Source organism: Eleutherodactylus coqui, chromosome 4 (genome assembly GCF_035609145.1).
Source record: "Eleutherodactylus coqui strain aEleCoq1 chromosome 4, aEleCoq1.hap1, whole genome shotgun sequence".
NCBI classification, from domain to species: Eukaryota; Metazoa; Chordata; class Amphibia; order Anura; family Eleutherodactylidae; genus Eleutherodactylus; species Eleutherodactylus coqui.
In genome coordinates, this window is record NC_089840.1 from 286210219 (window position 1) to 286267080 (window position 56862).

Here is a 56862-nt window from a genome sequence, read left to right on the forward strand (position 1 = left end):
GGAGGAGGTGGCCTTACAAGGCCAAGAAACCATGACCAGGACCCGCTGTAGCCTGTGTGGGTAGTATGCGAGCGGGCCCTTGGTCAGGCTCGGTGCAAGCAAACACCTTGTGTGACCCAAGGTGCGCGAGTGACATAGCAATGAGGAATCCATGTGTCCACACACTAGTCATTCTGTTTGGGTGCCGGATACCTCATTGGCAACGTAAGGGGAAAGCCATCTGCACTCTGCACCCTACCCAAGTCAGTCAGTGGGTTTGTGCCAGACAGGTAAAACTCCGCGATGGGAAGTCTGTGTGCACCCACAGCATAGGCGAGTCCAAGGAACCCAAAGACACTATCAAACCTAAAGAAATCACAGCGCCCAAACATGGCAGACTTTCACTGCACCGGGGATATAGGCCTCTGCCCATACGCTTAGCAATCGCGGGCATAGAGTGGACTCCGATGCTAGTACAGCTGTGAACGTCTCATTAATGCAGTAACGCTCCTCTCCTTTGGCCCAAACAAGTTTCTCAGATAAATGTGGTAACACGGGAGAAAATACATGATGCCCAGTGCTGATCCCCTGACCCCAAGCAGGAGGAAGAGGTGGCATTACAAGGCCATTACATTACATTACACCATGACCAGGACCCGCTATAGTCTGTGTGGGAAGCACATTAGTGGGCCCAGGGTCAGGCTCGGTCTCAGACTTCACCTTGTGTGACCCAAGGTGCCCTGAGTTACATAGCAATGGGAAATCCATGTGTCCCAACACAGATAGCTCAACACTGCAAGGGGAAATCTTTGAGTTCCTTGGGCTCGCCTATGCTATGAGTGCACAAAGATGGTATTACACAGGAAGAAATCAGAGTGCCCAACTTGGCCTCGGCCCACAATTCTGGCCAAGTCAGTCACTGTATTATTTGTGCCAGATAGGTAAAAGACCGCGATGGGAAGACTTAGTGCACCCATAGTATAGACAGACCCCTGTAACATTCCTGTAGCAAAGGTATAAACAGACCCCAGTAACATTTCTGTAGCACAAGTATAGGCAGACCCCTGTAACATTTCTGTAGTAAACGTATAGACAGACCCCAGTAACATTTCTGTAGTAAAAGTAAAGGCAGACCCCAGTATCATTTCTGTAGTAACAGTATAGACAGACCCCAGTAACATTTCTGTAGCAGAAGTATAGGCAGACCCCTGTAACATTTCTGTAGCAGCAGTAAAGGCAAACCCCAGTAACATTTCTGTAGCAGCAGTATAGGCAGACCCCAGTACCATTTCTGCAGTAGAAGTATAGGCATACCCCTGTAACATTTCTGTAGCAGCAGTATAGGCAGACCCCTGTAACATTTCTGTAGCAGCAGTATAGGCAGACCCCTGTAACATTTCTGTAGCAGCAGTATAGGCAGACCCCTGTAACATTTCTGTAGCAGAAGTATAGGCAGACCCCTGTAACATTTCTGTAGCAGCAGTATAGGCAGACCCCTGTAACATTTCTGTAGCAGCAGTATAGGCAGACCCCTGTAACATTTCTGTAGCAGAAGTATAGGCAGACCCCTGTAACATTTTTGTAGCAGTAGTATAGGCAGACCCCAGTACCATTTCTGTTGTAGAAATATAGGCAGACCCCACTAACATTTCTGTAGCAGCAGTATAGGCAGACTCCTGTAACATTTCTGTAGCAGAAGTATAGGCAGACCCGAGTAACATTTCTGTAGAAGCAGTATAGGCAGACCCCTGTAACATTTCTGTAGCAGAAGTATAGGCAGACCCCAGTAACATTTCTGTAGCAGCAGTATAGGCAGACCCCTGTAACATTTATATGGCAGAAGTATAGGCAGACCCCTATAACATTTATGTAGCAGCAGTATAGGCAGACCCCTGTAACATTTTTGTAGCAGCAGTATAGGCAGACCCCAGTACCATTTCTGTAGTAGAGGTATAGGCAGACCCCAGTAACGTTTCTGTAGCAGAAGTATAGGCAGACCCCGGTAACATTTATGTAGCAGCAGTATAGGCAGACACCAGTACCATTTCTGTAGTAGAAGTATAAGCAGACCCCAGTAACGTTTCTGTAGCAGAAGTATAGGCAGACCCCAGTAACATTTATGCAGCAGCAGTATAGGCAGACCCCAGTACCATTTCTGTAGTAGAAGTATAGACAGACCCCAGTAACATTTCTGTAGTAACAGTATAGGCAGACCCCAGTAACATTTCTGTAACAGAAGTATAGGCATACCCCAGGAACATTTTTGTAGCAGAAGTATAGGCAGACCCCTTTAACATTTCTGTAGCAGAAGTATAGGCAGACCCCTGTACCATTTCTGTAGCAGATGTTTAGGCAGACCCCAGTAACATTTCTGTGGTAACGGTATAGACAGACCCCTGTAGCATTTCTGTAGCAGAAGTATAGGCAGACCCCTGTAACATTTATGTGGCAGAAGTATAGGCAGACCCCAGTAACATTTTTGTAGCAGAAGTATAGGCAAACCCCTGTAATATTTCTGTAGAAACAGTATAGACAGACCCAGTACCATTTCTGTAGCAGCAGTATAGGCAGACCCCAGTAACATTTCTGTAGTAACAGTATAGACAGACCCCAGTAACATTTCTGTAGCAGAAGTATAGGCAGACCCCTGTAACATTTATGTGGCAGAAGTATAGGCAGACCCCAGTAACATTTTTGTAGCAGAAGTATAGTCAGACCCCTGTAACATTTCTGTACTAACAGTATAGACAGACCCCAGAAACATTTCTGTAGCAGAAGTATAGGCAGACCCCTATAACATTTATGTGGCAGACGTATAGGCAGACCCCTGTAACATTTCTGTAGTAACAGTATAGACAGACCCCTGTAACATTTCTGTAGCAGAAGTATAGGCAGACCCCTGTAACATTTCTGTAGCAGAAGTATAGGCAGACCCCAGTAACATTTCTGTAGCAGAAGTATAGGCAGACCCCAGTAACATTTCTGTAGTAACAGTATAGACAGACCCCAGTAACATTTCTGTAGCAGAATTATTGGCAGACCCCTGTAACGTTTCTGTAGTAACAGTATAGACAGACCCCAGTAACATTTCTGTAGCACAAGTATAGGCAGACCCCAGTAACATTTCTGTAGCACAAGTATAGGCAGACCCCAGTAACATTTCTGTAGTAACAATATAGACAGACCCCAGTAACATTTCTGTAGTAACAGTATAGACAGACCCCAGTAACATTTCTGTAGCAGAAGTATAGGCAGACCCCTGTAACATTTATGTGGCAGACGTATAGGCAGACCCCAGTAACATTTTTGTAGCAGAAGTATAGGCAGACCCCTGTAACATTTCTGTAGTAACAGTATAGACAGAACCCAGTAACATTTCTGTAGCAGAAGTATAGGCAGACCCCTGTAACATTTATGTGGCATAAGTATAGGCAGACCCAAGTAACATTTCTGTAGTAACAGTATAGACAGACCCCCAGTAACATTTTTGTAGCAGAAGTATAGGCAGACTCCTGTAACATTTATGTGGCAGAAATATAGGCAGACCCCAGTAACATTTTTGTAGCAGAAGTATAGGCAGACCCCAGTACTATTTCTGTAGCTGAAGTTTAGGCAGACCCCAGTAACATTTATGTAGCAGTAGTCAGACCCCAGTGAAATTTCTGTAGCAAGAGTATAGTCGAACCCCTGAAAACAGGGGTACCATGACTGTAGGCGAAGGCCGAAAAAATTAGTTAAGAGTATAGGCGAGGGACAGAAAAATTAGTGTACCAAGAGTACAGATGTACCCCTGAAAAATTGCTCAACTGAGAGGGCAGGTGAAACCCATTAATATTTTCTTAAAGATACAGCTCGCTGTTCCTTAATTTGTAACACATCCTGGAGGCAGCCCTGTTCAAAAAATTGGTTCATGTTAAAGTATCAATGCTTTTGAAACTTTGAAAAATTGGAAAAAATTGTTAGATGAGCCTTTTGGGCCGCAGAAAAATTGGCAATTTAGCGTGATGACATGATGTTCCAGGAGGAGGAGTAGGAGGACTAATATCAGAGACAGATTGACAAAGCTAAATGCCCCTTTTTTCGGTGATAGAGAAAAATGCTTTTATCTGCGGTTGCAGCGAAAAGAATCTTTAGGTTCCGCTGCTCTCCGCCGGTGGAGAAGAGAAGTCTGGGGAAATCCAGGCTTTATTCATCTTTATGAGTGTGAGCATGTCGGCACTGGCAGTTGACAGGCAGGTACGCTTATCCGTGATGATTCCCCCAGCTGCACTAAACACCCTCTCTGACAAGACGCTAGCGGCAGGGCAAGCCAGCACCTCCAGGGCATACAGCGCAAGTTCATGCCACGTGTCCAGTTTTGACACCCAATAGTTGTATGGAGCAGAGGCATTAAGGAGGATGGTGGTACGATCGGCTACGTACTCCCTCACCATCTCTTTACAGTGCTCCCTCCGACTCAGCCTTGACTGGGGAGTGGTGACGCAGTCTTGCTGGGGAGCCATAAAGCTGGTAAAGGCCTTGGAGAATGTTCCCCTGCCTGCGCTGAACATGCTGCCTGATCTCCACGCCTCCCCTGCTGCTTGGCCCTCGGAACTGCGCCTTCTGCCACTAGCGCTGTTAGATGGGAAGTTTAGCATCACTTTTTCCACCAGGGTCCTGTGGTATTGCATCACTCTCGTACCCCTTTCCTCTTCGGGAATGAGAGTGGAAAGGTTCTTCTTAATTGAGAGGTAGAGGTTGCGTAGGAGGGGGAGGGTTTAGAGGAGGTGGCATAGACCGCTGCAGATTCCAGCACTGAGGTAGGACCCGCTATTCTGGGTGTGGGTAGGACGTGAGCGGTCCCAGGCTCTGACTCGGTCCCAGCCTCCACCAAATTCACCCAATGTGCCGTCAGGGAGATATAGTGGCCCTGCCCGCCAGTACTTGTCCACGTGTCCGTGGTTAAGTGGACCTTCCCAGTAACCGCTTTGTTGAGGGCCCGATTTATGTTGCGGGAGATGTGCTGGTGTAGGACTGGGACGGCACACCGGGAAAAATAGTGGCGACTGGGGACCGAGTAGCGCGGGACCCCCGCCGCCGTCATGTTTTTGAAAGCCTCAGTTTCCACAATTTGTATGGCAGCATCTCCAGGCTAATTAATTTGGAAATGTGCACATTTAAAGCTTGTGCATGCGACTGCGTGGCGGTGTATTTGCGCTTTCGCTCCAATGCTTGTGCTAGCGACAGCTGAACGCTGCGCTGAGAGACATTGCTGGATGGGGTCGAGGACAGTGGAGGTGAGGGTGTGGGTGCAGGCCGGGAGGCGCTCGTGCCTGTGTCCTGAGAGGGGAGTTGGATCTAAGTTGCAGGTTGGGGCACAGGGGAAGAGGCAGTGGTGTGACCTGGAGGCGTGAATGGCCTTCGTTCCACCTTGTGGGGTGCTTGGCCATCATATGCCTGCGCATGCTGGTGGTGGTGGCTCCCCGGCTGATCTTGGCGCGACACAAGTTGCACACCACTGTTCGTCGGTCGTCCGCGCTCTCACTGAAAAACATCCACACCTTTGAACACCTAGCCCTCTGCAGGGAGGCATGGCGTGAGGGTGTGCTTTGGGAAACAGTTGGGGGATTCTTCGCTCTGGCCCTGCCACTACCCCTGGCCACCCCACTGCCTCTTCCAACCTGTCCTGCTGCTGCACCTGCCTCCCCCTCTGAAGACCTGTCCTCAGTAGGCTTAGCAAACCAGGTGTGGTCAGTCACCTCATCATCCAGCTGCTCTTCCTCCAAATCCTCTGTGTGCTCCTCCCTCGGACTTACTGCCCTTACTACTACCTCACTGATAGACAACTGTGTCTCATCATCATCATCCTCCTCCTCACACACTGAAAGCTCTTGAGACAGTTGCCGGAAGTCCCCAGCCTCATCCCCTGGACCCCGGGAACTTTCCAAAGGTTGGGCATCGGTCACGACAAACTCCTCTGGTGAGAGAGGAACTATTTTTTCCCATTCAAGGCAGGGACCCGAGAACAGTTCCTGGGAGTCTGCCTGCTCATCAGAATATGTCATTTTCATGGAGTGAGGAGGCTGGGAGGAAGGAGGAGCAGCAGCTAGAGGAATCAGAGTTGCAGCAGTGGACTGCGTAGAAGACTGGGTGGATGATACATTGCTGTATGCGTTTTCTGCAATCCACGACAGGACCTGCTCACACTGCTCTGTTTGTAATAAAGGTCTACCACGTGGACCCATAAATTGTGATATGAAGCTGGGGACGCCAGAAACTTGCCTGTCTCCTAATCCTGCAGCAGCCGGCTGTGATTCACCTGGACTAGGAACTTGGCCTGTGCCCACACCCTCACTTGGGCCTCCGCCTCCTCCCCCGCGTCCTCGTCCACGTCCTGGACCCCTACCCCTACCGCTCATCATGGCGGATTACGAATAGAGCAGGGGCCAAATAAATTACCCCACTCTACAGCACTGACAACTGGGCTTTAATTCACCGCACACAAAGACTTGTAAATAGCGAAGGCTCTATGCTGTGACTAGGAAAAAGTAACCCGCTATCTCGCGCTGATACCTTGGGGTAATTTACTGCTCGCACAGACTTGTAGATTATAGAGGCTGTGTGGAGTGGGAGAATACTGTAAAGCCAGTGGATAGTGCTGGTAACTGTGGCGATCTCAACCCCACCAACGGAAATGGTATTGTGGGACACTCTGCACAGCGGCTGAACTGAAATACTTTGCAGTGGCCCCGGTAATATTACAGTACTGTTTAGCGGTGAGACCGCGGTCTAGTTCACTGCAGACAGAGAACTGTATAAATAAGTATGGAATTATTTGCGTACACTTTCACGCTGAGAGCGGAATTGTAACGCAAACTCCAACCAGAAAAAAATTATACAGAATGCTGCAAACAGGCCTAGCTGTGTAATACTGAAGCAGTACAACTCCCAGCAGCCACCCAGTAAAATGCAGACGGTCAGATGCAGCCCAACGAAGGAGCTTATTTTTTTTTTTTTTTAAAAGAATACAGGCTGTATACTGTGTATATCACTTTCCCTCTAGAAGTGGCTGTTGCCCTACGCTGTGCGTATAATTCACTGCAGACACAGACCGGCGTAAATAATTATGGAATTATTTGCGTACACTTTCACACTGACAGCGGTATTGTAACGCAAACTCCAGGCAGAAAAAAATTATACGGAAGGTTGCAAACAGGCCTAGCTGTGTAATACGGAAGCACTACAACTCCCAGCAGCCACCCAGTAAAATGCAGACAGTGAGATGCAGCCTAACGAATGAGCTTTTGTTGTTTTTTAAAAAAAAGAATACAGGCTGTATAGTGTATATCACTTTCCCGCTATAAGTACCTGTGTTGGCCCTACGCTGTGCATATAATTCACTGCAGACACAGACCGGCGTAAATAATTATGGAATTATTTGCGTGCACTTTCACGCTGACAGTGGTATTGTAACGCAAACTCCAGCCAGAAAAAAATTATACAGAAGGCTGCAAACAGGCCTAGCTGTGTAATACTGAAGCACTACAACTCCCAGCAGCCACCCAGTAAAATGCACACAGTCAGATGCAGCCCTAAGAAGGACCGTTTGGGTTCTTGAAGACAGGATCCTACACTACCACTTTCTCTTTCTCTGCAGCACTTTCCCTATTCTCTGTAAAATAGACTGCAGACTGAGAATGATATAGCTGTAATGGCCAGCATAGCCAGAGATAAAAAAAAAAATAAAAATTGTGCAAAACTGCTCCCAGCAGCCACAACAGTAATGCACACGGTCAGATGTGGCCCTAAGAAGGACCGTTGGGGTTCTTGAAGACAGGATCCTACACTAACACTTTCCCTATCTCGTCAGCAGCATTTTCCCTATACTCTCCCAGTGTGTGTCTGAGGCGAGCCGCGGGCGGGACCGCTTTAAATACTCGGCGGTCACTTAATCTCACCAGCCACTCACTGCAGGGGGGTGGGATAGGGCTGGCACGTCACAGGAGGAAGTGGTAATGCCTTCCCTGCATGTCTATTGGCTAGAAAATGGTGCTAAACATGCAGGGAAGGAAATGGAATTGACTCGAATACCGCGTGGTGCTCGTCTGGAATAACGAGCATATCTAGCACCCTAATGCTTGAGCGAGCATCACGCTCGGACGAGTGTGCTCGCTCATCTCTAGTGAGAATGTATTCAAAGAGTGGACGTGAGACGGGAGAGCCGAGCGCGTGCGAGACGGAGGGGCAGTGCGCTTGCGAGACAGAGGAGCAGAGCCGAGCATGCGAGACGGAGGGGCAGAGCTGAGACAGGGGAGCGGACCCGACAGTCCCATTTTGGGACCCTGTGTCCTGCCTTCCATCGGGACCCCAGCGGGACAGCCATTTGTCCAGTTTTCAGGATGTCGGTCACTACTACAGTGATTACTGGCAGTGTGTGCATCCATGATTTTTGTCCACTCTTCGCCTCATCTCTCCTTTTTTGTTCCACAAGGGAGGAGGCACTGCTGCAGGTGCACACACTGACGCCAGCAGTGCTAAGAGGAGCTGCAGCGTTGTGAACACCAGGTAAAGGTAAGTATATGGGTCTAAGGGGTCACTATTATTGCTGGGGCTACTTTGCGATGTAAGCTGCAACCTTCATGCTTGTATATAGATACAATAAATTACATAATTAGGACAATTATTCTCTTTGCTTGATTATCATTTCATTTGAATAAATTATTATTGTTAAACCTTCGATATTGTCTTACTCTCTTTAACCCCTTAAGGACGCGGCCTATTTTAGCGTTGAGGACCAAACAATTTTTGGTATTTTTTCATCTCCATTTGTCAAAAGCCATAACTTTTTTATTTTTCCGTCGCCACGGCCGTATGAGGGCTTGTTTTTTGCGTGGCGAACTGTAGTTTTTATGGGTGCCATGTCTGGTTACATAGACTATATTGTAAAACGTATTATTTTTTTTATGATTGTAGGGAGAAAAAACGCATCAATTCTGCCATAGATTGTTTTTTAAGTGTTAATTATGCAGCATAAATGATACAATACATTTTTTTTCTGCAGGTCGGTACGGTTACAACAATACCAAAATTCTTACATTTTTTTTAGTTTTTCTACTCTTCCGCAATAAACCCCTTTTTTTTGGAAATCTTTTTTTTTTCTAAATCGCTGCATTCAAAGCCCTATAACTTTTTTATTTTCCCATAGGCGGAGCTAGGTGGGGGCTTATTTTTGCGAGACAAGCTGTAGTTTTTATTGGTACCATTTTGGGGTACATACTTTTTTTTAGCACTTTTATTGTTTTTTGGGAGGCAAAATTCTAAAAATTAGCATTTTACCTGTTTTTTTAGCGTTTTTTTCACGCTTTTTGTTGTGCAGGATAAAAAGCGTGTTTGATTTATTGTACACGTCGTTACAGACATGACGACACCAAATATGCATTTTTTATACTAATATGAGAAAAAATATAAAGGGTGTTTTTTTTACATTTTTAGTTTTTGTACATTATTTTGATTTTTTTTTTTTACACCATTTTTGTCCCTCTGGGGGACTTACATCATAGCACCGATGATTGCTACGATAAGGCATGGCAGGACTTCTCTCCTGCAATGCCTTATCGCTTACTACAGCGATCATAGGCAATGGCAATACAGGACGCCGGTATCTGGCGTCCTGTTGGCATAGCAAACAGCCGGGCTCTCTGCGATAACAGCACGAGAGATGGCTGAAGTCACAGAGGTAGCACTCTTTCCTGCCTCGACCTACTTTGATTGAGGCAGGAAAGAGGTTAACAGCGGGAGGCCGGCTATCAGTGACAGCCAGCTCCCGCTCCCGGATAGCGTGAGATCCGGGTTGTCTTCTTTCCTCAATGGAGCCGCTCGTGCTGGATGCCGGCTCCTTGTAGCTCCGCCCCGTCACGTGCCGATTCCAGCCAATCAGGAGGCTGGAATCGGCAATGGACCGCACAGAAGCCCTGCGGTCCACCGAGGGTGAAGATCCCGGCGGCCATCTTCAGCAAGTAAGTAAGAAGTCACCGGAGCGCGGGGATTCAGGTAAGCGCTGTGCGGTGTTCTTTTTTAACCCCTGCATCGGGGTTGTCTTGCGCCGAACGGGGGAGGGGGGTTGAAAAAAAAACAAACCCCGTTTCGGCGCGGGACAACCCCTTTAATAAATGCAATGAATGGACTACAATACCCAGAGGGGTTATCAAAATTGGGATTATTTAGTTTAGAAAAAAAGATGGCTGAGGGGTTGACCTAATAATTATGTATACATTCATCATGGGACATAGGATCTCTTGCATGATCTATTTGTACCCAAGACTGTACCCAGGGGCATCCTCTAAATCTAGAGGAAAGAAGGTGTCTACACTGACATAGAAGGGGATTCTTTACTGTAAGAGCAGTGAGACTATGGAACTCTCTGCCTGAGGACGTCGTGATGGCAAATTCGATAAAGTTCAAGAGGGTCCTGGATGCCTTTCTTGAGCGATACAATATTATATGTTATAATCATTAATAACTTCAAAAGGGGATTATTACAATTGCCAGATTGGAGTCAGGAAGGAATTTTTTTTGCTTAAATGGGGAAAATTGGCTTCTATCTGATTTGTTTTTTGCCTTCCTCTGGACTAACATTGGGTGGTAATAGGCTGAACTGGATGGACATTTGTCTTTTTTTTGGCCTTACAAATTGTGTTACTATGTAATATCTCTAGATGAATACATTAAAGGATGTAGTTTCTAAAAAGGAGTCTCTCTTGGCTGAGGTTCTACTGTTCTGGGCACCTTTGAGGGCTTGTAAAAGCGAAATGGCATACAAAAATGATTCCAGCAACATCGGCCCTTCTGTCCTTCCAAGTACTGCTGTGCATCCAAACAGCAGTTTATGTCCAGAAATGGGGCATTTCTGTACTCAGGAGAAGCAAAAAAATAAAAAAATAAAAATAATAAAAAAAATCACAAAATTGGAGCTAAATGTTTGTTTTTTGAAAATAAAACTGCAATTTTCCATTTTTTTTATGGCCCAATGTTAGCAACTACCACCTGTGGGGTCACAACACTCGTTACACCCTTTCATGAATTGCATAAGGGTTCTAGTTTACAAAATAGCAGTCACTTTTTGGGTAGTCAACTCTTTTGGGTACTTCAGGGGCTTGCAAGTATGACTAAGCCTCAAAATGATTCCAGAAAAGTTGGTACTCTAAAAGCCAAATAGCACTCCTACCCTTCAGAGTCCCCTCTGTGCTCAAACAGCAGTTTATACTCACATATGGGGCAGTTCTACACTTGGGGGATATTGGGCAACAAATTGTGGGGTGATTGTTCTCCTCTTGCCCAATGGAAAAGTTAAACATTTGGGGCCAAATCTTTGTTTTGTTAAAAAAAATGTAATAATTCATTTTCACAGCCCAATTCTAAAACACCTGCGAAGCCAAATCACATTATATCCCCTTGAGGGTTTTTTGGTACGTAGCAGAATTGGTGCGGATATTCCACTGTAGAAAATCTGCATCAAAAATTCATATTACAATCTACACCATTGGTGGAAAATTTGATGTGTATTTGCAGCAGACTTTATCCCCTCAACCCTGAACCTGAAAGGGTCAATTTTGCTGAAGATCTACAAGGAAAACCGTGTCAAAATTTACACTTAATGATCCAGATTCTAAAGCCAATTCTGTTGTTTGAAATTACCACTTTTCATCTGTATTCCCAAATGGATACAGAGGAGAGTCCTCCATGGAGTGCTGGAGGAAGGATGGAAAATATCGCCTACCTAGCGATGAAGAGTTCAGATCCTGTATCCGCTCGGCGAGGTGTGGTGGTCTGTGTATTGCCAGCCCATCTTCATATGCCCCGCAAGGCATCTCTGCATATAGGCCTGGCATCTGGTGAGCAACGCAGGAACTACACTAAGCAGGCGCTATGGCTTAGGGCCTCGGCAGGAGACACTGTCTCAAAGAAAATATATGTTCCATCCTCTTCCCAGGGAAATATCTGTTTGGGCCAGAATTTGATAAAATCCTGGAAAAAGTGGGGTATAAGAATAGAGGGTTCCCAAAAGATTACTTTTCTAAAAAGAGTGCTTCCTTTTCATAAACTGGAATACAAGCCTAGAGAACAGAACAGTAAAGACAAGACGGGTAGATGGTCATACCCTAAAGGAGGCAAGGGTAAGAGTTCCCTTTTCCCCCCAGACAGCCAGAGCCCACATAAATTCAGAGAACCCATAGGGGGTAGGCTCTCGCAGGTCTCAGGGAGGTGGAGCCAGATTACTGGGAATCCCTGGGTCTGCATATAGTATCCTTGGGGTACAAGCTGGAATTCTTGTCCCTTCCCCCTGAAAATATTTTAGCTACTCTGAACCAGAGCCCTCTTCTCCAAGAAAGATTGGAGCAAGGGGTTAATGATTTAATACAGTTGGGAATGGTTATCCAAGTTCCTGTAGAGGAACAGTTTTTTGGTTATTACGCCTCTTCATTTTTGGTTTCTAAGCCTAACGGTTCTTTTAGAACCGTACTTAATTTAAAAGCCCTTAATCAGTATATCTCGGATTTTCAATTTAAAATGGAGACAGCGTCATGTATACAATTGATCTTCAAGACGCCTACTATCATATTTCCATTTATCCATCACACCAAAAATGGTATTGCAGTTAAAATGGGTTCAAAAATACTCCACTTTTAGTTCATCTGTCTTTCCTTTGGCATATCTTCTGCTCCTAGAGTTTTTTGAAAGGTTTTGATTGAACCGATTGGCTTCCTCAGAGGTAGAAGGATTAATATAATTACGTATCTCGATGACCTCCTAATTATCTTGGACAGCTTGGACTCTATGGAGGATCACCTGGGGCAGACACTTAAACTACGTTCTGAGTTGGGTTGGCTTATCAACTTAGAGAAATCCAGCCTAAATCCAGACACTCGAAAGATCTTTCTTAGAGTTCTCTTTGACTCCTCAAAAGGTTATTCCTTTTTGCCTCAATCAAAAAAGGAACATGTTATCCTCCTCTATTAGAAGACTAGCTGATATACCCCGCTTCACCCAAGTTAATTTGGTACAGGTGTTTACCTGTTGTTCACACAGAAAATTTCCATAAAGTCGTGGTTACTTCAGAGAAATCGAGGAACAAAATATGTATACACATAGAGGAGCGTTAGATTCTCCTCAGACTGCATGTACCGATGCACCACCCCTCCATTTCTCCTCACTTTTTACCCTTAAAAGTAATACCCCTTTTTATTCAAATGTAAAGCCAGACTGGAGGTTGAAGCCCGTTCTTAGCCTTAGGCTGGATTCACACGAACGTATATCGGCTTGGTTTTCACGCCGAGCCAATATACGTCGTCCTCATGTGCAGGGGGGAGAGGATGGAAGAGCCAGGAGCAGGAACTGAGCTCCTGCCCCTTCTCGGCCTCCCCTCCACCCCTCTGCACAATATACAAATCATTTCCCTAGGCTTTATGGTTTCTGAGAAAAGAACAGGTATGTATTGTGGATTTTCATAGTTTTTAATGCTTAGAATTTGCAACCCCTTTACTGTTAGGACACAAAGAATGGTCTCGGCAAATTTCATGTTTGTTCGGTTCAGATGTGTGTTATTAGTTACATCACATAAGGGGTAACTTACTTTTGCATTTAGCATTGAATAATCGAGTTGTGACCCTTTTACTTTTCCTATTTGGAAACTAAGGAATATTCATGCCAAATTTCATGCTTGTACGACACTGAGAAGTTAGAGAATCAGATTAGGTACATTACATAGGGGTGCCAATATGTTTGCACTTAGCATTGAATAATTAAGTTGTGACCCCTTTACTTTTCATATTTAGGATCTAAAGGATTGTCATGCCAAATTTCATGTCTGTACAACAGCGGGAAGTTGGAGAATTAGTGGCGAGTCTGTCAGTCAGTGAGGAAGTTAATGAGGAGATGGGGGAGGAGGTGAGAGAGCAGAGTGTGAGGAAGTTAATGAGGAGATGGGGGAGGAGGTGAGAGAGCAGAGTGTGAGGAAGTTAATGAGGAGATGGGGGAGGAGGTGAGAGAGCAGAGTGTGAGGAAGTTAATGAGGAGATGGGGGAGGAGGTGAGAGAGCAGAGTGTGAGGAAGTTAATGAGGAGATGGAGAAGGAGGTGAGAGAGCAGAGTGTGAGGAAGTTAATGAGGAGATGGAGGAGGAGGTGAGAGAGCAGAGTGTGAGGAAGTTAATGAGGAGATAGAGGAGGAGGTGAGAGAGCAGAGTGTGAGGAAGTTAATGAGGAGATGGAGGAGGAGGTGAGAGAGCAGAGTGTGAGGAAGTTAATGAGGAGATGGAGGAGGAGGTGAGAGAGCAGAGTGTGAGGAAGTTAATGAGGAGATGGAGGAGGAGGTGAGAGAGCAGAGTGTGAGGAAGTTAATGAGGAGATGGAGGAGGAGGTGAGGGAGCAGAGTGTGAGGAAGTTAAAGGGGTTGTCCCACTTTGTAATGTGTGCTTTGTAAATATGCAATACAGAAGATATATACTTACCTGATCCGGTGACCCGCCTATAGTTACCTGTCTGCTGTCCTTGGATACGACCATTCCAGCGGTGTCTCTTCTCCCAACAGTCACGCAGGCGCTGTAGTTCTTGCTGGCCGGTCAGGTCCATGTGAACGCGCCTGATGCAGGCGCATGCGCAGTCTTCTCCTGCTCCATGGCAACGGCTTCCCCTGGCTCCGGCAGAAGAGGAGTAGCTTCCCCCAGTGGATCGTCCTTCTGGGTAAGTCACTGGGAAGGGGAGTGGGGTTGGGGCGCCGGCATATCACTGGTCTGGGAGGGGGGGGGGTTGGATGTGCCAGGCTGTCAGTGGTCTGGGGAAGGGGGGGAAGTGCCGTGCTGTCACCGGTCTCAGGGAGGAGGTGGGGGGTGCGGGTAGGGGTTGCTGCGCTGTCCCTGGTCGCGGGGATGTGGGTGCCGGCATGACACTTAGCGCTTGAGGGGGTGCGGGAGCCGGGCTTTCACCATTGGTGGAAGGGGGTGTGTTAGTGGGGGGGGGTGCAGGTGCTGGCATGTCACTTAGCGCCGGGTGGGGTGGGGGTGGGGGGTGCGGGTGCCGGGCTGTCACTGGTCAGGAAGGGGGTCCCGTCATGACACTGTTTGCTGTCACAGACTTGTTGCTGTTGGGTACTGTCACATAGACTTCTTGCGGGGGTGGGGGTGCTGTCACATAGACTTGTCGCTGTGCTGTTTGCTGTCACAGATTTGTCGCTGTGCTGTTTGCTGTCACAGATTTGTCGCTGTGCTGTTTGCTCCTCCGTCTCACACACACTTGGCTCCGTCTCGCACACTCTCAGCTCTGCTCCTCCGTCTCACACACACTCGGCTCCGCTCCTCCATCTCGCACACACTCGGCTCCGCTCCCCCGTCTCACACGCGCTCGGCTCCGCTCCTCCGTCTCACACGCGCTCGGCTCCGCTCCTCCGTCTCACACGCGCTCGGCTCCGCTCCTCCGTCTCACACGCGCTCGGCTCCGCTCCTACGTCTCGCACGCGCTCGGCTCCGCTCCTCCGTCTCGCACGCGCTCGGCTCCGCTCCTCCGTCTCGCACGCGCTCGGCTCCGCTCCTCCGTCTCGCACGCGCTCGGCTCCGCTCCTCCGTCTCGCACGCGCTCGGCTCCGCTCCTCCGTCTCGCACGCGCTCGGCTCCGCTCCTCCGTCTCGCACGCGCTCGGCTCCGCCCCTCCGTCTCACACGCGCTCGGCTCCGCCCCTCCGTCTCACACGCGCTCGGCTCCGCTCCTCCGTCTCACACGCGCTCGGCTCCGCCCCTCCGTCTCACACACGCTCGGCTCCGCTCCTCCTTCTCGCACACGCTCGGCTCCGCTCCTCCGTCCCTCACACACGCTCGGCTCTGCTCCATACACTCTCTGAATATATCCTCCCACAGCAGAGTCCTGCATCCACTGAGCGGAGAGACCTGGTCATGTGACCCCTTGTCTCCTCCCACACACTGATCACATGACGGTGACATCATCACAGGTCCTGTAAGCACAGAACAACCCCACGGCTCCTGTCCGGCTGCAGGTGGAGGTATGTGGGGGCACCAGCACTGGGGGGCGGATTTATGGAAGCCCATAGCAACCAATCACAGCACAGCTCTCCTGAGGAGCAGGTAGTGCTATAAGCTGCGCTGTGATTGGTTGCTGAGGGGGGTGGCACAATGTTTGTTTTAGACATTTTCATGAATCTCCCTCCATCTGTCGGGATCATAGTTGTAGATGTATCAATGGGGAGCTGGAAAATAATCGCAGTGCGCTCACATCTACCTGCCAGTTTCATACCAGTGTGATGCAATGCATTCCTGCTCCACAGGCATGAGGAGGGTGTCATCTCTTAAGGAGACTTATAAGGCCATGCACACTCCTCTGGGATATACAGATAGTCCCCGACTTACGAATTTTGCTAGATACGAACAATCTGCTCTGCACAGTATGATGTAATGCTATGGCATTACATCATACTGTGCAGGATTCTATCAAGCCTGATAGAAGCCTGTCCGGTCAGATCGCGGTTGCTAGGCAGCCGGGGGCCTTCTGAAAGGCCCTAGGGCTGTCTATGCAGAGCGCCTAGCAAGCCGTGCGCTTGATGGGCACTCTGCATAGGCAGCCCTGGGGCCTTTCAGGAGGTCCCCGGCTGCCTAGCAACCGCACAGCATCCCGCGATCTCATCGTGGGACGCTGTACGGGCCCCCTGAACGTCGGGTGCCGGCTGTTTCTTACAGCGGGCACCCGGCGGCAGCAGTTCCGACGAGCCGCGCCACTCGTCAGAACTGTTAACACTTTAAATACCGCTGTCAGAGTGTTAACAGTACCGACAAGCGGCGCGGCTCGTCGGAACTGCTGCCGCCGGATGCCGGCTGTAATCGCAGCAGGCACCCGACGTTGTATGGAGCGGGATCCACCCGCGATCCCGCTCCATATAACCATTTGTTCGCAAGTAGGGGACTAACCGTATATGCAAATACTTGATTTGCAGGAATGTTGCCATCCAATAGGTGGCGCCACAGAGGTATTGTACCATCTCCCTTACTTGTATAAGCTCCATAGGGAATAATGGGCAATTTTCATGTGAAAATCACAAGTGCAGCTATGCCAGCGTGACGTCTGACATGTATAAATCACGGGTTTACAAGTGGGATGTTAGTATAAGTTTCTCAGCCGGGGGTTGTTCTCGTGTAAATGCATCCTTAACCCTCGCAAGTCTGGCCTTTCCCCCAATCTAGGAGCATGGTGGCCTAGAATGGCTGTTACTTCTCCGTTGCTCTCACACATTGGTCGCCAATATTCCCTTCTCTCTCTGTAGTGAATGTGTGCGGCTCCCCGTGTGGTAGAGGACGGCTGTTACTTCTCAGCTGCTCTCACACATCGGTCACCAATATTTCCTTCTCTCTCTGTAGTGAATGTGCGCGGCTCCCCGTGTGGCAGAGGACGGCTGTTACTTCTCAGCTGCTCTCACACATCGGTCACCAATATTCCCTTCTCTCTCTGTAGTGAATGTGCGCGGCTCCCTGTGTGGCAGAGGACGGCTGTTACTTCTCAGCCGCTCTCACACATCGGTCACCAATATTCCCTTCTCTCTCTGTAGTGAATGTGCGCGGCTCCCCGTGTGGCAGAGGACGGCTGTAACTTCTGAGCTGCTCTCACACATTGGTCACCAATATTCCCTTCTCTCTCTGTAGTGAATGTGCGCGGCTCCCTGTGTGGCAGAGGACGGCTGTTACTTCTCAGCTGCTCTCACACATTGGTCACCAATATTCCCTTCTCTCTCTGTAGTGAATGTGCGCGGCTCCCCGTGTGGCAGAGGACGGCTGTAACTTCTGAGCTGCTCTCACACATTGGTCACCAATATTCCCTTCTCTCTCTGTAGTGAATGTGCGCGGCTCCCCGTGTGGCAGAGGACGGCTGTTACTTCTCAGCCGCTCTCACACATCGGTCACCAATATTCCCTTCTCTCTCTGTAGTGAATGTGCGCGGCTCCCCGTGGCAGAGGACGGCTGTTACTTCTCAGCTGCTCTCACACATTGGTCACCAATATTCCCTTCTCTCTCTGTAGTGAATGTGCGCGGCTCCCCGTGCGGCAGAGGACGGCTGTTACTTCTCAGCTGCTCTCACACATTGGTCACCAATATTCCCTTCTCTCTCTGTAGTGAATGTGTGCGGCTCCCCGTGCGGCAGAGGACGGCTGTTACTTCTCAGCCGCTCTCACACAACGGTCACCAATATTCCCTTCTCTTTCTGTAGTGAATGTGCGCGGCTCCCCGTGTGGCAGAGGACGGCTGTTACTTCTCAGCTGCTCTCACACATTGGTCACCAATATTCCCTTCTCTCTCTGTAGTGAATGTGCGCGGCTCCCCGTGTGGCAGAGGGCGGCTGTTACTTCTCAGCCGCTCTCACACATTGGTCATCCATAATGTTCCCTTCTCTCTCTGTAGTGAATGTGCGCGGCTCCCCGTGTGGCAGAAGACGGCTGTTACATCTCAGCCGCTCTCACACATCGGTCACCAATATTCCCTTCTCTCTCTGTAGTGAATGTGTGCGGCTCCCCATGCGGCAGAGGATGGCTGTTACTTCTCCGCTGCTCTCACACATCGGTCACCAATATTCCCTTCTCTCTGTAGTGAATGTGTGCGGCTCCCCGTGTGGCAGAGGACGGCTGTTACTTCTCCGTTGCTCTCACACATCGGTCACCAATATTCACTTCTCTCTCTGTAGTGAATGTGCGCGGCTCCCCGTGCGGCAGAGGACAGCTGTTACTTCTCAGCCGCTCTCACACATCGGTCACCAATATTCCCTTCTCTCTCTGTAGTGAATGTGCGCGGCTCCCCGTGTGGCAGAGGACGGCTGTTACTTCTCCGTTGCTCTCACACATCGGTCCCCAATATTCCCTTCTCTCTCTGTAGTGAATGTGCATGGCTCCCCGTGTGGCAGAGGACGCGCCTTACTTCTCAGCCGCTCTCACACATTGGTCACCAATATTCCCTTCTCTCCCTGTAGTGAATGTGCACGGCTCCCCGTGCGGCAGAGGACGGCTGTTACTTCTCAGCCGCTCTCACACATCAGTCACCAATATTCCCTTCTCTCTCTGTAGTGAATGTGCATGGCTCCCCGTGTGGCAGAGGACGCGCCTTACTTCTCAGCCGCTCTCACACATTGGTCACCAATATTCCCTTCTCTCTCTGTAGTGAATGTGCGCGGCTCCCGTGCGGCAGAGGACGGCTGTTACTTCTCAGCCCCTCTCACACATTGGTCACCAATATTCCCTTCTCTCTCTGTAGTGAATGTGTGCGGCTCCCCGTGTGGCAGAGGATGGCTGTTACTTCTCAGCTGCTCTCACACATTGGTCACCAATATTCCCTTCTCTCAGTAGTGAATGTGCGCGGCTCCCGTGCGGCAGAGGGCGGCTGTTACTTCTCCGCCGCTCTCACACATTAGTCACCAATATTCCCTTCTCTCTCTGTAGTGAATGTGCGCGGCTCCCCGTGTGGCAGAGGATGGCTGTTACTTCTCAGCCCCTCTCACACATTGGTCACCAATATTCCCTTCTCTCCCTGTAGTGAATGTGCGCGGCTCCCCATGTGGCAGAGGACGGCTCTTACTTCTCAGCCCCTCTCACACATTGGTCACCAATATTCCCTTCTCTCTCTGTAGTGAATATGCGCGGCTCCCCGTGCGGCAGAGGACGGCTGTTACTTCTCAGCTGCTCTCACACATTGGTCACCAATATTCCCTTCTCTCTCTGTAGTGAATGTGTGCGGCTCCCCGTGTGGCAGAGGACGGCTGTTACTTCTCAGCGGCTCTCACACATTAGTCATCAATATTCCCTTTTCTCTCAGTAATCAGGCACTAATGTTAGTCTCTGGGTCTATCTGCATGTTCCCATAACCCGGCGCGCTCGGCCCTCTTTCGCTCTGCAGATGGGAAACGTCCGGTGAAATCTGTGGGGAGTGACGGAGGTACAAGCGCCATAGTATGTAGTTGGGTTTTTTAGCCATTTTTCGGAATGCCTTTCCTCACATTGGCGGTTCAACTCCCCACATTTGAACAATAGCAAGAGGGACAATTCAAGTGTGGCAAAGTTTTTAGGCAACTTTCACACTGGAGACGAAATCACAGACTTTACTTGCGATGCGACCGTGCTGCAAATCACATGTATGTGAAGCCGATGCTTTCCTATCTGTTCCTTCACATTAGCACTGTTTTGTACGCAGGTACATTGCGAGAGAGAAAAAACGTGGCGTGCTCTATACGGGCGCAATATGTGATGCTCTGTAGCTGATGTTTCCCTATAGAATAAGAAAAGAAAACAATATAGCTACAAAAGAATCCTGCGCCCATAGGGCAGCCCTAAGAGGGGATTCTGGGGTCTTTAGTAGCCCCAAGAAATAGCTGGCGCTTACTTTGAAAGGGGGGGGGGGGGTATGGTAACCACAGAAGCCCCTCCTAGTGCAGACACTTCAAATAGATGTAGTAGCACCGCTGGAGTATTCCGACCAGTACATAGTGGGAGAAGTTGCCTTTATTGTTGACAGAGTAGGCAATGCGTTTCGGTGCATCTTTTCCTATAAAGCCTTCCCTTGTGTTGCAGCCCATCGCACAAAATTGCGTTTTTCGTGCGATGTGATGCAACTTTTACAGTAGGAAGTCCTACTGTTTGTCCCTAAAATAAGCCCTAGCTACATAAAAAAAACAATAAAACAAACATTACATTACCTAACAAGTGTTGTCCCCTCCACCACACTTCTCCTCTGGCAGTTCTGCTACACTTGTCTGTAGTCTTCAGTCGTCACTTCCTGGTCAGAGCGTTTATACATCCCGCCTCCAGGAAGCACTGGCCCTGATTGGCTGAGCTGCAGTGCTCGAGAGCCAATCACTTCCGCACTCAATGAACCAATCACGGCTGTCGCACCTTGACTTCCCTTTCTTGTTGAAGCTCCAAGATGATCCGTATTTATTAACTCTTGTGATTCCAGGATCCTCGGCTGATACCTTTTTATCAGATAATTATCCTGATTAACCCAACAAGGATGGAGAGGAACCGGGACAAGATGGCGGAGAGTATATTCACCCTCACCCTAGGGATACTCTTCCAGCTTATAGGAGAGGTGAGAGATTCTGGGGATGACGTCACGTTCCATCATTCTTATCTCTGTCAGTCTCTGTTCACATCTACGGCAGAGGATTTACTGCAGATACATGAAGGACAGAATAACCCGTTGCGCTGTTTTTCAGGTAAGATGACGGACCCCTAATATAAGACAATGGGGTCTGTCAGGGACCACTGAGGTCTGTCATATGACGGATCCGACACTCTTGTCAGTTTTGTTCTTCTGCTACTATGATGGAACAAAGGAATTGATGAACACAAATGTCAACAGAAGCTTAACCCCTTAAGGACGCAGCCTTTTTTTCGTTGGTTTTACTTCCCCACTTTTAAAAAAGCCTTTTTTGGTTGTTGCTTTTTGATTTTTCTTCCCCACTAAAAAATCTTAACTCTTTTATTTATCCATCCACGTAGACGTCTGCATGTTGTTTTTTGTGGGACGAGTTACATTTTTTAACGGTACTATTTATTATACCTTATAATGTACTGAAAAACATAAACAAAAACTAAGTGGAAAAAAAATCTTTCTGGGGTCTTTTTTCTTGGGTGCACACACTACAGACACTACAAACATGACATGATAAGTTTACTCTGTGGGTCTGTCCGATTACTTCGATACCAAATTTATATATATATTTTTTCACTCTACTACGTTTATTTTTTTTCCAAAAATATTTTATTTTTTTAGTTCTTTTTTGCCGGGATCTTTTGACAGCCATAACTTTTTTATTTTACTGACAAAATAGTATGTTCACCTTTGCTCTTTTATTTCCTTTAACCAATGTGTTTTGGAAAAGATTGCTTTTGATTGTTTAGTTTTGATGCTTGTATTGTTTGCCAAGCCATTGCAGACCAGAGGAATGACTAATTAGCAATATCCATGACAGTAAACTGATGGCTGCTTCTGAGCCGCTCCCGCAGCGTCCCTCCCTGAGTAATGGCCCATTTACATGTAACTATTATCTGAGCGGTAATCCTGCAGTGTGACTGCAAAGAAAATCGCTCACTATTTCTTTGCAAGTCGTTATCTCTGACTTTCAGTCAGCATAAAAACTATCGCTGAATCGCTTCTTGTTCCGTGTAAATGCTCTCCACTCAGCGCTTCACTTAGAAGGTGAAGCGCTGAGCGAGAAGCCAGCATGAACCCAGCGATCCAGTGGCAAAGTCTGTCTAAATGTTCTGCAGGAGTGCTAACAACTTTAGCGGTGATGTCAGCGCTCGTGCAGTCATTTAACGGACTGGCATCCGCTGTAAAAGAATGAGCACGCTGTGAGGGGGGTACATTACACAGTAAGGGATTTCTGAGAAACGACCCCACAGAAGATTTCTTCAGTAACAGGAAGAAGGTGCTACATTATCATTTGTAAGTTCATATGAGTCTTTCACACAGGGGAGTGCAGTCTATGGAGAGCTTATATGTCATTGTTTGTTACTTTCACTGCAATACATACATAGTGATAGAGAATAATTAAACCTGTGATATGTATGCAGGGAGAAAACGTATTACACAGGACTGTATGACTGTGTCGGGAGATGCCGCGCCTTGTAGCACTCTTATTTTGTCATGCTCTGCTCTACATCCAGATCATCTGCCCCCTCCCACCTGCCGAAAGTACAATAGGTGAAGCTCATCTCCCACCACCTTATCATTTGATCTAGAGATAAGCATATAAGTGTAGTTGATTACAATGCCATCTGTTCCACCACCAGCAATCTACACTCCCCCCCCCCCCCCAAATAGTGAACAGAGAGGTAGCATTATGTGATATTGAGTGAGCATGGCTAAACAGCCTCTGAAAGTGGAGAGGGAGGGGAGCTGAGTATGTGTTCCTTCATGAGAGACCAGCTGATCAGTGCTGAGAACATCCCCAGCCAGACATAACAAGGCAGGACTAAAGGCAATGCAAGTATCAAGTTTTCTAAATGTATCAGAATGAAAACTTAAAGCAAAACACAGATAATTGCTTCATTTCTTTCTGTAGGAACTTAGTAGGATATGTGTGTATTGATTTTTCATGCAAAAAAGGTTTCCATAGGCTTTAATATCACATGGATATAATTAGAGATGGGAAGATCTCTGGAAATTGGTAAAGACAAACGTGAACAGAACCTTAGTGATTGATGAATATAACTGGGGAGGTGAAAATGTCTGCAGTAGAGATGAGCGAACGTATTCGTCCGAGCTTGATATTCGTGCGAATATTAGGGTGTTCGGGATGCTCGTTACTCTTAACGAGCACCACGTGGTGTTCGGGTTACTTTCAGTTTCCTCTCTGAGATGTTAGCGCGCTTTTCTGGCCAATTGAAAGACAGGGAAGGCATTACAACTTCCCCCTGTGACGTTCAAGCCCTATACCACCCCCCTGCAGTGAGTGGCTGGGGAGATCAGATGTCACCCGAGTATAAAAGTCGGCCCCTCCCGCGGCTCGCCTCAGATGCCTTGTGAGTTAGCTGAGGGAAAGTGCTGCTGTTGGTGCTGCTGTAGGGAGAGTGTTAGGAGTGAGTGTAGGCTTCAAGAACCCCAACGGTCCTTCTTAGGGCCACATCTATCCGTGTGCAGTACTGTGCAGGCTGCTGTTAGCAGTGTTGCATATTTTTTTCTTTTCAAAATCGGCTGTCTGCAGAGCATTGCGCCTTGCAGTAATACTACAGGGAGAGAATTGTGTAGGCAGGGCCAGAAGACATATTTTATTGATTGAATATAGTCAGTGGGCCCTCCGTTTCCCAAAAAGGGAAAAATTGTATTTGTCCTGCAGTGTTGCGCCAATTTATTTCCTGCCTGTGAAAAGTCACTGCTGTGCTGCACTTCATATAACTGCATTTCTGTGCAACACATATCTTATCTGATTGAATATAGTCAGTGGGACCTCCGTTTCCCAAAAAGGGAAAAATTGTATTTGTCCTGCAGGCTTGCGTCAATTTATTTCCTGCCTGTGAAAAGTCTCCGCTCTGCTGCACTTCATATAACTGCATTTCTGTGCAACACATATCTTATCTGATTGAATATAGTCAGTGGGCCCTCTGTTTCCCAAAAAGGGAAAAATTGTATTTGTCCTGCAGGCTTGCGCCAATTTATTTCCTGCCTGTGAAAAGTCTCCGCTCTGCTGCACTTCATATAACTGCATTTCTGTGCAACACATATCTTATCTGATTGAATATAGTCAGTGGGCCCTCCGTTTCCAAAAAAGGGAAAAATTGTATTTGTCCTGCAGGCTTGCGCCAATTTATTTCCTGCTGGGAAAAGTCACTGCTCTGCTGCACTTCATATAACTGCATTTCTGTGCAACACATATCTTATCTGATTGAATATAGTCAGTGGGCCCTCCGTTTCCCAAAAAGGGAAAAATTGTATTTGTCCTGCAGGCTTGCGCCAATTTATTTCCTGCCTGGGAAATCACTGGTAATACAGCATGCTGAGGGGTAGGGGTAAGCCTAGAGGACGTGGACGTGGCCGAGGACGCGTAGGCCCAAGTGAGGGTGTGGGCACAGGGCGAGCTCCTGATCAAGGTGTATCACAGCCGACTGCTGCGCGATTAGGAGAGAGGCACGTTTCTGGCGTCCCCACATTCATCGCCCAATTAATGGGTCCACGCGGGAGACCTTTATTAGAAAATGAGCAGTGTGAGCAGGTCCTGTCGTGGATGGCAGAAAGTGCTTTGAGCAAGCTATCATCCACCCACAATTCTGCATCCAGTGCTGCAAATCCAAATCCTCTGGCTGCTACTCCTCCTTCCTCCCAGCCTCCTCACTCCACTACAATGACACATGCTCAGGAGCGGGCAGACTCCCAGGAACTGTTCTCGGGCCCCTGCTCAGATTGGGCAGCAATGGTTCCTCTCCAAGCAGAGGAGTTTATCGTCACTGATGCCCAACCATTCGAAAGTTCCCGGGGTCCGGGGGATGAGGCTGGGGACTTCCGGCAACTGTCTCAAGACCTTTCAGTGGGTGAGGAGGACGATGACGATGAGACACAGTTGTCTTGCAGTGAGGTAGTAGTAAGGGCAGTAAGTGCGAGGGAGGAGCGCACAGAGGATTCGGAGGAAGAGCAGCAGGACGATGAGGTGACTGACCCCACCTGGTGTGCAACGCCTACACAGGACAGGTCTTCAGAGGGGGAGGCAAGGGCAGCAGCAGGGCAGGTTGCAAGAGGCAGTGCGGTGTCCAGGGGTAGAGGCAGGGCCAGACCGAATAATCCACCAAGTGTTTCCCAAAGCGCACCCTCGCGCCATGCCACCCTGCAGAGGCTGAGGTGCTCTAAGGTCTGGCAGTTTTTCACAGAGACGCCTGACGACCGACGAACAGTGGTGTGCAACCTTTGTCGCGCCAAGATCAGCCGGGGAGCCACCACCAACAGCCTCACCACCACCAGCATGCGCAGACATATGATGGCCAAGCACCCCACAAGGTGGGATGAAGGCCGTTCACCGCCTCCGGTTTGCACCGCTGCCTCTCCCCCTGTGCCCCAACCTGCCACTCAGATCCAACCCCCCTCTCAGGACACAGGCACTACCGTCTCCTGGCCTGCACCCACACCCTCACCTCCGCTGTCCTCGGCCCCATCCACCAATGTCTCGCACCGCACCGTCCAGCCGTTGCTAGCGCAAGTGTTTGAGCGCAAGCGCAAGTACGCCGCCACGCACCCGCACGCTCAAGCGTTAACCGTCCACATAGCCAAATTTATCAGCCTTGAGATGCTGCAGTATAGGGTTGTGGAAACGGAGTCCTTCAAAAGTATGATGGCGGCGGCGGCCCCGCGCTACTCAGTTCCCAGTCGCCACTACTTTTCCCAATGTGCCATCCCAGCCCTGCACGACCACGTCTCCCGCAACATTGTACGCGCCCTCACCAATGCGGTTACTGCCAAGGTCCACTTAACAACGGACACGTGGACAAACACAGGCGGGCAGGGCCACTACATCTCCCTGACGGCACATTGGGTGAATTTAGTGGAGGCTGGGACAGAGTCAGAGCCTGGGACCGCTCACGTCCTACCCACCCCCAGAATTGCGGGCCCCAGCTCGGTGGTGGTATCTGCGGCGGTGTATGCTTCCTCCACTAAACCACCCTCCTCCTCCTCCAACGCAACCTCTGTCTCGCAATCAAGATGTGTCAGCAGCAGCAGCACGTCGCCAGCAGTCGGTGTCGCGCGGCGTGGCAGCACAGCGGTGGGCAAGCGTCAGCAGGCCGTGCTGAAACTACTCAGCTTAGGAGATAGGAGGCACACGGCCCACGAACTGCTGCAGGGTCTGACAGAGCAGACCGACCGCTGGCTTGCGCCGCTGAGCCTCCAACCGGGCATGGTCGTGTGTGACAATGGCCGTAACCTGGTGGCGGCTCTGCAGCTCGGCAGCCTCACGCACGTGCCATGCCTGGCCCACGTCTTTAATTTGGTGGTTCAGCGCTTTCTGAAAAGCTACCCACGCTTGTCAGACCTGCTCGTAAAGGTGCGCCGGCTCTGCGCACATTTCCGCAAGTCCCACACGGACGCTGCCACCCTGCGCACCCTGCAACATCGCTTTAATCTGCCAGTGCACCGACTGCTGTGCGACGTGCCCACACGGTGGAACTCTACGCTCCACATGTTGGCCAGGCTCTATGAGCAGCGTAGAGCTATAGTGGAATACCAACTCCAACATGAGCGGCGCAGTGGGAGTCAGCCTCCTCAATTATTTTCAGAAGAGTGGGCCTGGTTGGCAGACATCTGCCAGGTCCTTGGAAACTTTGAGCAGTCTACCCAGGTGGTGAGCGGCGATGCTGCAATCATTAGCGTCACCATTCCTCTGCTATGCATCTTGAGAGGTTCCCTGCAAAGCATAAAGGCAGATGCTTTGCGCTCGGAAACGGAGGCGGGGGAAGACAGTATGTCGCTGGATAGTCAGAGCACCCTCCTGTCTATATCTCAGCGCGTTCAGGAGGAGGAGGAGCATGAGGAGGATGAGGAGGAGGGGGAAGAGACAGCTTGGCCCACTGCTGACGGTACCCCTGCTGCTTGCCTGTCATCCTTTCAGCGTGTATGGCCTGAGGAGGAGGAGGAGGAGGATCCTGAAAGTGATCTTCCTAGTGGAGACAGCCATGTGTTGCGTACAGGTACCCTGGCACACATGGCTGACTTCATGTTAGGATGCCTTTCTCGTGACCCTCGCGTTACACGCATTCTGTCCACTACGGATTACTGGGTTTACACACTGCTCGACCCACGGTATAAGGAAAACCTTTCCACTCTCATTCCCGAAGAGGAAAGGGGTTCGAGAGAGTTGCTATACCACAGGACCCTGGCGGACAAGCTGATGGTAAAATTCCCATCCGACAACGCTAGTGACAGAAGGCGCAGTTCCGAGGGCCAGGTAGCAGGGGAGGCGCGGAGATCAGGCAGCATGTACAGCCCAGACAGTGCAACAGTCTTTAAGGGCCTGGACAGCTTTATGGCTCCCCAGCAAGACTGTGTCACCGCTCCCCAGTCACGGCTGAGTCAGCGGGAGCACTGTAAAAGGATGGTGAGGGAGTACGTAGCCGATCGCACGACCGTCCTCCGTGACGCCTCTGCCACCTACAACTACTGGGTGTCGAAGCTGGACACGTGGCCTGAACTAGCGCTGTATGCCCTGGAGGTGCTTGCTTGTCCTGCGGCTAGCGTCTTGTCGGAGAGGGTGTTTAGTGCGGCTGGGGGAATCATCACAGATAAGCGTACCCGCCTGTCAACCGACAGTGCCGACAGGCTAACACTCATCAAGATGAACAAAGCCTGGATTTCCCCAGACTTCTCTTCTCCACCAGCGGACAGCAGTGATACCTAAGCAATACGTAGGCTGCACCCGCGGATGGAAGCATCGTTCTCTCTCACCATCCACAACGGGGACATTTCTGCTTCATCAATCTGTGTATAATATTCCTCCTCCTCCTCCTGCTCCTCCTCCTGAAACCTCACGTAATCACGCAGAACGGGCAATTTTTCTTAGGGCCACAAGGCTCACTCATATAATTTTTCTCAAAAATTTTTATACGTTTCAATGCTCTTAAAAGCGTTGGAACTTTAACTTGAACCAATTTTTCGTTAAACTGGGCTGCCTCCAGGCCTAGTTACCACTTAAGCCACATTAACCATAGCGATTAATGGGTTTCACCTGCCCTCTTGGTTGGGCATGGGCAATTTTTCTGATGTACATTAGTACTGTTGATACAGCAATTTTTGTGGGCCCTCGCCTACAGTGTAATCAAATTAATTTGTAGCCCACCTGCATTACAGCTGACGTGACGTTACATCAGCTGTGTTGGGCAATGCAATGGAATATTTTTATGTACCGCCGGTGGGTTCCAGGAAGCCACCCATGCTGTGGGTCCACAGAGAATTATAAATGCATCTGTTTCCACTTCTAAAGAACCCCAGTCAGACTGGGGCATGCAGTGTGGGCCAAAGCCCACCTGCATTTAGCACGACATTACTACCTCAGCTGTGTTGGGCAATGCAATGGGATATTTTTATGTACCGCCGGTGGCTTCCTGGCACCCACCCATGCTGTGGGTCCACACGGCGTTTAACCTACATGTGTCCACTTGTAAAGAACCCCAGTCAGACTGGGGCATGCAGTGTGGGCCGAAGCCCACCTGCATTAAACATGACATTACTACCTCAGCTGTGTTGGGCAATGCAATGGGATATTTTTGTGTACCGCCGGTGGGTTCCAGGGAGCCACCCATGCTGTCGGTCGACAGGGACTTCACAATAGGGAGTTGTACCTGCCTGTGTCTATGAATTAAAAAACCACGGTCTGAGTGGGGCATGCAGAGACACCTTGACAGAATGAATAGTGTGTGGCACATAGGTTCCCCATTGCTATGCCCACGTGTGCAGCTCCTGATGGCGGTGGCACAGGATTCTATTTCTCATTGCTTCTGTACAGCATTGTGGGCTATCGCCCCGCCCCTTTTAAAGAGGGTCGCTGCCTAGCCGTGCCAACCCTCTGCAGTGTGTGCCTGCGGTTCCTCCTCATGGCAGACGCACTTATAAATAGACATGAGGGTGGTGTGGCATGAGGGCAGCTGAAGGCTGCGCAGGGACACTTTGGTGTGCGCTGTGGGGGGGGGGGGGCGGTTGGGCAGCATGTAACCCAGGAGAAGTGGCAGCGGAGTGTCATGCAGGCAGTGATTGTGCTTTGTTGGAGGTAGTGTGATGCTTAGCTAAGATATGCCTTGCTAATGAGGGCTTTTCAGTAGTAAAAGTTGTTGGGAGGGGGGGGGCCCCCACTCTTGCCGGTATTGTGGCTTAATAGTGGGACCTGTGAACTTGAGATGCAGCCCAACATGTAGCCCCTCGCCTGCCCTATCCGTTGCTGTGTCGTTCCCATCACTTTCTTGAATTGCCCAGATTTTCACACATGGAAACCTTAGCGAGCATCGGCGAAATACAAAAATGCTCGGGTCGCCCATTGACTTCAATGGGGTTCGTTATTCGAAACGAACACCCGAGCATCGCGATAATTTCCTCCCGAATAACGAACACCCGAGCATTTTGGTGCTCGCTCATCTCTAGTCTGCAGTGATATTTATGGATGTGTCTCCCCATAAACAGGATTACACGGTAGTGAAGAAGACTTCTAGTGATGGCTGTCAGGCCCCGGTGTCTGATGGATGGGGAAGACCCCTGAGCCCAATCACAGGGCCTCCACCTCGCCCCCTGATACTGGAGGAGATCAATGAGCAGAAGATCCTAGAACTCACCAACAAGATGATTGAGCTGCTGACTGGAGAGGTGACGCTGCTGGGAATGCTGGGACATTATACAGTAACGCTATGGCGGTATAACGTGTCTGGGTGATGACGGTATCATTGTGTTGTCAGGTTCCTATAAGGTGTCAGGACGTCACTGTCTATTTCTCCATGGAGGAGTGGGAGTATTTAGAAGGACACAAGGATCTGTACAAGGACATCATGATGGAGGACCACCAGCCCCCCCTATCACCAGGTAATAGACAGGACTAAATCCACACGGCCTTTATTATTTGTATGTAGAGAATAAATTCAGTGGCTGTCTGTGTTTTCTGCAGGTAGATCCAGTAAGAGAACAGCAGCGGAGAGATGTCCCCGGCCTCTTCTTCCACAGGATGATCAGGTAGATGGAGAGAAGGTCTCATGAAATCTCCCCTCTGGTCTGTGGGACGGCTGGGAAGGTCTTGTGTTCAGTCTTATTATATGATTGATACTTGTGTAATGAGAAAGCTGGAAATGGCAGGATTACAGCCGACCGCAGACATTAGATCTCCGCATCTTATCACTATTTTCTGCTTCTGGAGACTTCTGGTTGGAATAAAGAAGCAACAGGTTGGAGTTATACAGGAGACCTGCAGCTATTTGGCCCAGATCACTACTGCTGTCATGTCATTCCGGCTCCTCATACTAATTAATGACCTTTTCTGGCCATATAAAACCTCCCACACGACTTCTCCAACTGTGTGATGACTTTTACAATATTTATTTCACAGCTGGTGAAACTGGAGGAAGATCTGATCCCTATTGATGCTACAGAGACACATGTGAGGTGGTATCAGCCATGTAAGGAGGAGATCCCTACAGATGACCCCCCAGGTGAGACTACATGTAGAGAAGAGTCTGTGTTGTCGGGGTTTTCAGCTGTATATTCCCTTATAGAGCCATAGTACATATGGAGTCGGCCCCCTCATGGAGTCAGTTTGGTCATTAGTCTGCTGAAGGTTATTGTGTGCAGCTCTGGTGGTGCTCTTCCTGTTCATCTTTGCATAAAGGGTCTGTTACATCTGTTGGGCGTACCTTGCCTACATACTGGACTTACTGGCAGGCATAACATTGGGACTGACAAACAACCAAAACACGCACCTTACATACCCGCACGCATTACCAGATGGAATAGCTGTCATATGTACAAGGTATTGGTTCAAGAACTTGCCAAGTCACTTATGCCCGCTTCAAGGATCTTTGTTGTCTCTCAGGTCCTTACTCTAATTAGACAACTACCCACAGGAAATATGCCTGCAAGCAGGGCAATTATCCTGATAAGGATGACACCGCACTTGATGCTGAAGACCTAACTCACCCAGAGATGGCTTAGCGATCCACTGCAGGACAGGACACAGTTCAACCACTAGGGACAGCATGCAACACAGAACACGACAGTTTATACCTAATGTCTGGCCACTTGCTCAGACCCACAGAACACATCACTGTTCACACACCTATACACTAAAAATGCCTGTTCACAACTGATGTCTAACCACCTGCACCGACACTGAACATGGCACTGTTCACACCTACATACACAACACATAACAGGGATGCAAAAAACCAAACCCTAGAGTAAAGGGGGCTGAAATATATGGGCAGCAGACCAGTGGAGATTGGCTGGCTGGAGAACACCACACCCCTCCAGTTCAATCATGTCACACCTGTGGAAATGTGCTCCTGGAAACCCATAGTACTACATACAGGTCCCAGAAGCACAATCTAATAGTATCATATGCCGATCCTAATCCTGTGGCTAACCGATCACTATGTTCCTGCACTCTGCAACGGGTACAGATCAGTCATCATGATGGTTTTCTATTAATCCTAGAATACATGGTGATAATTATATTATTTCCTCCTAGTATTTTAGTCCGGCCGCAGGCGCCGTGTAAGAAGTCCTCTCCAGGCTGCATTCAGCTTCTCACATCCCGTCTGCTCCCGGCTGGGACTCCATGTACTATAAAGAAAGGAGCAGTATTGTACAAAGTACTCCATGTCTCTCCTTTTTGTAATTTTTCGGGTTGTTGTAGGTTACGTCCACCCTGGGCAACATCATTTATTAGTCACTCCCATCCTCCATTAGTGCCTTTGCGCGTGCGCAGTTACCATCAGGGCGCGTTCACGCTCTGTATTGCGCACGTGAAATTGAATGAATGGGACCCATTGATTTGAATGGGTTTATTCGCATGTGGCTTTTTATATGTATTTCTGTATGTGAACATGCTGCGTATCCAGCCGTGTGAATGAGCCCGTATTGTGTTTCCAATCCTCTGTTGCTGAGAAACCAGAGTTACTGGGCATGCTCAGTAGGAAGTTACACACATCTTCGTTCCACTATCGATCAGCTGCGTTAGTGAATGGCTACAAATATATCTGTGCCCATTGATAATGGCGGTGCCGGGCTTCTAAAAGTGTCTTTATTCCCTGGTCAGCAGACTATAGTTACAGCACAGTACAGGGCAGTTTACAGCAGGGGGCGTCAGCAGCTCTTATCTACGGTTCGTACGGCTCCTGCGCTCTGTAACCTTACAAGCTGTATGAGCCGCGGATAAGAGCAGCAGCTGAGAGCGCCCGCTGGATGTAGGAAATTACCATCACCGCAGGAGGAAATCAGTGCAGAACACGCCCTACAATGTGGAAGAACTGGGCTTCACTGGAGATGAAAAATGTAGAAGAGTTTATTGGCTAAAATGATTGATACTTAAAGGGGTTGTCTCGCGGCAGCAAGTGGGGTTATTCACTTCTGTATGGCCATATTAATGCACTTTGTAATATACATCGTGCATTAAATATAAGCCATACAGAAGTTATACACTTACCTCCTCCGTTGCTGGCGTCCCCGTCTCCATGGCGCCGACTAAAGCTGCCTTCTCCTTCCATTAGACGCGCTTGCGCTGTCCGTTCTTCTGCTCTGTTGCTCGCACCGGAGAGCTGGTCTGCACATGCGCAGAAGACGTGCGGCGCGAGCACGCCGGAGCGGCCCCATTCAACAAAGCAGAAGACCGGACAGCGCAAGCGCATCTAATGGAAGGAGAAGGCAGCTTTAGTCGGCGCCATGGAGACGGGGACGCCAGCAACGGAGGAGGTAAGTGTATAACTTCTGTATGGCTCATATTTAATGCACAATGTATATTACAAAGTGCATTAATATGGCCATACAGAAGTGCTGAACCCCACTTGATTTCACGGGACAACCCCTTTAAGGGTGGTTGTCAGATTAGGTGCTCCACAAATTATTGTGCCTGCTATTAAATCATTTCAACAATTGAATATAGAAATGTAATAAAATATAATTGTGATATTCAAAAATATTAAAATCCTTTTTATTGATGGCAGATGATGACACCAGGAGCTCAGAGGGACAGCTGATATCAACAGATTGTAAAGCAGAAGAATATGGTATCACACAAGATACATATGAAGAGCCTGCCAATATCCCAGATATACCCTCAGCCCTTCACATCAAACTTCTATCATCTGATCCTTCTAAACAGGTTCCATCTTCTGATTCATCACAGACTGATGAGCAACATAGAATTTATGGAAGAGAGGTTGAACATAAAGGAGTTGACACACAGAAAAAGTCCTATTCATGTCCAGAATGTGGGAAATCTTTTACACAAAAAGGAAATCTTGGTACACATCAGCTAATTCACACACGAGAAAAGCCATATTTGTGCTTTGAATGTGGGCAATCTTTTACATTTAAATCACATTTTGTTAGACATGAGCGAATCCATACAGGAGAAAAGCCATATTCATGTTCTGAATGTGGGAAATCTCTTAAAAATAAAAAATCTTTTGTGAAACATCAGAGACTTCACACAGGGGAGAAGTTATTATCATGTTCAGAATGTGGGAAATCTTATACCCAGAAATCACAGCTTGTTGATCATCAGAGAACTCACACAGGGGTGAAACCATATTCATGTTCAGAATGCGGGACAGGTTTTACTACAAAAGCAGTTCTTGTTAGACATCAGATAATTCACACAGGGGAGAAGCCATTTTCATGTGCAGATTGTGGGAAATGTTTTAATGCCAAAGGAAATCTTGTTACGCATCAGAGAATTCACACAGGGGAGAAACCATTTTCATGTGCAGTTTGTGGGAAATGTTTTACCCAGAAATCAGATGTTGCTAGACATGAAATAATTCACACAGGAGAGAAGCCATTTTTATGTGCAGATTGTGGGAAATGTTTTATCTCCAAAGCAAATCTTGTTGGACATCAGAGAGCTCACACAGGGGAGAAACCATTTTCATGTGCAGTTTGTGGGAAATGTTTTATCTCCAAAGCAAATCTTGTTGGACATCAGAGAATTCACACAGGGGAGAAGCCATTTTTATGTACAGATTGTGGGAAATGTTTTAATATCAAAGGAAATCTTGTTGCACATCAGAGAGCTCACACAGGGCAAAAACCATAGTAATATGTTGTATTTGACAAATGTTTCACCCACAAAATCGCATTTTTTCAAATAACTCATCAGGGAAGAAGCCATCTTCTTTTTATTTTTATTTTTTGCTATTCTTTTTAATTGATAAATAGTACCATAACAATCCCACATTCCTTCCTTCTCAGTCTTCAAGTACCATATTTGGTCCCAGGGCAAATAGGGAGGCGGGACTTTACATGTTACCCCACTGAGGAGAGCGAACAGAACTATTTCATCCCTTCTGTTGTCACCCCCCCATCTTAGAAGAAAAGAAGGCACGTTTAGGCATTTTCGAAGGTGGACAGCCTACAATAGGGTTCTGCCTTCTTTTGTCCAGAACACTCCTTTCCTTATTAAAGGCTGGTGAGTGACAGGGAAAGTGGGGACATTGCCAGAACCGTGAAGCTCGCCATCCGGCCTCAAACTTTTTGGGCCCACAATCAATGCAGGTCCCCCAATCATTGAGAGGTATAATGGGTAAGTATAGTCTTCCCAAGGGTAAATTAATTATTTTTCAACATAGTAAATTACCAACTTGTGAGCAACAACTCCTCTCACACCTGTCTGGGTTCTTGCTGTGGGCTTCTCTGGTGCTTGTTGTGCTTTTTGGGGGGTACTTTCCCTCGTTCTTGGTCTGCTGTGCTTATCTCTGAGGGTCTGTTGATTTCCTCTATCTCACCGGGCTGGTGTATGCAGTGATATGGGTTTGATCTCCACGCTGCTGTTTTACTTTTCCTCTGTTTTACTGTTTGCCTCTATGGCTTCTCCGCATCCTGCCTGGTGATTTGAAGGATGCACAGACAGTTCTTTCTATCAGCTGAGCAAACACTTCGGTGTCCCCTCCTATACTTCCAGATGAGGGCTGTGTTTCTCCCATCCCCCTTCGGTGTATCATCAAGGGCGGTGGTGCTGCATGTGGGGGAGGGAAACTCTTACTAGTGTGGTGTTCATTAAATACTCACAAATATATATATATATATATTTTTATATACCCAATATATCCACTTTCTCGTATATACAATGAAACTCTCCATTTCCCTAAACTCTAACAGACTTTTACAGAAACTAACATTAAGTGGAACACTCTACTTCCTGATTCCTAGCAAACTTTAGGAGAAGCAAGTCAGACACACGTAACCGCAGTCTTAACATTACCGCTTTTAGCAAAGGCACTTGTCAACATAAGCAGTTTACGGGAAATTTATGCAAATATTAGTTCAAGTCATAGCCTCCAATCATATCGGACCATCCACACGTGGTGCCCAAGACAACCCACTCATCTCGTCCTGCCCCCTCCGGACTGATACCACGTGACGGGCAATAACAGATGACCAGATAAAGGAAGAATCTGTGGAATAAGCGCTGCGGAATAAGATGGCGGAATAAAGATTATTATTATTATATTATCTCAAGACTCTTATCCAATAATCAATCAATACGTTGTATCTATGTAATCTTTGGCCTGCCTAAAAGGGCAGATATGTTAAACTTTATAAAAGAGGCTACATGCCCACAAATAAAGCAGAGATGAGGAAGTTTTCTTATACTGAACTTGTGTCAGTGTGATTGCTTCAGGCTGTGCGCACAGTCTCATAACATTAATTTGGAAGGATGCAAACATTCCTATTGATCACGCCGTGGACCCCCAAAGGTCATCCATGACATTTCAGACCTTACCTGGTCATCCACTGTGATTCTCGACAGGCTGGACAGACTGTATCTGATGACAGCACCTCTTTTTCTTGCAGGTCTTCCTGCGGGGCAGACCACATAAGAGGCTTAGGTCTTACCGCTCTAAGTTATCATTGGAGTCCCGGCTTCTTCCTCTCATTCAGCGCCTCCTAGCATGCATCACGAAATTTTCCATAGACACAGCAGTCGCTCAGAGGGCGAATTATCTGAGTCTTTCTCTGACTGATATGGTTCAAAAAGTATTTTACTCAGCTGCATCATCCATAAAAATGCATACAAAATGGACATTGGATTGTAATAAAAAAAACTGTGACAACATTGACCATTTCTGCCTTGCTTTACATTTACTTAATGTCTTATATAGTAATTTTAATACAATCTCCAGCTCACGTCTCTCCAAGAGATCCATCAGTCTGAAGAAAGTTAGAGGAGGAGAAAGAGATGAGAAATAAACATGGAGAAAAGGAAAGGAAGGTGCGGGTAGAGTACTCATATGAGGGGGAGGGGGGAAGGGTAGAGGGAATGGGGAGTAGGAACCACCTGTCCATCTTAGGGCGAATGCCCACGGACGGATTTCTGCTGCGTTTTCCTCGTCGGAATTCCATAGCTATTAGGTTCTATTGAACCTAATAGCTTTCTGCCTTCCAGTGCTCACATGCAAAGTTATGCCGTGGATCTAAACCGTGGGCAAAAAATTGTGGCATGTTCTATTTTACCGTGGATTTCCATAGCGGGAGATCTCCATTAATTTGGCATTAATGGAGAATGCGGAATTCCGCAATCACTCGCAGTCAATATCGCATTTTTAAACGTGGTACTCCCATGGTGTAAATTCGCAGGCATATCAAGCAATGCTCCTGGGCATGCGCCCTAAGTCAGAGATCTAAATTAATCACAAAGTCTAGCCTTAGTCTATGCTTTATAAGTTACTGGCATTGTATACCATGTAAAGGCGTAATAGCCCATCCACAAGCCAGGCATTCAGAGAAGAGCGAAACTGTAACCACACTGCCCAAGTGGCATAAAATTTTGTAAACCTTAGCTAATCTTTAGCACATAACTCTTCCATGTATGTTAGGTTGTCTAATGACTCTAGCCACATCAGCCTCAAGGGAGAATGATAGATCTCCATTTCCTGGGGATAATCTGCCTCATGACCAGAAGTAAAAATCTCAGAAGAGAGCTCTTTATTCGGGACAATGAGCCCGGAATGACTGACAACAAAGCAATTACAGGTGTCAGGTTGATTGGACTTTTGCATATTGACTTGTACAATTCAGCCACCTCCTGCCAGAGAGGTTGCATTAATGAGTGGATTAATGTCCCTCACTACCGGAGGTATCTCAAACAGTTTCGGCTGCTGGGGTTAGTTTTGTCAATCCAACCGGTGTCTTTATCACAAATGCCAGAATTTTATAATTAAGCTCCTGCATCCTGCTTGATATATTCATTTTATGAGTCAGAACGCACACTGTTCTCCACAACTTCCCTGAGGGGCAACTGCCTAGGTCCCAGTCTCACTCAAGTCTTTCTTCCTCCTTTGTTTTTGTCTCTAGAAGTCTTCTGTATAGTGTAGAGATTTTCAAAGGTTCATCTGGGATCAATAAACACAAACTCTGGAAAGCAGTCACAGACCTCCCCAGCTGCCTTAGACTGCCAAAAGACCTCACATAGTGGCAGAATTGTAGGTATTGGTACCACGCTCTGGTCGGTGAGTCCTCTTCACCCAAAATCTCTCACAATGATTTCATCCTAGATTCTATCAACAAATTCTGAACCCCGGGGAACCTGATCCACTCAGCTGTCAGGGAAGTACCCTGTAGGAAGGCCTGGATTTCTCACCAGTGGAGTTAGGAGCCCCGGTCTGGATCTAAGCCCTGATTTGGTATCAGGGGCAGCCCACGCTCACATAAGATTGTCCAGGAAAGTGGACATTCCCAGGTTCCTGTGTCTCTGTGCCCAGCAACCAGACACACCCGAGTCCTCCAAACAGGGCCAAGTCTTGTTCAGCCTCTACTCACTGTTTGTATGTTCTACAATAGGTCTAGTATGCATTTTGTCTGCGAGGCCTTGTAATATAGTAAGAAATTTGGTATTCCCATTCCTCCCCACTCTTTAGGGCTAGTGAGGGCTCTCCAGTTCTGCCTCGGCCTATGGTTTCCCCAAATGAACTTCATTATGGACTTCCTAATCCTGGATAAAAACTCCCCTGATAATTTATAGACACCATCTGGAAGATATATAAAAGCTTTGGCAGGGAGTTCAATTTAACTCTGTTTACCCTACCGAATCAAGACAGCAGCAGGACCCTCCATCTGTGCATGTACGCCTTGAGGGCCATCAGTAGGGATCTATAGTTTTTTTTCAAAAAGGTTGTCAATATCTGCTGTAATCACGGTCCCCAAATATTTAATCTCTTCCACCCTCCAGACAAAAGGGCATGCGGACTGTAGCGTTCCCACTATTGCCTTTGACAGTGTCACATTAAGTATTTCAGATTTATTTAAATTTACTTTAAATTTAGACAGTTTCCCAAAAGTCTCAAATTCTCTAAGATACAGGCGGTGCTATTCTCGGATTGGTGACATATATCGAAAGTTCGACTGTGTACAAGGCGGCCTTGTGCTCCGTTTATCCGGTCTCAACCCGCATATATTGGTGTTTGCTCTCAGCACATTTGCCAGCATTTCCATTACTAATATGTATAGAAAAGCAGACAGGATACAACCCTGCCTATTGCCATTGTTGATTCTTATCAGACCTGACAATTGTCCATTTATGTGTGCTCAAGCAGTCAGGCCATGGTAGAGGGCCATGAGCCAGCTGATAAATCTGGGACTTATGCCAATTATCTTTAAAGTCTCCTAGAAATAACCCCAGTCCACCCTATCAAATGTCTTTCCTGTATCAAACGCCTTCCCTGTGTCCACCGACAATAGATACAGAAGGTCCCCCAATTGACGAGCCTTTTCCACGAGCGTAGGCGGTTTTACGTGCTCCCACCGGCAGCTTAAAAACACGTGAACGGGCACACAAATCTAACATTTGTGCACCTGTTCAGACGGCATGGGCCGCAGCGTATATGCGCCGAGGCCGCAATGCCATTTTTTTTTGTGTGAACATCACAGTTTTCACCCTATGCGGTTTTTCCTCTGCCATATTCATCATCTTCTGTCATTTCTACAGCAAGGCCTGGATATAGGCTTAGGTCTGTGTTCCCTGAAGGGTCAGATATCCATAATATCTGTTCTGTTCCAGTGCCTATTGGCCTCGAAGTCTGCTATCTGTACTTTTGTGTAAGGAGTTGTTCATGCCCTTCCTCCATACTGTTCTTCCATACCACCTTGTGACCTGAATCTGGTGCTGAACGCACTTCAGTCATATCCTTTTGAATTATTAAATGAGGTTCTAGTACGTCTTCTGACCTTCAAGGTGGCCTACCTGGTAGCAGTCATCTCTATCCGCAGGGTTTTTGAGCTGCTGGCCTTATTAGCCACATGTAGAATCCAACCTGCCCGTGCACATGAGGCCTTATAGTTATTTTGCTGTAGCTCATTTGCAGTGTTTTCCTGTTATACCTACTTGGCTGCTCCTTCTGCTTGCATATGAACCGATTAGATGGTGCCTGCAGAGCGAGGATCCAACACTTATATCTGCTTCCAAGTAGAAGTAGCTTACCCACGGTAAAAAGCCATGTCCCCAATGAACGAGATGAGAAAGCGTGTTTACATTGAAAACCAAAATCTTATTTTTCTTATTAAAAATAAGTCATGTAGAAAAAATAAAAATTGCCATTTTTGACTAAAAAACGATTTACTATCGGAAAATGCAAAAAACCTTCCTACAAAAATTGGTATTGCCATACTCCTAACAACCTGTAGTATAAAGTAGTTATGCTATTTATTCTGAATGGTGCTCAAGGTGAAAAGAATAATTATATACAATACAAAGAGATTTGCAAAAAACAGAATAAAAAGAGATATAAAAGTTGTATGCACCCCAGAATTGTACAAATGAAATTGTCAACTGATTCTGCAAAAAAACTCAACCTGCCCTCGCCCGGCTCCATAGACCGCATTATAAAAAAATTATAGTTCTCTGAGTTTGGGAGCGCAAAATAATAATGCCGATGAAAAATTCTTTTATTGTGCAGTATTTAAAGATAACACTACATAAACTTGGTATCACTGTAATCACACTGACCCTTAGAATAAAGCTAACATGTCCTTTATACCGTACGGTGTACGTAATAAAAACAAAACCAGTACAACAAGGACAGAATCACTGTTTTTCCTATTCATTCTCTCCTGCCAAAACCCTAATGTACTCTGTACAGCCTATGTACGCCCCCATAGTATAAAATGATATATCCCAAACAAAACCACTTCTAATACACCTAGATGAATATGGGTGTAGCTTCCGAAAAGGAGTCCCTTGTGGTGGAGGTTCTACTGTTCTGGGGCCGCCCTGAGGCCCTGTAGATGCAAAATGGCATACAAAGATGATTCCATCAACATCTGCCCGTCTATCCTTCCCAGTCCTGCTATGCATCCAAACAGCAATTTATGTCCACATATGAGACGTTTCTGTACTAAGGAGAAAATGGCTAGCAAATTTGGTGATGCTTTTCTCAAACGGCCCTCCTGCTACAAATCATAAAATTTGAGCCAAATCTACATGTTTGTGAAAAACAATTGTGATTGTTCTCAGTAAAAGAAATCAGTTAATCTTGTAGATATGATACCTTTTAATGACTAACAAAAATACATGATGATACAGCAAGCTTTTGGGTTCTTCTTATCGACCCTTCATCAGGCTGATGAAACTGGTTTGAATGGGATACAATTATAACATACAAATGCAGAGGGGAGGGGGGACACCCTTCTTCATCTAAATAAATGTTCACACAGAAATTTGAGACTTGAAAAAACACCAGACAATCTGAGCAAAGAGATAAATAATGAATCAGTCCACTGAGCCCAGGAATGTGACAGTTTTATGATGTCTGTTCTCTACTTTACAAACTGCACATAGAAGGAGATGGAAACACTACCTCTGCAGCACTACCAATTGGATGGCAACATTCTTACAATCAACTTCTGAAGTTTTATGAAAAAGAACAATAAACAAACAATCACTGGGAAGAGGACACCCGTCTTGACCTCCTTCAGACCTTTCATATTCTTCACTTATGCAAGAATCCCAGACTGAGGTTCACTCCATTCTTGAGGGTATCAAACATTGCCATAAACTTATACTCCCAAATTCTTCTGTGTCGTAGTGATTTGAAGTTGCCCCTCAGTATGATAACTCTCATCTGCTCTATGCTATGTCCGTAACCACAAAAATGTTTTGCCATAGGTAATTCCCGTAATTGAAAAACAATTGCAAGTTTAGATTTTCATGGCACAATATTAGCAACTACCACAGAACACACGTGGGGTCAAAACACTCACTACACCCCTTCATGAATTGCTTGAGGTGTCTAGTTTCCATACCTCATTATGGAAGTTCATTATATTCTTGCTCTCTCTTTTTGTGAGGGTCTCCTTACCAGCTCGTATTTATTATCTTCTTACTATTACTAATAATAATCTTTATATAGTGCCAACATATTCCGCAGCTCTTACAAGACAGGGGAAATGAAAACAAAACCACAGTTACATGAAGTAATCAATTGATAGAAACAGTAGGGGTGAGGGTCCTGCTCCCCAGAGCTTACATAATACAAATAATGGGGTGATACAGAAGGTAAAGGGGCTGGAGATGTGTATGGTATGGCGAGATGGAGGGTGAGGGGTGCTATTAACATTGACCTGATCTGGGTCTCTCATCGGTAGAGCCAACAACTTCCCAGCAGGGAGATGCAGAGGCGATTTGGCTCTAGCACGAAGCTCACATACCGACACAAAACAAAAAACATCACGTCTTAAAGACGGCTACCAAAAAGCTTGACTTATTAACTTACGCGTATTATTGATGCCAGGATGACCCACCAGAACAGAACTATGCAGCTCTGAAAATACCTGAAACCTCAAATGTAGCGGAACAAAAAGTTTGTCTTTAGGCAAGCCAGCTGATGCCAAATCTTGTGCCATATGGATCTGCTCCTCAAGACCCAGAGACACCGCTGACACCACTACCCCCTCTGACAGAATGGCTGCAGGGGGTTCATCGAAGACCATTGGAACAAAACTCCTAGAGAGAGCATCCGCCCTAATATTATGACTGCCAGGTCGGTATGTGACCACAAAATCAATGACCACCGAGCCTGTCTAGGGTTAAGTCTTTTCGCTGATTCTAAATAAATCAAATTTTTGTGATCGGTGATAACTGTCACCTTATGTTGAGCTCCTTCCAGAAGATGTTGCCATTCCTGAAATGCCGATTTAATGGCTAAAAACTCTCTGTCCCCAACGTCATAATTCTGTTCAGTAGCGATAAACTTTCCTGAGAAAAATGAACAAGGACGAAGATTCTTTAATTCACCAGTGCTTTGAGACAGAACAGCCGACACCCCAACCTCTGAAGCATCCACCTCAACAGCAAAAGGCTTGGACGAGTCTGGCTGTAGAAGAATGGGAGCGGACGCAAAATACTTCAAAATCTCAAATGCGAGAATTGCTTTAGGAGACCATTCAGGAGTAAAAGATCCTTTTTTTGTCATATCGGTCAAAGGTTTGACCATCTCGAAGCCCGCATATGAACTTATGATAGTAATTCGTGAACCCCAAGAATCTCTGAAAGGCCTTCAAATTCTTAGCTTGAACCCAGTCCAGAACAGCTCGGACCTTCCCCGGGTCCATCTTAAATCCCTCTGGGGTTATAATATGCCCTAGAAAAGAAATCTCCTGCATGGCAAAAGTACACTTTTTTTTCTCTTGGAAAATAGGTAATTTTCACAGAGAGCTTTCAACACCTGTCGAATGTGCCCAATATGGCAGTCATAATCAGGGGAAATAATAAGGATGTCGTCCAAATAAACCAACACAAACCGTCCAATGAACTTCTGAAGAACCTCATTAATGAAAGCCTGAAATATTGTGGGGGCATTGGTCAAACCGAAAGGCATCCAAGATTTTCAAAATGACCTTCGGGAGTATTGAAAGCTATCTTCCATTCCATTCCTGACACGTATTAAATTGTATGCCCCCTACAAGTCCAGGTTGGAAAACCAGCGGGCACCCATTAACTGGCTAAACAAATCAGAAATGAGCGGTAACGGATAAGGATTGCGCTTAGTGATCTTGTTGAGTTGCCTAAAATTCAGACACGGTCGCAGACCCCGGTCTTTCTTCTTAACAAAAATTAAACCGGCAGCTACTGGCGATTTGAATGGTCAGATGAGTCTCTTTCCTAAACTGTCTGTGATATATTCCTTGAGAACCTGCCTCCCTGGACCTGACACATTATACATGCGACTCTTGGGTAACTTGCAACCAGGAATGAGGTCAATAGTGCAATTCCCCCGCCAATGAGGTGGTAATTTATCCGCTCTCTCCTTAGAAAAAATGTCAGCAAAATCCTTGATATACTCCGGTAACTCCTCGGTTTGTACTGCAGAGACATTGATTGACATGCAGTTCTGTCTACAAGAAGGATTCCAATAAAACCATGTCTCCTTTTTCCCAGTCTACCACTGGGTTGCGCAACCTCAGCCATGGCAAACCCAACACTACCTGTGTAGGGAGTGATTCCATTGCAAACAACCTTATTTTCTCAGTATGAAACAACCCAATCTGAACCCATACCACCTAAGCGTTGTTGCTTAACTTCAGTGACCTCAATAGCCAGAGACCTAAGCTGGTTGGATAATGCCTCAATGGAATCCCTGACCCTGCAAGGAAAAACAAATACCCACTGAGGAAATGTCTGGCTGCTTGTCATGTCACATCTGTATGGGTGATATTAACACTACTGCAGTTGTAACACTATTCACCGTAGAACAGTGCGCGCCACACCAGAAATCTGAAAGCCACTGTATAAACCCTGTGTGGTACAGGAGCACGCCGCAGGGCAACGTACACACTGCGGGAAAATAAGAAAACACCACACTATGCAGATCAGTAGCACCACTCCAGGGAGGAAGGAAGCCTGGCCCTAACCTAGCAGTGAGGTGACGGGTCCCTGCCTAAAGCGGAGTCATCGCCTCGATAAAAGGCAGCTCCACGGTCTTCTTTCTGGGCCCTGATTGTCCCTATAGGAACCCCTGGAAAGATGAATCGACGCCACAAAGCAACAATAATAATGGAAACCAAAATACAACTGATTGCAAGCATATGAACATGTAGCAATTCACCCAGCCCACAGGAACACCAGACTCCAGCCTTTCCCCTAGGGAACTGAATAAGCAGCATTGAGCCAAGGGAGGGGTGAGAGTATAAAGCAACTCCAAACCTGAAGACTAGAACAGCATTTAGGGAAGCACACCTCCAACCTTCTCCCAGGCATGACTAATCAAGCATGCATCATGCAGCAAAGACAGACAGCACCAGCAGTCTCTGCACATAGTGCATTAACCCTTGTCCTGCATAACAAGGTAACAGGTCTTGGCCTGTGTCGCGGCCACCATGCTACAACGCTGTCGGGACCGACAAGCTGTAACAGGTATCAGCTATCACTCCTGCCAGGTGGTTTTTATTTGTCAGGAAGATACAGTGGATCCACAAACACACAACACTTACACACTTCATTTCATTACTATAGAACCTGCATATTGTTTTTTTTCTCCCGAGAACTCGCCTGTTCTTACTGGGAAGAGCTTGAGATGAGATTTGATGAATCTCAATGGACCAAATGTTTTCAGTTAGTGCATAGAACCCGTATAACTATAAAAGCACAAGAAACTTGTCTCCAAATGGTAGATGGTGCCTTCTCTCCTCCACCATTGATGCACAGAAGTCCTGGGCACATGTTGGAGATGTGGGGTGCAAAGGGAGACAATGATACAATATAGTAGAGTAGTCCACCAGCTCCTAGATTTTGGTCCCATGTCCTGCAACTCACAACAGAGATGACAAAGACTAATATTGCTAAATCCACTGAAGCAACCCTTCTGTTAGGTTCTGCTACTATGATCTGTTGTACTACATGGACTTCCAGCAGCACAGCCACACAGGTGGGGGTTGATTGAGCTGAATGGGATGGATTGCTCCAGACAGCCAATCCCCTGGGTCTCAGACCCTTATGTCTTAAATGCCTGTATCTCCGGAGGCCCCTCTTTAAGGGGGAGGTAGGGATTGCTGCTGGGATCTGTTATTATACATGGGTTTTCAGCAGCTCAGCCCTAGAGGTGGCCAAAATATGAACGAATATCTCGTATCTATTCCATCTGTTATACATGCGGGTATGCTTGGTGCATGTTTTGAGCATTTGTCAGTTGTTGGTTTCTGTCAGTCCGCGAGTATGAAGTCCATTTAGCTGTTTTGCTGTTTGGTCTGGTTTCCCCTAGCTCGTTAGTATGAATGGCTTAACGTTTATGTCTGTCTCTCAGTTAAATCCATTGTTTCCGAGTCCTGTTTACAGTTCACGTGCCGGTAATACACTACAGAACGTTCATATCTCAGTTTGCCACTACAGAATATATATGTATCAGGTGGGAGGAATGAAAGGAATGTGCATGTTTCAGATGGGATTGTGCATGTCATTTGGGCCCCTCCTCTGGGGGTGTGATGTGTCTGTCCATGAGTCCAGTTCGCAGTTTTCCGTGTTCTGTCTGAGTTCCTGAGCTTTTGTGTGAGCTGGACTTAACAGAATACACACGTACGCGGGTAGAAGTAAAAAAGTAACAGAATGTACACACACGCAGGTAGGAGTGACTTGACATTACAGAATACACACGTCCACAGACAGTTCTTGTAAGAAGTGACTAATCTTACAGAATGGAGAGAATGAAGATTACAGGAAGAACGATCTATAAAACGATGGACGGTATTAAGAGAAGAAAGATATAAAGGCAAGGGTTATATATATATTGAAGGTTAGTGCATGAAGATTACAGGAAGGATAGTGAAGGATGACCGCTTTACAAAGAAGAGAAAGTAAAGCAAATAGTTTGACAACAGATCTCTGTGTATGTGTTGTGCCTCTGTTCTGCTCCCTCTCCTTATCTGTCATACATGTGTTCTGTATTAGGCCCGTAAAGACAAGTCCTGCACATCTATATATATAAAATTGAATGTATGTCTGTATGCGTGCGTGCATGCGTGCGTGTCTGTCTGTTTGTCCTTTATGCGCTACTACACCATTCATCCAATCGCCATGCAACTTTGGGAAGTTGTTGAGTACACTCCGGGGAAGATTATAGGCATAGTACAACTATCCTACGATAAATGGCGCGCGTGCGTGCGTCGTCGACACTTACGCCCCCCCACGTAGATCGTTTGACTTCCATCACTGCCACTAATTCTCTCACTTCCCAATGTTGTAGAAACATGAAATTTGGCACGAGCATTGAATATGTGATAAATAGGAAAAGCTAATGGGTCCCAACTCGATTATTCAATTCTAAGCGCCAAAGAATTAGCGTCCAAATTTTACGTACGGAATCTAATTTTCTCGCTTCCCAATGTCATGGAAACTTAAAATTTGGCACGAGCATTGATTATGTCATAAATAGGAAAAGCTAATGGGTCCCAACTCGATTATTCAATTCTATGCACAAAAGAATTAGCGCCCAAATTTTACGTACGGAATCTAATTTTCTCACATAGAAACTTGAAATTTGGCACGAGCATTGAATATGTCATAAATAGGAAAATCTAATGGGTCCCAACTCGATTATACAATTCTATGCGCCAAAGAATTAGCGTCCAAATTTTACGTACGGAATGTAATTCTCTCACTTCCTGATATATATAAATGAATGTATGTCTGTCTGTCCTTTATGCATTACTACACCATACATCCAATTGCCATGAGACTTTGGGAAGTTGCTGAGTACACTCCTGGGAAGATTATAGGCATAGTACAACTATCCTACGATAGGTGGCGCGCGTGCGAGCGTCGTTGACAGTTATGCCCCCCAGACAAAGATCGTTTGATTTCCATCTCAAGCATGAAAGCAAAAGGCATTACGAGCAACGGGATGCGTGTTCAACCAGAAAATGATGCATCCACCGAACGTTTCGCAAGACAATTGCTGGATATTGAGAATGCTGAGGTAAAATGAAAGCTGTGCTGTGATTGGTTGCTATTTCTTATACTGCTGAGGTAACATGAAAGCTGTGCTGTGATTGCTTGCTATTTTTTATATTGCTGAGGCAGAATAAAAGTTGCGCTGTGATTGGTTGTTATTTCTCTTACTGCTGAGGTAACATGAAAGCTGCGCTGTGATTGGTTGTTATATTTTATACTGCTAAGGTAACATGAAAGCTGCGCTGTGATTGGTTGTTATATATTATACCACTGAGGTAACATGAAAGCTGCGCTGTGATTGGTTGTTATATATTATACCGCTGGGGTAACATGAAAGCTGCACTGTGATTGGTTGTTATCTAGATATATAAAAACGAATGAATGTATGTCTGTCTGTCTTCGCAGCAACGCGCGACGGGTAAGCTAGTCATTTTATAAGTCATGTCTGTTTCCCATCCTATATCAGATCCATCAATCTACTGGTTGTTGGATGCCTGGTTCTTGTTTGTTTGTCCTACCCATCCGTTGGGAGGATGTCCAAGCCTGTTCCTGACCCCTTTGTCCATTGGTAGGTGGATGCTAGGGCTTTGTTAGTCTGTATACCAGTAATTTGTGTATGTCTGCTCATGTGACTTCTTATCCTGCTTTTGGTGTTTCATGTAAACATTTACACAGTATTTCTGTGCACCGGACCCCTGTGTGTTTAAGTGCCTGTATCTCTAGAGGCCCCTCTTTAGGGTGAAGGTACTATTAGGGCTTGCTGCTGGGATCTGTTATACTACATGAGTTTTCAGCAGCATAGCCCCACAGGTGGGGTTGATTGATCTGGCTGAGGGTGGATTGCTTCATCCCACTAATTCCCTGGGTCTCACACCCCTGTGTGTTAGGTGCCTGTATCTCCGGAGGCCCCTCTTTAAGGGTGATATACTGTTAGGACTTGCTGCTGGGATCTTTTATTCTACATGAGTTTTCAGCAGCATAGCCTCACAGGTGGTGGTTGATTGAGCTAACTGGGTGTGGATTGCTCCTGGTCAGCCAATCCCCCAAGTCTGCTGCTCATATATCACCCCCATCCCGTGACGTTTAGCATTACGTCATACTGCAGGAGCGATCAAAGCATCGCATGTTAAAGTCCCCCAGGGGGACTTCAAAGTAATGTAAAAAAAAAATCAATAAAGTTTTTTTAATTGAAAAAAAAAAAGTTGTAAAAGTTTAAATCATCCCCCTTTTGCCATATCTATTATTAAAAAATCTAAATCATACAATAAAAATGTGTTTGGTATCGCTGCGTCTGTAAAAGTCCGAACTATCAAAGTAGCGCATTATTTTTCCTGCACGGTGAACGTCGTCCGAAAAATAAAATAAAGAATGCCAGAAATGCACTTTTTTAATTACCCTGTCCCCCCCCCAAAAAACGCAATAAAAGCGATCAAAAAGTCGTATGTACTCCGCATTAGTACTATCAGAAACTACAGAACATCCCGCAATAAATGAGCCCTTGCTCAACTACGGCGGAAAAATAAAAAAGTTATTGCGCGCACAAAATGACGGCAGAAAATAATTGAAAAAAATTAAATGTCTTTGAAAAAAAAAAGAGTAGTATAGTAAAAAAAAAACTATACAAGTTTGGTATCGTAGTAATCGTACCGACCCATAGAATAAAGTTATCATGTCGCTTTTGTTGCCGTTTGTGCGCCGTAGAAACAAGACGCACTAAAAGAGGCAAAATGTCGTGTTTTTTTTTTCATTTTACTCCACTTAGAATTTTTTAAAAGTTTTTCAGTACATTATATGGTACTTTAATTAGCACCATTGAAAAATACAACTCGTCCCGCAAAAAACAAGCCCTCATACAGCGACGTCGATGGATAAATAAAGGAGTTACGATTTTTGTGAAGGGGGAGTAAAAAACGAAAATGGGGGGAAAAAAATGGGGCCGCGTCATTAAGGGGTTAATGACAATGGAAAGTTTTTTGGATGATAATGGTATGTGTGATAATTTCATGTGTGACTGGCTCCGTTGGTTTACCTTCACAGATGGGGATGACCTCCTCTCTCCCTTTTTTTCTTCTCTTATTCTTCTCCCTCTGTCCTTTCTTACTTTTTCTTTTTCTTTGTTTGTACGTGTTACATATTGGCTGATATTTGCTCTTTCCCACTCTTGCTTTGGATGGGACCTCTTTTAGCCATAATGTAGCTATTCGAGCTCTGGCTGGGGATAAGGCTGTAATATATTAATATGCTATGGAAATGCTTATCTAATGTTTAACTCCTTAAAGGGGTTTTCCCACTACCTACACATTTATTTCACAGTCATTCTGTACTTACTGTTTGTTGCTGACCAGGACATGTGACTGCTGCAGCCAATCTGGGCTATAGAAGCTCACTGGCGTGGTCAGTGATTGGCTGAGGCAGTCACATGTCCTGGTCAGCAGCAACCAGTAAGTACAGAGTATGGAAATGGAAAGTGTGAACTAATTCCTGCATTATGAGGTCCTGCATAACCAAGGATAAGAGTGAGACATGCATACAGTGTCTAGATCCTCCTATCACGAAGCACTTTACAGAAAAACATCATGCGATTAACCAGCTTTGGTATTGTTTAATCAATGATGTACCCCCCCCCCCCCCCTGGTAAGGAAGGGATGGTTATAGACAGTCTATACTTAAGAAAAAGGAACTTCGCTGGATATTTACTCTGAATACACTACACCCAAATGTGTTGAACATGGAGTACAATTTTATGCCGCATATTTAGGTAATGTAATCCTTTGTCTATCTCTTGGTGTTAGTTTACATCCACCTTTCGCCTTTTTATCCGTTTTTTAATTATTGTCTTAGGCAATGATGTTCTCCATTACAGGGGCTCTACCAAACATAACTTCACAGGGACTCAACTCAGTCTGATGATTAGGCACAGATCTGACTAAGAAAATGTGTACCTCTATTGTTTTCCATGACTTCTGGTACACCATATATGTACATATTGCCACGTCTGCACAAGACCCTCTAGATACGTTACCTGAAAACACCACGCTACTGCATACCAAACAGCACAAAACAGGAGAAACAACCGCATAAAAGAAAACAAACTCTCCCTAATAACAAAAAATGTAAAAGTATTTCTAAGTGGAGTGAAATGGAAAAAAATGAACATCTTCCATCCTTGGAGGGGTCTTGGTATTATGGTGAACACACTGTGGCAAAACTGGCATTATAACTTTATTCTGTGGGTCAGTAGGATTATAACAATACAACATTTATATTGTTCTGTTTGCTGCACTACTTGTAAAAAAATATCTTTGGAAAAACATAAAATTATTTTCTGCTGCCATCCTCTGATAGTCATAACTTTTTATTTTTCCATCAACATAGTTATGTGAGGGCTCATTTTTGGTGGGACACACTGTAGTTTCTATTGGTACTATTTTGGAGTACATGTAACTGTTTGATCGGTTTCTATTCATAAACAGCTGTTACACAACAGACAGTATTTAAAATCAAACAAGGAGAAACTAACAGAAAGATACCAGGGTTGGGGAGGTCAGCCAAAGGTTCTGATTTGTGCGGAGCCACAGGAAGCAAAATTGGAAAGTCCTTATGCTGAGATTATCTGAAGGGCTGACAATGCGTCTTTCTGATAGATTTACCCAGAATACACCTCCCCCTGCCCTCTCTAATGTCATTCGGCGAAGGGAGGGGTGTATGCATAAGTACTTGTGGAAAAAAACATAATTCCCCATTTCAGCCATATCTCTGCAGGAGATCCTCTGATCAAGAGTATATTCCTGGCATATTTCCTGTCATGATTTTATTTATGCAGTGACAACATGCATGGCCCGAAAAGCATACCCAGGTATGTGGATATGCCATTTGGGGGTGTTCTGGGGCCTGCCCAATTCCAAAAATATAATTTATATTGAACTAGGACCTTCACATAATGAGTAATCCTTATTAACCTTTTACTACTGATGTGGTTTTATTTTTCTGTAAGTACTGACGTGGGGGCCAGTGAAGCCCGTGCATTTATGTGGTTGTTACAAGGAATTATGATGATTTAGAGGTTTACAAATAATGTGGCTGCATAAATATGCACACCCTAAAACTAATACCTAGTTGAATCATAGAATGGTAGAGTTGGAAGGGACCTCCAGGGTCCCTTCCCAGACAGATGTATAATCCAGCCTCTGTTCAAAGACTTCCATTGAAGGAGAGCTCACCACCTCCCATGGCAATCTGTTCCACTCATTGATCACCCTCACTGTCAAAAAGTTTTTTTTATCTAATCTGTGTCTCCTCCCTTTAATTTACATCCAATTCCTTCTAGTATTACTTTGTGAAAATGAGAATAGGGCTGATTTGTTGACAGCTGTTACGTCTCCCCTCAGCCTTCTTTTTTGCAAGCTAAACATTCCCAGATACTTTAACCGTTCCTCATAGGACATGGTTTGTAGACCGCTCACCATCCTGGTAGTTCTTCTTTGAACTTGCTCCAGTTTGTCTATGTCTTCTTTATATCGGGGTGCCTAGAACTGGACACAGTATTCCAGATGAGGTCTGACTAAGGAAGAGTAGAGGGGGAAAATTACCTCTCATGATCTAGACTCTATGATTCTCTTAGTACATCCCAGAATTGCATTTGCCTTTTTTGCTGCTGCATCACATTGTTGACTTATGTTCAGTCTGTGATCTATTAGAATACTCAAGTCTTTTTCATATGTGCTGCTGCTTAGCCCAATTCCTCCAATTCTGTATGTGCTTTTTTTTTTCATTTTTCTTGCCCAGATGTAGGACTTTGCAATGCTCCTTGTTAACTACCATTCTGTTAGTCGCCGCCCACTGTGCAAGATTTTCTAGTTTTTTTTTAATCCCCTCTCTCTTCTCTAGTGTTAGCTATCCCTCCTAGATTTGTATTGTCTATAAATTTGAACAGTTTCCCCTCAATTCCCTTCTCCAGATCATTTATAAAAATGTGGAACAACACTGGGCCCAGGACAGAGCCTTGTGGTCCCCACTTGATACATTCTTCCACTCGGATGTGCAGCCATTTCTGACCACTCTTTGAGTACAATCACTCAGCCAGTTATGAATCCACCTTACCATTGCCTTGTCAATCCCATATTAGGTCATTATTTTAACAAGTATAGTATGAGATATTTTGTCAAATGCTTACCTAAAGTCAAGATACATTATATCAACATAGTCGGTGATTCTGTCATAGAAGGAAATTAGATTCATCTGGCATGACTTGTTTGTTAAAAGCCCATGCTGGCTCTGGTTAATCCATGTACTTGTATCCATTGGATAACAGCGATCACATGACCGGGGACCGCTCACCGCGGCCCTCAGTCATTGCTCCAGGCTCTTGGGGGCCTTTAGCAGCCAGGAGCAAGGAGATTTTAAATTTCCTGGGCCCTTCCCAGCTTTTGCGCTTGCATCCATTTTGGCGACTGGCACATGAGCCGTAGCTAGGGAAAGATCCTGTCGGGGTACATCGCCAAAGGCCTTAGGTAAGTAATTTCAATTCCCATTACGGATCAGATTTGTGACGGGAGATGAAACTTTTTTTTACTTTTACATGATTGCTGTTATCCATTGGATAACTGTGATCACGTGACCAAGAACCATATACCATGGCCCCCCCAAAAAATCTCCAGGCTCTCGGCTAAATTTGGTAGCCAGTAGTAGGGAGATTTTAAATTACCCTGGCAATCTGCGGCTTTTGCACACACGTCCGCCATTTTAAGTTTGAAATTTTTAAAAAAAAGATTCAGCTGCCCTCACAGATTGGATCCATGAGGGCAGCTAAGCATGCTCACACTTTCCTACACAATGTCCCGCAGCAATCTGGTCCTCCAGGACCTAACACCGGTCTTCTGCGCATGCTCGCAAGGTGTCATTACATCAGCCGCATGCGCAGAAGGCCGGGAGCCCCGGGAGAAATCTCCTGACTACTAGAGGTAGCCAGGAGGCAGTAGATGCAACCGGGGACCGCGGTGACTGGTCCCCGGGCCTGTATTACCATTACCCAATGGATAACGGCGATAACGGTAAAGTGAAAAAAAAAGTCTAAAAAAGTTAACGTTTTAGCCAACCTCATGGATTGCATCCATGAGGGCAGTTGAGAATACTCACCCCCATCCTCCATGATGTCCCTTGGCCATCTGCACCTGCCGCGGACCTTTCCCATTTAAATTGTCCCTGCTCCTGGCTACCAAAGGTAGCCGAGAGCCCAGAGATGTCACGTGGGGCTACGGTATGCAGTTCCTGGTCACATGATTGCTGTTATCCAATGGATAATGGTGATCACGTAAAGGTTTCAAAAACAAAAAGCTGAAGTTTCATCTCCCCTTACTGATGCGATCGGTGAGAGGAGATGGAGGCCTCCGCATTTGAACCCCGATGCAATACTCCTCCACGGACCTTCCCCGGCTTCTACACATGAGCCCACTGGCAAAATGCTGGATACATGTGCAAGAGCCGGGAAGCCTTAGGAAATTTAAAATCTCTTTGCTCCTGGCTACCAACAGTAGGTGAGAGCCTGGAGCAGTGACCTGTGGCCTTGTTAAGCGGTGCCCGGTCACGTGATAAAAAGGTAGCGATCTACTTTGGGCTGGTCTCACATGACCGGATAGAAATTACAGATTCTGCATGCGTCTGATCCACTGCACAATCAGATGCATTGGATTACACAATTCCACTTACATTAGCAGGTCGGAATTATGTAAACCATTCGCAGAAAACAGAACAAAGCATGTTCTATTTTACCGCGGATATCCGCTACATAAAGCCAATTGTGCTCTATGGTCGCTAATATACCCAACTGCATTGTGTACAGGCTGCAGGTACCCAAATCATCGCTAAGCGACCACGTGCGAAATATAAAGAAAAGGTGTACTGCACATGTCCACCTGTGTGAGTACGCAGTTATGTGCAGTACATTACGCGGCCTTACGCAGGGCCACGGCCGGGCTCACAGCTGGGATCCACTGCAGATTCCACATATGGCCATGTGAACCCACTGTTATTGAAATCGCTACCTGTAATGTGTAATTTATGCTCACCTTCCTGCAGTTCCAGGAGCAGCTTGTTGAGCGCCTTCTATGTGAGACCGCCACACCTCATCAAGCTTACAGAGCCTCACAGAATGCCACTTTTTATACCCCATACCTGCCACTGAGGTCAAGAAATACCCCCAAAAAAGCATGAGAGGAGGGGGGATACCAGATTTTATTGCCCCATGTGCCCATCTCAACCAGCCTCCATAATTACACCTGTCTTTAGAATTACCACACAGTTTACATTATTACTTTTATCTAAGATTTAGGGAATGCAAAAAGGGTGTGAAGGGGGGGGGGGGATTATTTTTAGGGAGGTAATTTTTTTGCTGCACGAGTGGGCAATGGGGCCTGGAATTTATTCAGCTCTGCCCTGAAATCCAATGGGTGTTCCCTCCATTACAGGGGCTATAATAGATATGTTTCTGAACACGGGACAAACAGGGGGATCCATTTTGGGGTCAAAGTATTCATTCATATGTGTGCTGTACAAAAAACTTGTTTAAAAAATTGACACAATTACCAAAAAAAATGAAAATCATAATTTTTCCCTTCTGCCGTGCTTAGATTCATTCAAAAACTGTGGGGTTAAATACGCAGTACACCCCTAGATGAATGCGTTAAGGGGTATACTTTTTAAAATGGGGTCATTTGTGGGGGTTCTCTGCTGTTTTGGCAGCTCAATGGCTCTACAAATGGGCAATGGGGCCTAAATCACCTTCAAGCAAAATGTCTGTTCTGAGAGCCACCAGCTGCTCCTTTCATTTTGGGCCCCGTTGTGAATACAGACATAAGTTTGGAGCCACAATAGGTATGTTTCTGAACACAAAACAAACAGGGGGATCCATTTTGGGGTACAAGTCTTCATTCATTTGTACGCTGTACAAAAAAAACCCGTTTTTAAAGTGACATAATTGCCAAAAATATAAATTGTAATATTTTCTTTCTGCTTTGCTTAGATTTATTTAAAAAACTGTGGGGTCAAAATACTCAGTGAATACACTAAGGGGTGTAGTTTTTAAAATGGGGTAATTCGTGGAGGTATCTATTATTTTGACACCTATGAGCCTTTGCAATCTTGGCTTGGTGTAGGAAAAGAAAGTGCTCCTCAAAATGTTGATAAGCAATGTTAAATTTGTACGTCTCCTAAATGGTTAAAACAAATCTAAAGTTTTACAAATGTGCATCCAGAATAAAATAAACATACATCTTATCAAATATTTGTACAGTATGTATCACATATTTGAGATATTGCAGTTGAAAATGTGAAAAAATGACAATTTTGTACAAATTTTCTTAATTTTGTCGCTTTTAATAAATATACACACATTCTATCGAACTATTTTTAACCCCCTTAATGAAGTACAATATGTGGTGAAAAACACTGTCAGAATCACTTGGATATGCAAAACCTTAACGGATTTATTCTATGTAAAAGTGACACGTCATATTTCCAAAATTTGGCTTGGTCATCAAGGCGTAAACCGGCTTGGTCACTGAGGGGTTAAAATTCCTGGGTCAACCCGGCCTTCTGCGCATGCACATGACATTTGACATCTGGCACGCATGCTCAGAAGGCAGTGTAAGGTCCTGTAAGGACCAGAACGCCGTGGGACATTACGAAGGAAGAGGACATATGATCTATGAGGGGAGCTGAAACTTTTACTTTTTATTCTTATGCAATCGCCGTTATCCATTGGCCGGTCATGTGACGTGGCAAGCTCCACCCCCCGGTGTCACAAGAGAGGGAGGGAGCACCGCACCCTCTCCTATGCAGGAGCTCTCAAGACCCGCACAGCAGAAGCAAGCAGAGGAGGTTGCCACAGCCCCTCATAAAGACCCCCTGGCCCACGGAGGGAGAAGCCTGGCCTGGATCTACTGCCCCTGCATCAGGAGACACGTCTGGAAGGGAGAAAACAGCCCCTGCTCCCTCTGATCCTCTTCATGCTATGAGTAATCTTCATGCTGGGGACCAGAGCTGCCAGCACCTCTCTGGATTACCTGCCTAATGACAGGACAAAAAAAAAAAACACTTGCAAGGGTAGGGACCTTCAACCTCTTTGTGTTTTTTCCTGTCCTATCAGGAGGAAGGCAATCTTAGGTGTTGCTGTCGTGGAGACAATGGGGAAAAGTGCAAGAGGAGGGGACAGCACTGCGTCTGAACATTTTTTGTTTGTCAATCACCCAGTATTGAGTGACCTCTGACAATCAGGCATCAGTGTTGTAGAATATGGAGTAGTAAATGGCTAACTATAGCCTTGTTCCCATGGATTTGAAGTATGTTAGACAAGGAAGGGATTACCTAAAATCCCTCTCTTTTGAGTAACCCTGTCCTGGACAATTTTGTGTGTTTGTGTGTTCTGTGTGTCTGTTAGTCTGTAGTTGTTAGATAATTTTCATCAATACAAGTTAGGCCTCCCTCACACGGGCGTTTTATACAGCGTTTAGTGCTGCCTTTTCAGCCCAGCGCTAAACGCTGTACAACACTCCCATTCATTTCAATGGGGCTGCTCACACAGGGCTGAGAACACAGCGCCTTCCAACGCTGCGCTTTAACAGCGATGCAAGTTCTATTTTTGGGCGTTTTCAGCCCTGCGTCTCCCATTAAAATGAATGGGCAGCGGTTTTAGCACTGCTGAAAACGCGGCAACACTTGGTGCTGCGTTTTTGGCAGCGTTAACCGCTCGCCGATTTTCGGGGTGAGGGCTTGTAA

The 56862-nt window shown here is 46.3% G+C and overlaps 1 protein-coding gene across 1 annotated transcript; it reads left to right on the forward strand.

Annotated features, from left to right (window-relative positions):
• The first annotated feature begins 15936 nt into the window (after positions 1-15936).
• Positions 15937-35814, forward strand: LOC136624378 (gastrula zinc finger protein XlCGF57.1-like). Its single transcript, XM_066598345.1, has 7 exons — positions 15937-16003; positions 20943-21074; positions 29640-29819; positions 29909-30032; positions 30115-30179; positions 30550-30652; positions 33161-35814. The coding sequence occupies exons 2-7, from the start codon at positions 20997-20999 to the stop codon at positions 34252-34254; spliced, it is 1644 nt and encodes a 547-aa protein (XP_066454442.1). The 5' UTR covers positions 15937-16003; positions 20943-20996; the 3' UTR covers positions 34255-35814.
• The last annotated feature ends 21048 nt before the right edge of the window (positions 35815-56862 follow it).

Coding starts and splice junctions, on each gene's coding strand:
- LOC136624378 (XM_066598345.1), top strand. CDS start 20,997: ATGGAGAGGAACCGGGACAAGATGGCGGAGAGTATATTCACCCTCACC. Junction 29,820..29,908: donor TTGAGCTGCTGACTGGAGAG/GTGACGCTGCTG, acceptor TTGTGTTGTCAG/GTTCCTATAAGGTGTCAGGA. Junction 30,180..30,549: donor TTCTTCCACAGGATGATCAG/GTAGATGGAGAG, acceptor TTTATTTCACAG/CTGGTGAAACTGGAGGAAGA.